The sequence below is a fragment of the Malania oleifera genome, chromosome 3 (assembly GCF_029873635.1).
Source record: "Malania oleifera isolate guangnan ecotype guangnan chromosome 3, ASM2987363v1, whole genome shotgun sequence".
Taxonomy (NCBI): Eukaryota; Viridiplantae; Streptophyta; class Magnoliopsida; order Santalales; family Ximeniaceae; genus Malania; species Malania oleifera.
The window spans coordinates 47,388,303-47,460,391 of record NC_080419.1 but is presented as its reverse complement, the minus strand read 5'-3'; the positions used below and the strand labels follow the sequence as shown (position 1 = coordinate 47,460,391).

The 72,089-nt window shown below is 36.4% G+C and overlaps 1 long non-coding RNA gene across 3 annotated transcripts; it reads right to left on the bottom strand.

Moving 5' to 3' along the window:
• Positions 1-22,141: 22,141 nt before the first annotated feature.
• Positions 22,142-53,128, bottom strand: LOC131152274 (uncharacterized). Of its 3 annotated transcripts, none has more exons than XR_009135912.1 (4): positions 52,886-53,122; positions 36,254-36,582; positions 33,933-34,081; positions 22,142-23,060 (listed from the first exon to the last, which is right to left on the bottom strand). It is a non-coding gene; the product is annotated as an uncharacterized LOC131152274 (long non-coding RNA). The 3 variants fall into 3 exon arrangements; XR_009135910.1 differs by having other exon boundaries at positions 22,142-23,042; XR_009135911.1 differs by lacking the exon at positions 22,142-23,060 and adding an exon at positions 31,252-31,438 and having other exon boundaries at positions 52,886-53,128.
• Positions 53,129-72,089: the final 18,961 nt, after the last annotated feature.

Here is a 72,089-nt window from a genome sequence, read left to right as displayed (position 1 = left end):
TTTTGGTAAAAGAACAAGATTCGTCGACGAAGCCAAATTTCGTCAACGAAGCCTTTCTTCTTCTCGTCGACGAAATTCAGAGACTCGTCGACGAGGAGAAGCCAAGGAGTCTTAGAAAAACTGGTGATCTCAAATTCGTCGACGAGGTCACCGATTCTTCGACAAAGGTAGTGGAAGATTCGTTGATGAAGGCACCATTTCGTCGACGAATTGGGCCGGGTCAAAGGGCTATAAATAGGAATTTCCTTTACTTCCTCATTAAGAAACTTCAAATATCTCTCTCTCTCTCTCTCTCTCTCTCTCTCTCTCTCTCTCTCTAGATTTCTTCATCGATCGTTGCTAGAATCAAGAATCAGAAGTTACCACGAGAATCATGGAAGGATTCTCTACAATTTCTACGGGTCGAAATCTCGTTTAAGAGATTTTTGGGTTTTAGCGTAAAATTGAGGTAAGGCTCGATTTTCATTTCTGATCCGGTAGTTTTGTAGGTAACAGTGTCGTGAGTATATTCTATACTGTAATTTGTAGGTTTTAGAACTCGATTCGCTGTTTAGGGGCCTTGGAGTTCGGGATTTATTTTTCGGGGAAAAGGTAAGGGGAACTATGTTTATATTGGTTTTTTTTTAAATCGGACTGGGTGAAACTGTGGTTCACGGTACTGTGTGTGTTTTGGCTACTCAATTGGGGGGATCTAACGGGAAAAACTATGGGTTTTTCATTATTACAGTTTTGGAAAAAGGGGGCGACGGGCTGCATCCCTAGTTTTGATGAAAACCTATGTATATGTTGATTTATACTGCGTGATTGGGATGGTCGTGCCTTGACTTTGTTTAAACTGTATTTTTTTGGAAAACCATGATTTAGATTACCAAATGGGTGTGGTTTGTTTGGTTATATGAGCATGCATGTGTGTGTGATATGTTAAAATGCTAATAGGAACTGGGTTCCGAAATTGTTCCAGGTACTAAGAGTGTCAGGCTCTATATCTGAGGGCATGTGTGCCACGTAGGCAAGAGTGTTCGACTCTACATCCGAGGGCGTGAGCCTATACTAGCAGATCAGACTGAAAGGTGTGGATCCACCAGTTAGCACCAGTACAATGCCATGGGAGTCGAGGACTAGCCATGTGTCGATGGCGCCATGCTTCAAGGGTTGGCCGGGCCAACACCGGATTGTCACAGACAGGCTTCGGGCCGAAGAGTATGACGATACCAGGATTGATGATCATGTGTTGTGTGTGCATGTATGCACTATGTAAATTAGTACTGGATTGCCTTCAACTGCGTGTATGTTGCATCATGATAACACTCAAATGCCACACACCAATATAACCTGTGTTTTTCCTTACTAAGAGGTGTTTCACCCCTGCTGTACATACATTTTTACAAGTCCTTCGAGTAACCGGAACTAACGTCCTGGTGTAGGGAGCGTAGTGACCGGTGTACTGCGTTTAGCGCTAGGTAAGTGCTAGAATTGTAATTTTGGTGGGTTGCCATTTTGGGATGTGTTGGGCACCCATTTGTACGTTTTGATAGAGCATTGTGTCTGTTCTTGTATAGACTATGGTATGGTACTGCATATGTATGTATGGTTTTTCCGCTGCATATATGATTGTATTTGGATGTGTTTAGGGTGCCTGGGAACCCCACGGGGTCGAACCCTCATCCTTTGTACTGTATCTAGATGATTTGTATGATACAGGGATAGGTTAGGTTACATTTTCACCCCTGGGTCCCATTTCAGGGTTCGGGGCGTGACAATGGTCCATCAGGGTTCTTAAACCATATAATGCAATTTCCAAAACAATATATATAACATGATATCATAAACACATCTCTGTTAAAACTGTCATACCATATATCAATATAAAATCACTATAACTCTGTATAAAAATATTATATTGTAGTTCCATAAGGAATGCGGTATCTCTGTATAAAATATTTTTGTCATAGTTCCACTTAGGGAACACTGTAGTCCTAGAAGGAACGTTGTAGTTCCACTTAGGGAACGTTGTATTTCTGTATAAATAGTTGTATTGTAGTTCGTTAAGGAACGCTATAGTTCTATATAGAACATTATATTGTTGTATAAAATACATGTATAAAACTTTGTACTGTAGTTCTATATAGAACACTATATTTTTGTATAAAATACATGTATAAAACTTTGTACTATAGTTCTATATAGAACATTATATCTTTGAATAAAATCTATATAAAACTTCGTATATAGAACACTATATCTTTGTATAAAATCTATATAAAACTCCATATAAACTCGGTTACACTGTAGTTTTATAAAAAGCACCGTCATACTCTAGTGTGTGTATATATATATATATTTCCATAAACTAATAAAGTTATTTATGCATAATATTCAACTCATGGCACACATTTTCTCTAATAATTTGTACTTTAATATATTGTCGAAAATATTGATATAATTATCTCAAGGGTTTTACTCAACCCAACCTAACTTACTCAAAGTGTATATAATTTCAAAACTCTCATCTCATATGTTTGTGTACCAACGAAAACTCAAATATCATTTTTGAAATCACATGCTATAATTTTAGCAATTAATTTTGTAAAAAAAAAAAACCATCTGACATAATTTATTCTCCTTACTTGCTTACTGAAAAATACATGCAGGAATCCTAAAGCAATGCCTACGACGTTCACACAAATCCCTGTATTCATATATTTTAGCTTAGTTAGCTAAATCCAGAATAATTACTATCGCTCATATGCTCCCGTTACCCGGTTAAATTCTAAAAATGCGGGTATAATCCACTTTCCATATTTAAATTTAATTTCTAACATATTTAAAAACACTAATATGATCAAATTCCCTCAGTTTAATCTAATTCCAAAATATCCCCAAAAACATAATTTAATCAAATCCCTGCAGTTTAACTTAATTCCAAATATTTCCAAAAATCTAATTTTAATCAAATCCCTACAGTTTAACTTAATTCCAAAATAATCCCAGAAATCTAATATAATCAAATACTACAATTTAATAAATAAACTGTAATTTTCATACCTATAAAATTACTCAGAAATCGATATGCAACATTCAAATAATTATATACCATGTTTTAATCGGGTGAATTTCTAAAATAACTAACATAATTTGTACTCCTTACCTTAGCCTTGGAGTGGTGTTTAGGATCCTCAAATCAAAAATTTGTTCCAATTAACTTGCTAAGAATCAAAGTTGGGACCTCGTGGTGGTGTTTGTTTTTCGATTCAGCTCACGGGTGGGGAGAGATCTTAGAGAGAGAGTGTGGGCGTGAGGAGAGAGAAAGAAAAAATAGATGGGAGAGAGAAAATGAGAGCACGACTAGAGAGAATTCCTTTTCCAATTTGGGTGGGGAGGGGCTTGATTTCCAAATTTATTTTGGTTCCTAAACATTCAGGAACCTTACATATATATATCTATCATATTATTCCTTCAATTATTTCAATTTAATAACTAATCAATTCATTCATTCATTTATAATAATTTTTTTTTCTTCCTTTTTCGATTCTTCACACTTAATGTTTTAAAATCAATTTGAAATTCAAATGAATATGCAATCAGATGTCTCACTTTCATTTAAATGGAAGGCTTAAACTTATACGTCCTACTATGATTGGTACACGGGAAACAATTTTACTAGTACTGCAAACTTAGGGAGTTACTTCAATGGGCAAACACCTTAATTTCTCTTTTTTCCTACTTTTTATGTATCTGCCTCCTAAACAAAATTCCCCATTGCATTACCACTAAGCGATTCTTTTTTACTTGTGTCGATCTTTCTACTTTGAATTATGACTAGTGCCTTATTAAGTAGTCTAATTAGTTTTCTAATTTCAGGGAGACCTTTAAGACGCAAGACGAAATGTAGGCTAGGGATTTGGGTTTCAACAAGCATAAGGAAACTAAGGCTCAAAATTCCTTTCCCTAGATAATGTCCTCTGCCCCAGTTTGGCGAGGCTTTTTGTAAAGTACTGACCAAACTTGTCTTTTAAATAAGCTGCCTACGTACCTTTTTAGGATCAGGTCATTACGTAGTTCAGACTCAATCATTGAGTCTAACAATTCATTTGAGACAATAATGCATGTACCAAACCAGGTCAAGTCTTTCATTTGGACCATAATGTAGGCTAGGGATATCGGTTAAAGAAGAAAATGGTCGACTCAAGCTCAAATCTTGTTGATCTTATAAAGCAGATCTTTAGTCAAAGATCACATATGAAGCATATTCCTTTCTTCTTCTTCTTCTTCTTTTTCTTTTTTCTTCTTTTTCTCTTTTCACATCTTCTTTTTACTGTACATTTTGTTTTTCTTTTCATGAAAGAAACTTAGCATCTTCAATTAGACCTCTATTTGAGACTGATATTTTTAAAATTGTCCTAGTGTGGGGTGTGATCATTTGACTAGTTAATCAAGAATTGAATTTTTTTCTGGCTCAATAGGGCTTGTAAGGGATTTCTTACTTATATTCTTTTGGGTAGCAGAAGAATGGCCTACCATCCCTTTGGTAGTGACCTTTGTCTCAAATGACTTGTCAAACCCTGGAAGACCCAAACCCAGGCTTAATTTATGGTCAATTGACTTTTTAAGAAGGAATTGGTTTAACAATATACATTCAGGTTCAAATAGGTTAACAAATGGTAAATAACTATTTGGTTCCTTGCAGAGGAAAACTAGTTGGCCAAGAATGATCACCCTTCATTTGATCAAAATATAACCATCATACTTTTAAGACACTAATCAGTTTCAACGAGCCAATGTGAAGCTTGATATTTTGTCATTTTCCTACTATTTTGAAATTAACAAGGCTCCTTGTCCATATCCTACAGTGGGGTCCAAACTTTAGTTTTGAGGCTTTTCCTTCATTTTTTTTTTTTTTTTTTAACCTCATTGAGTGGTCCAAAATCAATTACTAACTCCAAGTCCCTTGTTCTAGTAAAATAAATTTCGGCGTCAATGTGCAAAAAGCAAACAAAAGTGGACGGCATTTGGAACAAGACTAAAATGCATTTCATTCAATTCAAATTTCAAGATGATTAAAACAAGATGGAAACACCCTTTGAGTAGATTTTTCACGGCTGGTTTAGTAACTAGACAACATTTATTCCTTTGATCTGGTGGTGTTAACCACATTCCCCACCATAATTAAGCAGTGCTCTTTGTCATCAAATGTCAACCATCCAGCATCTCTCAATGATTGGACCTTGTGCTTAAATGTCTAGCAGCGGTACCACGATGAGCTTTCTTCTGAGCAACTAAGGGAACAACTCTGAATAGGTCATAGGTATTGGCTCCACTCTGTTAGAACCTTTTTGCTGTTTCTGAGTATTATGTTGATTTGGGATAGGTCCAGGAGCAACCCTCTGGGGTCTTATGCCCACATATGCTATCTAATTAATTGGTGTTTGAAAAATGGAGCTCCTCCTATGTCCCTGGTTCCGTCCTCTCTGATAATAATGCTCCTGAATCATCTGAGCTTCCTTGTTTTTCTTATTACTCGTCCATTTCTTACTTGATACCGAGTCTGAATCCACACTTTTGGCTTTACCTGTCTTGATGACTGCCTCAATCCTCTCTCCAGCAACCACAACATTCATAAAATCGTGGGGAGTTGCTCCTAGAAAGTAGGGATCTTTTAACGTGCTCACGAACAAGGAGATAGTTTCCCGATCATCTACCGGAGGGTTCACTTGGATGGGCACATCTCTCCATCTATAGGAGTATTCCCTAAATGTTTCTGTAGGTTTCTTCTCTATTGCTTGCAAAGTCATCCGATCCGATGCAATTTCCATTACATGGCAGTACTGGAACAGGAAAGCATTAGCCAAATCCTTTCAAGTGCAAATTTGTGCTCTATCCTAATGAATGTACCAACGGATGGCAGATCTAGTAAAATTGTTCTGAAAGCAGTGCATCATCAATTTTTCATCATCTGAGTATGTTGCCATCGTTTGACAGTACAATTGTAAATGGGTTCAAGGACACTAGATTCCATCAAACTTCTCAAAGTCTAGGATTTCAAATTTTGGCGGTAGAGTAATCTTCGACACTAGGCGGAGGTCTACGGGATCAACAGAACCGAATGCACTAGAGATCCTTCAATGGCTCTCAATCACTCCTTAAGCACGTCACAACGACGCTCAGTTGCAATTCTACTTGCCCTTATATTTGCAGCCACCATTAGAGATACTCCAATAGTTGGAAACCCTGGGAATGGTACAGTTTGAACGAATATGGCCATATTTGGTGGTGTACCTTCTGTGACAACTAAAGGTGGCTCGAACGTTTGCCCATAAACCAGGGTGAACCCTGGAGGATTGGTGGGATCTGAATTTTCATCTTCATCTGGTAATTGTACCGCTTTTCCTTTATTTAATAACAAATCCAGGATCTTGCTCATTTTTTCATTCAACTTCTCCTGTCTTTGTTCCAGGCTTATAATTCTGCTCTCCACTTGCTCAACCATTGTCCTTACCTTACTTTTGGTATTGTAAGGATAGGTAGAGGTGTGATCAATGTTGGAATTATGAATCTTGATTCTACCCTAGTTTTACAAGAATTTGGGGTGTGATTACTTGGTCCATCGAAGATGAAATCTCATGCATGGATTATGTGTGAATTTATGCATGGATGCATGTAATGCAACCTAAATAATCATTTGGCCAAAGTTCTTGAAAAAACCCTATTCGTTAATGATCTCAGGAATGATCCATTTTCCCCTTGGTAGGGTACTTTGGGAGATAAAATTTTGACTTTCTCAAAAATGGATTGGATTTTTTTGAAACATTAGCCAAGCGATACGGATGCCTAAATGGATGCTGAACATACAACACGACATAGAGCATTTTCCAGACATATGTACAACAAACATATTAATATGTGGAGAAGGATGTGGCTCCTGTCCCAATCCCTAGTGGATAGGTTTGTATATACAGGATTCTTTCGGGCTCTACCCTAGGCAAGGGATCTTGGTTAATCATGAGTGGTTAGGCTCTAATCCCTATTGGCAAAAGATTCCCAATATGAACTTCAATCCTCCCCCATAGGGGTCCGGACAAAGTTCAAACAAAGCAGAGTGGTTCATGGGTTCCTACAAGCCCTGCCACGTGGGGACTGACACTATTACACTTCTTTCTAATCCTAGCAAGTAAAGCCCGAGTATAGAGCATGCGAGAGTGTGTGAGTTCATGAGTTTAGCCTAATCCCTCTACCCCTCATTCATCCACAATATTCAAACAAAATATTCACAAATAATCACATATTTATTCAAACAACAATGGAAACAAAACATTTACAATTAATCACATGCTTATTCAAACAGTAATGGAAATAAAATATTCACAATTAACTATAATTAATCAAAGAGATGGATGCAGAATGTATGACATGGCACAAAGTATACACAAAGGACCAGATCAACTCATGTGGAGAATGATGAGGCTCTTGTCACAACCTCGAGTGGATTCATATGTGATGAGGCTCTTGTCACAACCTCGAGTGGATTCATATGTCGTATCGGGTTCTTCAAAGCTTTATCCTAGAGAGGGAATCCTATGGGTAATCATGTGCAACTAGGCTCTAATCCTTATTGATGACAGGTCCCCCAAATTAGACTTCAATCCTCCCCCATAAGGGTCCTAACAATGCCCGCATTGAATGGAGTAGTTTGCAAGTCCCATCGAGATATGCTATGAAGAGATAAACGCTATTACACTCCTATCTAATCCTAGTAGGTAAGGCCCGGGTATAGGGTGAGCAAGAGTGTGTGAGTTTATGTATTTAGCCTAATCCCTCTACCCCACATTCATTCATATATTGTACAAACAAAATATTCACAAAAATCACATGCTTTTTTAAACAACAAAGTATCATGCTTATTCAAACAACAAGGTATGTACAATTAATCACGTGCTTATTTACACAAAGTATTTACAATTAATCACGTGCTTATTCAAAAGTATGAAAACCAATATTCACAATTCACATGCTTATCCCAAAATATGGAAACAAAATATTCACAATTAAACATGCTTATTCAAAAAAATGGAAACAGAATATTCACAATTAACATGCTTATTTTAAAAATGTGGAAACAAATTATTCACAATTAACATGCTTATCCAAACATATATATGCGATTAAATATTCTCCACAATTAAATATTCACTACAATATTCACAAAGTATATACAACAGGTAAATGTTCAAACATGTACGAACAAATATTCACAAGTATACATATAATATCCAAAAATAAGGAGTAATTAAAAGGCTAATTAAATTTGAATTGGGGATAATTAACAATTAATTACTAGCTCGACTCACAAAAGTCCCCAGCGGAGTCGCCAAGCTGTCGCGACGTTTCCGAACGTGAACTGGGGACAAAAATGGTGTTGGTTTTAAAAATAATTTTTGTGGAAAACAATGTGTGATGGAGTTGCCACTAACATTTTGGAGTATGGTTAGAATACTTGATTACTATCCAATGAAGGGTAGAATCGGTCTGCGTTACCAGAGTCGGGTTCGGGAGTTCGGTTACGTGAGAGAAAGATATTAGCACCCCCTAGACGCCCGTTCTTACGAATGATACCAAATTAATTGAAAATTATCCTATAAATCAACTTTAATAAGCCTTTGAAATTTCTCCTTTTCAAAAATCATAAAGAAATGCATAATGTAAATACTATGTAAGTATTCCCTCGGAACTGAGACATACCATACTCAAAAGAGTTCAATGCCTCCTATTGCAATCATCGGGACGGGAAAATCGAGAAAATACGCTATTAAAATACACTCCTGGTATTTTGAAAGTTCGTAGGATTTTTCTAAGTATGAAAATAATATTTCAGGAGGTTTTGGGCCTCATTTGGGGTGAAAAGATTGCAAAATAATTTTCTAGATCTCAAAAATGTTTTCTAATTGTTTCTCTAATTTTTTAATTTTTTTTGTGATTTTTCACATTTTCCCCAAATGTTAGTTAAATAACGAAAAGGTAATTAAGGCAAAATCATGAAAATTGAGTATGAAAATATTTTTTTGAAATTTTCCCATGATTTTTCTATTTTTTTTTATTTTTCTGAATTTTTTATGAATTTTTGTGAAATTTAAATTTATTATTTAAGTATTTAAAATAAAAAGAGAGAAAACCAGTGAAAATTGGTTCAAGGGGTGAACTGGTCAAACGTTGACCGGTCTTGGAGGGAATCGGTTTAAGGTCTGGTCAGGACCGTGCACCACGTGTCATGCCTAAAGTGGAGCTTGGGACGGGTTCTGAGGGACTACGTGGCTTCATCTCGGCCGTTGAGTGAAGGCAGTGATCGAATGGCTGAGAGGGAGCCACGCGGCACTAGCGCGTGCAAAAATAGTGGCGCCTCGTGTCGCTAATCAGACGGTGGTGATGCTACCACCCGTAACGATTGGGCGAGGGCGCGTAGGTGATGTGCAAGTGGAGATTGTGGCCCGATCTCAATCGTCCATCGAGGGGTCAATTAAACAACTGTGGAGAGAGCACTCGTGCCTCTGCGTGCATCAATTGCGAGGGAGACAATGCTGCCATGTGTTGACGAGCAGACGGGGGATTTGACGTGTGGATGTCTAACAGCATGTGATCATAGCCGTTGAGAGTGAATTGTGAAAAACTAAAGTGTAGTCCCAAGATGGGGGTGAATTAGATTTTAAAATTTTTTTTAATTCTTTTTAATGAATTCATGACTTATTATTGATTTATTAAATACACAACAAATACTTTCAATCCATAACCACAACCACAAGTATTTAAACAAACAAGTTACCAATCAATCAATTAAACCAATCAATTTTCCAAACAACCACAATATTCAAACTAAGATAGAAGATTCAGCTTGTGTTTGTTTGCAACCCTGTAGTTAATGAATTTGCTTTCTTAAAATGAGGTGCAATCCAATACTCTTTACAAAATCTTAGACATTAAATAAACTTTCAGTTTAAAGAGTCTTTGAGTGTTTCACCAATTAACGTACTCCCTTACGGTTTCCGCAAGGAATGGATTAGCCAACGTACTCCCTTTTGATTTCCGCAATCTCGAAATCAAATTAAGCTTAAGTTTACTTAATATCAAATTCACGTAATGTTTATGATTAAGGAATTTAAAACATCCACGCAGTTTATATATATGTTAAAAATAAAGAGCAAAGGAAAAAAAGAGTGAGACCACAGTTTTAACGAGGTTCGGCTTATACCTAACCTACATCTTCGCCTTTGGCCAACCACCAAAGGATTCACTAAAACTAGTTCCTTAGTTGGACAAAACAACACTGTTTACACACTCCTTTGATTAGGCTAGAATCCGCCTCTCCAAATGATATACCCTCATTTGGTCACTCCTTCAATTAGGCTAGAGCAGCACCTCTCTAAGTGATATCCCCTCGCTTAGCCAATGATCCGAACACTTCGAATCATCCAAGAACTACACAAGATATGAAGAAAACACTGCGTACAAAAGTACTCTCAAAACAGAGTAGATTAGTATAGATTCAGCTCTAGGTACTTCAATAATTTAAATACCAATAAGAAATAGAATTGAAGCTCAAGTGTAAAATTCACCAAGGGTTCCTTTGTGATTTGAGAAAACTCGGTATAAGAACCTTAGGTTGGTGTTTCAGCAGCAATTCAGATTCTTTCCCTCTAGCAAGAGTATGAGCAATATGAAACTTTGAGAGAGATTGAAAGATTTGATGCAAGTATGTTGTGTGATTGCTTGTGTATGAATTTCTTGGGACTAAGGTAGTATTTATAAGCTTTTTAGGATTAGTTTCCTTTTCCCCAAGTTATTTGGAATGTCTACCAAGTTTTCATAACGTTCATATTTTAAAAACCAATTTTTAAAATTTCCTCATTAGAGTTTAAAAAATCTAATCCCGTAAAATCAGTCTACTGACCAGGCGACTAGATAGTATATTTCCACAGGGTCAGTCGGCTGGACAGACGGCTGACACCCTTCTATCTTTCAGAAATATAAATCAGGAAATTGTTAGTCGGCTAACGTGACACAATTCAAAATTGGTCAGTCGATTGGGCACCGTTAGTCGACTGGGTGTTTTCAGTTCATCGAGTCAGTCGGCTAGACAATTAATTTAGCTGTTGTTTTTCTGTTAGTCGGCTGAGTAAACCCAGAGTATTTTTGGTCAGTCGGATGACCAATCCTTTTTTTGGTTTTTTATTTCTGGTTTTCAAATTTATTTTTACTCTCTTGTTTTGACCTTTCATAAAACTTTTTTCGGGGTTTTAAAATAGGTCTCGAAATCCATGTATTTCCCCTAAAGAGTTTCAACAATATTTCAAAAGATATTTAAATATTAAAACACTTACATCAAGACTTCTAAGCCATTTTTCATTCTTAAACACTTAGTCTTCATGCTTTGATCTTCTTCTCGTTTTCAAACTTTAAGATACTTTGAGCTTTTTATCAAGTTTTCTTTAATATCCATGCTCTCATGATCTTCAAACTTTAGTCTTTGAATTCATGCCATTTAAGCTTCATATGATCATGTTCCTTTGGAATATAAGTTTCAATTGATCCTTGTGAATACTTGACCTTACTTTCACATATGTGAGATCTGAAATATGATTACTCAACTAAATATGTTAAGTTCCACTTGTTTGTTAGCATCAAAAATAGGATGTTAAGTCTTGTAAGTCCAACAATCTCCCTATTTTTTATAATGACAAATAATGAGCAAAAATATGAGTAAGCCTTAAAAAGACTCTCGCTTTCAATAAATATCATCTTCAACATATTTGTAAGATCAAGATTACTATCAACACCAATTTTAAGAACATTCAATATCATGCATATCAATACCAATTTCAAGGTCATTTAATCTCATGTACTTCTCCCCTTTGTCAAATACTTCTCTCCCTTTTGAAATATAATTTATGTTTCAAAATTTCAAAATATTTCAATACCAAACTCAATTTTCAATTTTTACTCAAAACTTCTCCCCCTTTTGACATCAATCAAAAAAAGTAGGATATAATCAAAATAAATCATATTTTTGAGCATATGAATATCAATCATGCATATCAAGTATATGATACCAATTTAGATTTTCATTAATTCTAATTCCAATTGAACTTTCGAATTTTTAATACCAAACTCAAATTGAAAATTTATGATACCAATTGAAAATTTATGATACCAATAAAAAAATAATTCATGATACCAAAAAAAATTAGGGAGAAACAAAATACAAGTTATGAACTTATGAGTCATAATACTCCCCCTGAATTTAATGCATTTAGATTTGATACCAATTATGTTTTCTAAATTTATCGTCCATGTTTCAAACATTTGATGTATATGCTCATGGTTATCAAATACCAATATCATATCAATTTCATAATTTACTCATGGATATAATTATACTTGTCATGCTCAAAGACCAATTTATATATTTATGGATACTAATACACTTTATAGATGTCAATGTTAATGTCACATTATGCACAGTTCATGAATACTTTATTATTTAGTTTCAAATTTATCATTTTATCCATGCGATCCATCATAAGCATACATGGCCAAGAATTTATCAATTCATATCAAAAATCATGTTTTTAAATCATGCTTCATAACTTTATGCTTAAATTTTCAAAATATAGTGAGTCATAAATTATCAATATTTTTATTGTCTTTAAAAATTTCAAGATACCAAATTTAAGATGTACACATGTATCATATTGCATTCATATGCTCTGTACTATACTTTTGCTTAGATTGTTCTTATGTTGCTCAAATATTTTATTTCAAACTTGTTTAACAATTTTTGCTTCAGTCAGTCGGCTAAGCTTTTGTCCAGTCGGCTAACCTATACTTTCTCTTTAAAGGTTTTGTTCAATCAGTCGGCTGACAATTCTTCTGCCAAGCTTTCTTCTTTGTTATAAAGCTTTATTTGCTTCAAATTTTATTTTCATTTGACTTCATTTAAATATCCAAACTTCATGTATCCTAATGCTTTCTATTTTATGTCTTGTATGATTCATTCATTGATTTGAGGCCAACAATTTTCATGAGTTTTAATAAGATAAGTTTGAATAATTTTATCCTTATTCTCTATTTCAATATATTCAATATATTTGTATGATGTTCCATAAATTTAATATCAATTGAAGTTGAAGAATTTAGTATTTTATTTTTGGTACCCATATTTTCTTAGTTTCGGATGGTTTAACAAGAGATGTTTCTTTAATTCTCCAAACTTATTTTGTTTTCACACCTTTCCTCTTAAATGGACATTCAAACTCTATATGTCTCTTTTTCTTACATTGATAGCATATGGTGTTAGTGTAGGCATTAGAAGATGTGCTAGCATAATCTTTGGATGCTTTTGAAAAATAATCCAGGTAAAGACTCTTTTTCCTTTTATTTTCAACCCCATTAAATCCAATGTCTTCTTTGTTTAAGGTCATCCTTTGTGAGCCTATCATTTTTTCAAGGTTTTCCTTTCTTTTTGTGAAATTATAAATGATCTTTTATTTATCTTCAATTTGATTTTTGAGATCATTTATCTCAATCTCTTTCTTGTCATCAACCTTCTTTTGTGATTTTTCTAATTCTTAAGATAATTTTCTAATTTTATCCTCTAATTCAGAAATATATATGTCTTTCTTATATTCCATAAAGGATAGGGATTGAAGATCTTCTATCATCTTCGATCTTCTATCATCTTTTCAATCTTATTTTCTAATTTCTTGATTTTAAAGTCTTTTTCTTTTTCAGCAAGGTTTTTAGTTTCTAATTCTTTTATTGCAGCTTTATACTTATTTTCGATTTTGTTGAGTTTTGAATCTTTATCACTTCTAGTAATCTTAATTGATTCTAACTCTTTCATCATTCCATCATTCAAATTTTTCAATGATGTGTTTTGTTTAGTTACTTTAATTAGCATCTTATGTACTTTGAATAAATCATTTTAAAGTTCTTTATAAAATGGCATGCTCTTATCATTTTATTCATCACTACTATAACCATTAACTGATTTGGATGAGAAGCTTCCCTCATCGTCCCATGCCATAAAGCAAGTGTAAGCAACCTTTCAGTCGGCTGGGCATCGTCAGTCGGCTGGGTGTTTTCAGTTCATCGAGTCAGTCGGCTGAACAGTTAATTTAGCTGTTATTTTTCTATCAGTGGTCAGAGTAAACCAGAGTGTTTTTGGTTAGTTGGCTGACCAGTCCTTTTTCTGATTTTTCATTTTTGGTTTTCAAATTTAATTTTTCTCTCTTGTTTTGATCTTTCATAAAATATTTTCCGGTGTTTTAAAATAAGTCTCTAAGTTCATGTATTTTCCCTAAAGAGTTTCAACAATATTTCAAAAGATATTTAAATATTAATGCACTTACATAATTACTTCTAAGTCATTTGTCATTCTTAAACACTTAAGTCTTCATACTTTAGTCTTTTTCTTGTCTTCAAGCTTTAAGATACTTTGAGTTTTTCATCGAGTTTTCTTTAATATCCATCCTCTTATGATCTTCAAGCTCTAGTCTTTGAATTTATGCCATTTAAGCTTCATATGATCATGTTTCTTTGGAATATAAGTTTCAATTGATCCTTGTGAGTACTTGACCTTGCTTTCACATATATGAGATCTGAAATATCATCACTCAATCAAATATGTTAAGTTCCACTTGTTTGTTAGTATTAAAAATAGGATGTTAAGCCTTGTAAAGCCAACAAATTGTGATCAAACGGCGAGGAGTGATGAGCACCTAGATCACTAACGTAGCGAAATCTGACCTGTCAACAAGGAACACATATCGAATGGCGATGGAGAGGCCCACATCTATCTTTTGATCAAATGGGTGAGGACGTGCCAAGTGTGCAAATCCTACGGCCCCTCGGTGAAACATATTTAAACTTGAAAATTTCTATTTGTCTTTTTTCGCTCTTCCTTCTCCCGAATGCTCCCTCTCTGTGCTCTCTTCCTCCTTTGTCCTCTGCGAGCAGGAACCCTAAGGTTCCTGTGCAATTCGTCCCACTTTTCTCTTTCAATCTCTTTTCTCTCTAACCCTAGAAACGTAAACCTTCTCAACCTTTCTTCTTTCTTCTCTAACTCCCTTCCTCGAGCACTTCGTCTCTGTAGCTTCATGAACAGGAACCCTAGGGTTCCTATTCTTCCCTCGTCCAATGCTCTCACCTCCCTCAATCTCTGCGAGCCAAGTTCAAAACACCTAGCCTCCTTGCAACTCTCTCAAATACCCTATGCAGGCTGCAACTGAACACTCTAAACCCTCGCTTCTAATAGTATCCCTTTTAGGCCTTAGTGGTCACATTTGACTAACTCAGAAGCTTTACAATGGGACCATGGTGAGCATCCATGGAGGCATTTCAAAGAAAACGACCAGTGCGGATTCTTGGAAAGTCCTTTCGGACATTCCGAGAAAAAAAAAAGACAAGTTTTTTTATTTATAGTTTTGGCTTTCTGTTTAAGATACTGATGTGAATGCTGCCTTTGATCTGATATGCAGATCTTGTGCTCGGGTGTGAGTGTCAATGTGTTAGGGCTACCTAGTTAGCATATTAGTTGTAGATCTGTTATGGTTAAGGTTAGGGTTTCAAGCTGGTTAGGGTAGGATGGAAGAGGAGTGGACTCATCCTCAAACTTGGCGAGTGAGCATCAGGGTTGACTCGCATGAGTCAACCTGGTGAGTGAGGGACACGGGTAAACCCGAGTTACTGAGGACACGTGTGGGCCTCCGACACATGCGGGCTTTAGGGTGAAAATTTTAAGAAATGGGCTTAAGTTCGCTTTTTCAAATAGGCTCAAGGTAAGATTTTTAAAACGGTTGTGGGCCTTAGGGTTTTTGAAAACAGGCCCTGGGTGAATTAAAAATGAGTTGGGCTCAGGGTGAGATTTTAAAAACGATTATGGGCCTTAGCGTTTTTGAAAATAGGCCCGGGGTGAATTAAAAATGAGATGGGTCCGGGGTGAGATTTTTAAAAAAAGGTCCTAGTTAAGTTTTTTTTTTTTTTTTTTTTTTAAAAAAGGTCGAGGTTAGATTTTAAAAATGGGTCGGGTTAAGTGCAAAAATGGGCTCACACTAAATTATTCAAACGGGTCGGGTTCACTATTAAAAAAAATGGGCTAGATTAAAAACGGACGTGTCTCGGGTTCAAGTGAGGTTCGAGTGATCTGAGTTCAAATTCAAGCAGAAATAGGAAACTTAAAATTCATAACTCCTGCATGCACATTCACACATCATCATCAAATGAATCAAGTGATTACCGGAAAGCTGGTTTCATATTTTACCTCTTTCTTTCTCTCCTCTGTTCTTCTCCTTCATCTCTACTTCTCTTCACTCCTTCATCGTCTATCTTGGGTTGGTCTGATCCGATACTCTGGTGTCTGGTCTAGAGTTCCTAAGCTCCTGCTTCAACTTCTAAATGGGAAGGCACCAAAGAGTTCCTAAGCTCCTGCTTGTTCCTCCCCCCCCCCCCCCCCTCTTTTAGCTCTCAACTTTGCAGAGCTTGCTCGAAACGCTCCCCATTCCCTCCCTCCGTCCCTCCCTCTCTCTCTCTCTCTCTCTCTCTCTCTCTCTCTCTCTCTCTCTCTCTCTCTCTCTCTCAAAGTTGTGGTGCTCTCTGTTTTTCTATCCTAATTCTTGAAGAACCTCTTTTCTTTAACTCTCTCCTTTCCCTCACAATTTCTGCAATATTTCTCTACTTTCGGATCATCTCCTAATTTTGGCAAGGATTTTCTAATGCTCTACGTGTGCTTCTACAGTGTTATTTATAAGGAGGCTCGGGGGTGATTTTGGGCCAATTTTCCTCTAGCGTGGCTCTCTTCTAACGAAATTCCCTGCACTGGCAGGGAATAATTTTGTTAACCAACTTATTATGTGCATATGATTTTTTATATTTTGCCTTCATTTTACTTCTTGAATTTCCATCTAACAAACTGCTTCCATCATTTTGTTGGGCGCAGGTGAGCTTGGGAAGATGCTCTAGGTGGTAGCTAGGGAGTGGGGGGGGGGGCATGGAATTTTTCAGTTCTTTTTTTGTATTTTTTTTATATTTTAATTTTTGCAAAATTATTTGGTGAATGTACCCTCGAGTTGCTCCCCCCGCAACTACTATTTGTACAAATTTCCTTTCTCCCTGTATTTTCATTTTCCTATATCAGCTGTAACTTTCCGGATTTTGGCTTCCTTGTACTGGATGTACCCCCATACTCTTTCCCCTGTGACAATACATTGTAACCCTTATGTATTTGTGCATTTCATTTCCTTGTGCCTTTTCTGTTGTGCATTGGACACGTGCACCCTCAAGTAGCTTTAATAAAAAAAATGTGACCTTGATGTATTTCTTATTCAGTTTTTGACTAGTTAATTTTCCAAAGAAAACCCAGTAATTAAAATATGACCTTAAGACCTAAACAGACACCTGGTTTTGAAACCGAAAAACTCAACCTTATAATTTTGAAAGACTTTTTCCAGACTTAAAACTAAAAATTCAAAAAATTGGACAGACGCAATTAATATTCTAGGACTCAAATTAAAATTTGAAAGGTTTCAACACAAATAGAAGAAACTAAAAGTTTGAAGAACTCCATTATGAAAACCCTAATGAAAGAAAACTAATTTTGGAATTAACTAAATCTAAAGAATCTTAGTTCAAAAGGACTCAATTTTTGGGCTTTTAAGACTCGAACCCTAATACCTAGCCTAAGGGAAATTGGTTTTGGAATTACGTGAACTTAACTAATAACATAGATTAATTTTGCAACTAAAATAATCTAATTATAATTAATTAAAATAAAAAAGGACTCGATCTAACAACTTGTTTTAAAACCTGAGAAATTTTATTTTGAAAACTCAAAACTCGGATTACAAATTTATAAGACTTGATTTCAACCCAATTTTGACATTTTTAAGGGACTTGACTTCCTCAAATCAAAAGGACTCAATTGGGGACTCGTGGTCTTAATTCTAGAAAAAGGATTTTGTTCATAATTCAAAACTAATTTTATTACATCGGGTTTCCTTGGGGCAACCTGGTTAAAATTGGGGTGTTAATAGGAAAGAAATCACTAAAATATGCAAGAGGTAAAAATATGGTATCTTCTAAAGCTTGAAGATGTAGGCATTTTATAATTTCATTATTCATCAAACATTTTAAAACTATTAGGGATTTATATTAAAAGACATGCTTCATGTAATTTGTTTTAGTATTTATTAATAACTTCAGTTATTCCATTTTAATGAGAATCTTTGTGAGCAATGTTTGTTTGACATTATTTATTTAATGATTATGCATGTGTGTCTTTTATTCTATATAGTAGGTGATCTAATGTGTAGAGTACGACTTATAAACAGAAGAGTAGATCATCAGTTTTTATAAAATATAAGTTTATTGTTCACAGTTTTAAATAAAATTGGACAAACCATTGGTATGACTATAGTACAAGGTTTTAATAGGTCTATTTTGACTATTGGGAATGATATAGTTCCAACTCTTTGTGATAGTACACTTTGTGCGTATTGAACAAGATTGTCTTGAGATAATTGTTTTTATACTGACTATATAAAATAATTAATACCTCATGGTTATTATGAGTCTTTATGCTGTTAATCCTGATATGATTATTGGACACGTGCATATAGTGTTTATTACTTTGATTCATAAAAGAGTGAGATTCTTTATTGGTCAAAAAACTCATTGAGTTTGGTAATGACATTATATGTATGGTGAACATTAATTATTGATGGAATCCACGTCCCGGTATCAGGATTGATGATACCCCCTTGAAGAAGCTTATAAGTTTTGATTGTGTCAAACCCTACATGTGAATTTTGAATCCGACACGTCAAATAAGTGGAAGGTCTCAAGGAATTAATATGTTAATTAATTAAATTGTCAGTCATTTAATTTAATAGACGAGAATCTGTAATCTTTATGTGAGAAAATAAATAAGCATTTAATAATAGGAGCTCGAAATTTAATTTCGAATATGACACGGAGTGCAATTATAATTCTTTAGTGGTATGAATTATAATTAACGTAATTAAGGATGAATTCAAGTCGAATTAGGAATTCTTAATTACGTGAGAAGCTCTAGTCCTATTTGCCCAGAAGTCCCTACTGTAGCCTATATACACACGCTACATTCAATAATTATGGTGAGACGAGCAAACTCTCATAGAGGCAGACATTTTTCGTGAGAGAAGAAAACCCTAGCAGCCGCTTACGAGCTCACTCTCTCAGGACTAAGGCGTGTTTAAGGAATATTGTAGAAGACTCCTAGTCGTCTTCAAGAGCTCATTTTTGTACTTGCAGATTCAAGATCAAACTAGACAGATCTCGCAGGTATAATCCTAATCACGTAATTAGAATTTGCATGATCAGATTATTATTTTTTATTATCCATGTGCACTATAGCAGGATCTCAGGGCTATTTCGCAAGTCCCTTCAAAAACAACAACATTTTTTAAATGGAGAATTAGATGAGAGGTGTGTGTAAGAGTATGTGTGTACAACAACCTAAATATCTTGTTATGCCCAAAGAACAAAATAAGTATTAACTAGGTTCTAATACAATTAGACATGAAAATTTGAACGAATTATATCTTGAGGTCATTGATTTGCCTGATTATTTAAATGTTTATATATATAGTCACTGATAAATAGAAGTGTAATGATTTGTTTGTATGTTGATATGTTGATACTTGATGCAAAATTAGAATCTATAAAAAATATTATCTTGTGTTTGGAGAGACCTTGGATTTGGATAAGAGATAATATAAAATTATATTGAAATTTGTCCAAATTCACCCAAATCCAAATTCAAGGTTTGAAATCCATGCTCCCAAATGCACTATTAAGAAATTCTTGTCATTTAATTTTGATAGAAAAAACATAGGTACAACATTATTTTGGTATTCAAATAATAAGAAATGGCAACGACTTAATTCTTTCATAAACTCATAGAAAAGATACTCAGAAAGATTAATCATTTTAATTATAATTTGGTGAATATTCCATCCTAGAGTATTAAGTTACATAAAAACACTAGCAAGCTTTAAATCAAATGGAGTGAACTAATTATTTATGGAAAACAATGCATTATAGTTCATGCTTTCATGGTGATCCTTTAATTTTAAAAAGGTTCATAAATGCTATTGTAATGACAAGTCAAGATGAATATACATTTATGAGTGAGCGTTTCTTTTTTCTTTTCTTCACCCTTGACACATGGGTCATATCTTAGGGCTTTCTAATACGAGCTTGTATAACAAACAAAAATATGGCTTTAGCATGGCGTACGAATTTATTAAGAACAATTATGGACAAAACAAGTAGCACTATTATCGACGCATTGTGATAGTGAATCTACTTTGTATGGAGGGAATAGTGAAGTCTACAAGAAAATATTCAAACATATTGTATTAAGACCACCAATAATTAGCGAAAAGGAATAATGAAAACTTAACCCTTACAATAATGAAAACATATTGCATTAAAACCACCAATATTTTGGTCTTCAACACTACAAAAAAGAGTGGGTCCTAAGGTCACTTCTACATACCACCAATGGTGAGAACTCAACGCTTACAATAATAACAAGTTCTTCAATTCAATGAGAAAAGTGCAGCACATGAAGACATTTAATGATAGTGCTTGGCATTGATACAGAGTACGGTTGAGTTTCATGCCTTTAATAGACTATAAAATTATTCCTATTACATGACCATTAAAATAAGTTTGACTTGTATGAATGCAGAAGTTGATGCACACAACTATAAAGCACTAGTGTACAGCAGGTCAATTAATGTGTTGACTTGTGAAAAAAAAAAAAAAAAAAGGATTGGAATTTAATGTGTTGAATTCTTCTACCTAATAATATAAATTATTGGTGTGTTAAATTTTTCCAAGTAATAATATAAATTATTGGTTCAAAGACAAATTTGTCAAGTGTACTTGATTAAGGCTGATTTATTTCATTGAGCAATGGTTCAAGGTGGAACATGGACACTGCCTAAAGCACATCATTTGGTAAATCTTTGCAAGATTTTTTTGGTACATTTTTTATAAAAAAAAAAAAAAATTGAAAATTTTCAGAATCATCAGGTCATTTCAATAGGATTTCAAAAGCACATAACACTAGAGATACTTATGAAACTGTTGTCCTCCATTAAATAATTAAGAATTGTGTTTATAAGCTTTATCTTATATTTCTTAGGACTTGTGGTTCTACCCATGGCTTGGACTTTATACGGTGGTGCTTGCAGTGCTACAGGCGCATCCGCGGCAGTGGGTGGTAAGGCGCCAGTGCCACTGCCACATTGTGTCACTTTGGTGGAGCTAGCACTTTTTCAGCATGAATGCAGTCAAGGGCTGGGCTGGACTAGGCTCTGGCGTATAATATTTTGGGCCACGATTGCATTTACCAGTACGAGTCATCTGCTTCATGATTATTGGCCATGAAAAGCTTATTGTTGAAGTAGAATATTCAGACTATTTTCATCCGAGCAAACTCCAAACAATCAATTGCATTAGTTGGGCTCATTGTGTCATAGAGATAATTGACAATAGAAGCGTAATGTGTTTCTAGGTATTTTAGGGCATTTAATTTTTCTGTTTGGCAATATCTTTTTAAAAATTAGACACCAAAATAAGAGAATTCCCTTCCTACATGTATGAAAACATACAACAAATGAACTGCCAAGAGAGAAAAACAAAACAAAAATAATGACATTCCATTTTCTTTTATTGGTTTCTTGGATTTTGTTGCACATTGAGAATAGCTAGTTGATTAATGATTCTGACGGGGATTTCCGAATCGTCAAAAGTTAGGTTCAAATGTCAACAGATTTGTGATGACTGGCAGACGCAACCCCATCCCTGCTGCAGTTGACTGCGGCAAAGCTGATACCACACTGATGAGCCCGAACAATGATGCGCAGTTATATTTCAAAACTCCAATGACTGCAAGCAGTGGATGTTGATGTTTCTAAACACAAACCAAATTGAGAATCCATGAAACCTGCGTCTGGATTTCCAAGGGATATCATCCAAACACAGCTTAAGCTGTCCAGGTGTAAAGAGAGTCTGCTAACTAGTCTAACAAGCAAGGCAGCTGAAATGCTTTAAAACTCGACAACAGCTTAATTCAGTCCATGTAATTAACAACTGTCCTCACTCATTAGCATTTAGAACCACCGTCAACTTTAACCTATGTTTGGTACACTAGAATGGAATGAAATGATAGTGAAATGAAATGAAAAATTGTGCGGTAAATTTGTAAAATGGAAAAGACTAATTCCATTCAACTTCATTCCATTCTTGTCTAAACTACTATGTACATGATCCAAATATTGATTAATATCCATCACTGCCGCCTCGCCCCCACCCACGTTAATAATGAAAAGAATGGAATAGCATGGATGAACGGTGGGACTTGTTTTGCCTGGAGCTGAGCTCATGAATGTATGCCACACCTAGACAGTCTTGACAGATGGAGGCCCCGTGATATCCATTTGCTTTCCCGTGAACTGCATCGCCACCGAGTGCCCCAGGGAATGAAATGATTGAAGTCCCTGGTTAGTGACTTCTCCAGGCAAAATGAGAAACTATTCAAAGGATAATGGATAATACATCTCAAGGGGAAAGCAGCTTCAATATTGTAAACTTATTCTTGAAATGGCTATTAAAATTCGTATCCTATAAGAAATATATCTAGCTTGAGAGTCTCCCCATCGCAGATGCAGACAACATTTTCTGCTCTGCAGCCAGTAGATGTCCCAAGTCTTTGCTGAAATCTCACTTGTCCAGTACCTCCCTACTCAATTAGAGAGCCATGATTGAAAAGATGAGAAATCCATTCGAATAAGGCTTCAAAAACTGAACAAAGAAAGAGTTTTGAGGAATTGGCCTTCAGAACATGGGAATACTGATGAATCTCACTGTTATGTTGCAGGAACAGAAAAAATCATGTCTCTTATGATGGAAATCAAGGAACTTCTCATTTGAGGTATGCCCAGATGTGCCTGTGAGAAGTAGCTTGGCTGAAATGAAAACTTCAAAAAGTGCCAGTGATATTTGAAAAGGAAAAGGAAGAAAAAAACATAACAAAGCAATCAATTATGTGAACAAAAGGAATATCGTTGATGACCCAAGAGTTCTGAAACAAAACCAATTAATTGATGATAACTATATTCAAGAAAGTACCAACTAACAAATGACAACTATATTGAAATTTTCCTATATGCAAGAAAGTACCAGCTTGTGGGGTGCAAGAAAACTGGTAAACAAGAAGTTCACATTAATTTACCATATTGCACTAGTTAAGATTACAAAGAAAGGGGCATAGAAAGCTAGTAAAGGCCATGTATACAGCCAAAGGAAATTAAAATGTGAGCCATCGCTTTCATGAGATGGACCAAACACACAATTTCTGAAAGATGCAAATTCTCTAACATCCATGTCAAGTGTTATATTCGAACATTATGAGCCATTTCGGCTAGGTCCATAGACAAAAGAAATAAATATGTAAAGCGCCATCCTCACAAAGTTTAAACCCAATGACAAAATTCTGAGGTATAAGTTTTATCTGCACTGCTGTTAAATTACAGGGTTATCAAAGGAAGCTTCTTGTGAAGTCTCAAGGTTAAGGTGAGCCAGGGTATGATTTAGTTGGATGGCAACTTAAGGAAAGTGAGGCCAATGTCTGTCTCTGAAGGTGGATTGGCCTAAGTCTTCAATGAGGTGGGTGCCCAATGCTACAAATCGGTCCACAAAAATGGAGGCGGCCCGGCAGGAAATGAAGCAGATTGGTAATTGGCTTGCGTCATTGTCAAAATCAGGCTGTAAAGGGATGTTCTCCAGTAAAGGGTGATCATGCAGACAAGCATGTGAGTGCAGATCTTGATACAGTTATGAAAGGTCAGGAAGGTAAGACCTTTGCTCCTGAACAAAGATCTCACAACAATATTTGACCCAGCTATAATACTAACAGTAAGTCAGGATTTTTGGTTGCCTGTTCTGAAAAGGAGGCGGCTAAATTGAGGGCAGTACAATCAGGGATAGAAATGCATTAAATATTTGAAGAGCAAAGGATGCATCTTGAGCTGCATGCAAGTAAATTTTTAAAAGAAATGAGGATGGGAGTTGTTCACATGTGAAAGTCCTTTGGATTGAGTGAAAGATTCTGAGGATACACGGGGTGGGAGGATAGACATTGGGAAAAAGTGGGGTGTGGGTGGGGTTGCAAATCTGGTAGAGAAATTAGATGGCAACGATTTATCATTGGATAAAAATCCATGCATAGCATGGATGTAGTTAAGTAGTTCATATTCGAGTAATACTTGTGCTTCAGAGACCTAAATGACACACTATGATGCAATTGCTTTTTAAATGAAATTGGTAATTTAAATGCTATTAGTGGTTAGGTGAGCTTGAAGCAGAGCAAAGATTTTAATGGAGATTGTCTTCTACCAACTCACACCAATCCAGAGGTCAAATCAATTGAGTGAGGACAGTTATTAATCTCAAGATCTTCCAGATAGGGATAGTTTGAGAATGGAAAATCCTAGAGATTAGGATATGAGATTGGACTATGGTAAGAGCAGGAAGAAGAAGGACTATGTTAAGAGCAGGAAGAAGAAGGGTTATGTTGGCTTTTTGAGTCCGATCTCTATTTTGATGTTGACAACTACAAGTGTTTCCTATGTGTGTGTTTTACTACGTGAACATGTATTATTCAGATTACTCATAAGATCAAGAGAACATGGAAGCCAAGGCAGGTCTTAAAGCACAAATCTGGTGTATTCCATGGAGTCAAAGAGTAAAGGAGGAAGAAGAAGACATAATGTTTCATTTGTATTGCATTTATTTTTATATTTTGGTCCATAATAAATTCATGCATCTGCATGATATGAATTGTATACTCAGATAGACCATAGATTGACCGTAGGGAATCAAAGACCATAGTTTGACCTTAGGGCAGACTTTGGTCGACCGAAGGTCTACCGACGTTAGATTTTTCGGGCCTAATTTAAAAGCCTAGGCCTTAGACTGACCTTAAGTTCCCAAATATTTCATGAAAAATCCCTTGAACTAAAATGTCATACCAATATGAACAAGGGAAACTTTTAATCAAAATATGGACCTAAAACTACTTTGAAAGAACTTCGGGCGACTGAACCTAGGAGGTTATAAATGCCTCTATCGACCAAACTAGTAAGAAGTCAACAAGTTGACTGAGGCTCGAGCGACCGAACCGAAATTGAACTAAACGTCCACGGTCGACCAAACCTTAAAGTTAACTTTTCCCATTGTCCACGGGCGCCCGAACTTTTAGTTCAAAAATACCCCGGGCGACCGAATTATGAAGTTCGGTAGACCGAACTGTGCACCGGTTGACCGAACCTCGAGCAGGTTGGAAAATCACCTTAGCCCAACCACCCGAACTTACCCTCGGGCACCCGAACTTGAAAAAGTAACTTTTCTATCTGTGTCTGTTCGGGCAACCGTCCCTAAGGACCAGGCAACTGAACCTCTCAAGTTGCCAATTTTTTACCGGAGTAATTAAGGTTAAAACTCAATTAAAATATTTTAAAAATTCCTAATTTGTCCCCAACGGTCATATTTTGTTGAAAAACTATAAATACCCCCTTATTTGCTTTGATTACTAACTTTAATTAACCCAAATTTTCTCTCTAATTCATTGTTAATTAAAGTTCCCCCAAAACATTTTCTATTGCTAAAATCATTCTTTTGAGACAAAATCTTTTACACAAATCTCTCCAACTCTCTTTCACGTTGTTATTTCAAAATCATTTTTAAGGAGAGTATTTTATTTAGGGCATTTTATTTGCATATACTTTCACTTGTTATTTATTTCCCGAAAATTATTTTTGAGAGTATTGCTTAGATTTTCTCCCGATTATTTCTTTGATAAATATTTTTGGGGAGAAAATTATTTACAGCACAAATATTTTCTTGAGCTTAAATTCCTAGATTCTCCAAATATTCTTTATTTGCAAAAATATTTATAGGAGAACAATAATACTCATTTTTCATATATATTTAATTAGTACAAAATTACTTGATTGCACCCTTACTTTACTGAGCATATTTCATATCATATTAGAGTGCATATATTTGAGCTTTAATGTGTACATCTCTGCTTGTATTTCAAAAGCATGTTTTATGTACAAAATATTTTAATGTACCGGTTGGGTTCATCCCATTAATTGAACTGGGGAGTCTCAGCCTCGTAAGTGAGACCGATTCGGTTCAGCCCGAAAATTGAACTGGAGAGTCTCAACCCCGTAACTGAGACAAGTTAGGCTCAGCCTTATAATTGAACTAGAGTTTTCCTCGCCCCGTAAGGAAAGGATGTAAACGGCTTCTGCTCCGCCCATTTAAGTAAGCAGGGATAGTGTAATCCTTGGGGGGTATGCCCAAGGCGGGAACGTTAGTTGATTTGGCCGAACCTTAATAACAAATCCGTGTGTCACTTTCTCTCTCTATCTCGTTTAAATGCGCGCACTTTAATTTCCGCATGTGTATGCTTTCATTTGTCATTATAATTATTTACATGCACACCTCTATTTTAAATGAGATATGTTTCACGTGTATGTTTTCTTTTATTGTTTTATTAATTTACTTACACACATGAAAATGGGATATGATCCGTGATGAATTGGCGTAAATGTTTAATTAGCTGAAAATTTTTTAAAACCCAATTCATCACCCCCCCCCCCTTTTTTCTTGGGATCATACCGATTCCAACAGGTTAGATAGAGGAAGAATATGTACTGCTCCATAACTAAAATAGGTAGTCACTGAAGAAGGGCCTCTAACAGTAGCCATAGCTTTCTACTTCAGCATTCAATCTCGCTATAGTAGTTTGTTTCTTGCTACACCAAGTAACAAGATTACCACCCACAAATGTACAATATCCAATTTATTACCACCCACAAATGCCTTCCCCACTCCCCTGAGCACCATACCTTGCACCCCATACACCTCTTCCTACAAATCCCCATATAAGAAAGCATTCTTCACATCCAATTGGTATAAGGTTTACTGATGGTTATCTTAGTCATTTAGCATTATTGGTGTGCTAATGCTATGTTAATAAGTGAGAATTAGCAAAGCTATTTAGTCACTGGTACATACTTTGAAATATATTATAAATAGAGGGAGAGACCTATCATTGTGATTAGGTCTTCCATTTTACTACATGGTATTAGAGCATGATTCTGAGACCTAAACCCTAATTGTCACAGTCACCATCAAAACTGAAGCCTAAAACCCTAAATCCGTTGCACGTCTACCATCGTAGAAGAATTTCCAACAACACTATAGCCCTAAAGAAAGAGCAAGTAGCCGCCAGAAGCTAGAGCAGTTGCAAGAAATTTCCTGGGCAACACTGGCAGTTCAGGAACACAAAATCCACTATAGATTTCACAAAAAAAACACCAGTCACACACAGAGAGTGTCGATCTGTGCCCCCCCCCCCCCCTCCACACCCATTAAAATCCCATCTTCAGACAGTCTCCCATGCGCCCTCACATACTGGTCGAAGGAAGCCAAGGCCAATCCCACGTGCCAGCACGAGAAGCCAATTTCAAGCATGTTTCTAGCCTGATTTCATCCAACAGTGCTCAAATCCCTCTATAAACACATGATTGAAGTTCTTTGTGATATTGTTTGTCAAAAGATCTCATCTTTTTTTGTTGCTCCTGTGCAGAACCTAGGAAATCGTGATTTGATGCTTCCTGAAGCTGTTTGTCAATGTTTATTAAGTTTATTAGGGCCTGAAACAGTGGTATTTGTTATGTTGTTGATTCATGTGTTGTATGCTCTCGTGATTTGTATCAGTTGTCAAAGGTTGTATGTGTTGGGATGGTGTTCACAAATTCAAAAAATATGTTGTCCTTCGTAGTAAAATCTCATATTCATTTATCTTCCCTAAGGTTCCCTTGTTCTTCCTTCTTCCTTGTATATTCAGTTGTGTCCTTCGCTTAATAGTTAAATCTAGGAAGTGATAAGTTGGATTCTCATGCTATCAAATGTATTTTTCTAGGTTATTCCTACACTCAAAAACGATATCAATGCTACAGCCCACTTTACATCAATTCTTTGTCTTTGTTAATGTCACATTTTATGAGTCTACACTATATTGTTCTAATTCTTGATTTCCCTTAACCTAGATGAGTCCTTTCCTCTACCTAGTCTTCCTGATCCTAACCTATTTAATCCACCCAATCTTCCTACATCTTCACCTGGTTTGAGTCCTCATTTCATGGATCAACCCAATTTGCAAGTGTAGACCCAAGGACAACCTCCTCTAGTTCCCTTGTCAGATGATCCTCTTCCCTAAGTGGTTGATCCTCCTACTGCTGTTTGGAAAGGTAAACACACTTGTAGTAAATATCCAATATTTAATTTTGTTTGTTATGATTTCTTGCCACCCTCATACTACTGTTTTGTTAGTACTATCTGTCCCAATCTAGATGGAGGAATGTAATGATGGAAAAGAAGCATGAGCTACAAGATAATGATACTTGGGAGTTAGCACCTCTTTTTCTTAATAAGTCTGTAGTTGGTTGTAATTGGGTGTACGCTGTGAAGGTCATTCTAGATTGTGTTGTGGCTCAGTTGAGGTCAACCTTGTTGCTAAGAGATATACTCAGTGTATGGCTTAGACTATTCAAACACATTCTCACCTACTGCTAAACTTGCCTCAATACATTCATTCATCTCCATGGCCACCACTTATCACTGGCCTCTACACTAGTTAAATGTGAAGAATGCTTTCCTACATGGTGATCTTGATTCTAATGCAAAATACTAGAAGTTTGTTCATTAGACGCATTTAACGCAATGTCTGATGACTGGAACTATTGTGTCTCACAACATACTCTTTTCGATCTATTATTTTATGATCTCCACTTTCATTGATTGAACCAAGATTCAACTCCTTAAAAAACTTTGATTTTATTTAGCTGATTTAACAAGATTTCGTGGTTTGCATGGAGATATTGGTGGATTGTTCTCTCCCACCTGAAATGGGAGAGTTTTGAATTGTTGCTTCTTTATTGTTATAAACATTTGGAAGGTTTTCAAATTAAAATGTCAAGATCTTTTGAGCCAACTTACATTCTAAATTGAACTTGCATGATTTGGAAATTATTCAAATTAAGTTGACTTTGAATATATTGAGTTTAATGCATATCTTTGCAAAATGGAATGTAATTTTTCACTTATTCTCTTATCTCTCTCTTGGTCGTAATATTTGACCATTTGGCCCCACATGATTTGAATTGAAATTAGCATTTTCTGCTGTATCTTGTTGAATGGAATTTGTGTATCTAGCATCTCTTGTTAATAGATGTCATGGTAAGTTTGTTTTTAAGTTGACTTGATTACACCATGGATGATATCTATCTAATATTATTGATTGACTTAATCACATATTTGAATCATGGTTTGATTGAATGCTTTTTAGGAATTAGTTGGAATATGGTTGACTAACGAAGATTGCAAAAAGGGTGATTATCTTCTTGAAAGTAATGATATTTTCAATCTCCTTATTTTTAGATTGTTTAGCCGCAATCTTCAAGCCTAAGCCTAACAGTTAATTGCTATCTCAACCTATTTCAATTATTCTTATTATTGATTGATTTTAAAATCCTAATTAAGTCTAAAATTGTTTTGACTTTGAAGGATGATTTAATTTCCTTAGAGCAGATGTGAAGCATCAAATATATAAATGATGGATGTCTGACACAAAAAGGAGAGCTAAGCTTGCTCTACGCATTTGAAAAGAAAAGCTTGCAGCTTGACTGAAAGAAAAGAAGCATTCTGAAAAAAGCCTACTTATGTTGAGTGATTTCGTGCTCCTAAGGGTTCATTGCAAGCTACTATTCATTCTTGATTGTTGCAGGCTGACTGTTTATTTTTCCTTAAGAAGATCCACTGCTTAATTGTTTATCTTTAGTTCTTCTAACATAGTCCGAAAACAATTTGCTTTTTCTTCGATCACTGAATAGTTTTAAATTCATTTTAGATGATTAAAAAGAAGGCCTGAGAGATTGTGTATATTGTGTAATGTTTCTATTTCTCTCTTCATCTCTCATTAGTTTTAACCACTTCATCCAAGGACTTTCTACTCCGAAGCATTTGTCGTTGTTAGTCTGATAGGGTTTCTATCCAAAGTGTTTGTGGTTTGTTACTAGATTGGTTTTCTACACAAAGTGTTTTTGGCTTGTTACCAAATTGGTTTTCTACACAAAGTGTTTGTGACTTGTTAACCCGAGTTGGGTTTCTAACTGGAGTGTGTGTTTACCCAGTTTGTAGTTGGACAAGTTTGTCCACATGCAAGTTTGTACAAGTAGTTCTGATACCTTTGATATACTAAAAGCTCAAGTTTCAACTTGGGTAATTGACATAAGCCACATTGACCAAGCAACTATGAAATTATGTGAGTTCTTGATTGCCTAGTCAATTGTGTGCTTGGCTGTTTTTCTAATTTAGCTTCCGTACATTATCTTTATTCATTTATTTGCTATTAATTGTTAATTGAAAAAAACTTTGGATGACTCAAATAATAATTATTTGCTATTAATTATTAATCAAACCAGCAAGTATGATAAGTAATCCCTTCAGCCAAACAAAAAGATTGAAACTCATTTCGAACAAATTCAAGTGCATTACAAGATTGAAAATTTTGAACATAATGAAAAACCTTTTTTCCTTTTTCCTTTTTTTTTTTTGTGATAGAATGGAGTTAATACATTAAGAAATTAAGACCTCTTTTAACAATTAGATCCAGGTCATACACAAAAGATCATCCATAATGGGCAAAAAGTCATACACAAAAAGATTATCCATAATGGACAAAAAGTATTGATGACCAATTAGATTCTTGACTAACACACAGAAAACAATAATTTACTATGAGACTTGACTGATAGAAAAGAAATCCTAATTGCTTCCCTATTTAAAACACAAGAACACTCAAAATAAGAAATAGACTTGAAAATGAGAAAATTTTGTTACATTTTTCATAGGTATGGATGAACCAAATGAATGTGGAAATGATCTAGAGAAACGCCAAGAGCATAAATTGAAGGTGTACAGTAGGAACTAGATCTATCACCACAAACAATGAAATAGTATAGGCTATCTTTCTTAAACCCTCCACCAATCCTCTTCTTTGTTTGATGATTTTAAATAACAGAATGAGAAAAGAAAAGGAATGTTATTGAGCAATTATGATTTAGTTATTAACAGATATGAAGTTCATTCACTATTTTTTATTAACTAACAAATACAAACTTCAATTTTAGACTTAAGGAGTTATTAACTAACAGATACAAAGTTCAATGGAAATTAAAGCAAATATATCACACATGAAAACCGCGAGGACCTGAAACAAAGTGTAATGAACCATCAGCAACAATAACATTATAGGTAAAGTGGTGCATTCAAGGACTCAAATAAATTAGGACTACAATCACAGGGGAGGAGGAACAATAATCAATAAGATAAGGAGATAACCTAAATTGGCCATGGTAGCCCTAGCTGTTGAAGATCCAGTTTGGAGTAATTGAACCATGCATACAAGATGGTTAGACTCCTCCCAAGAGGTGGTGGACGATATCCTCAACTTATTAAAAAATGCATGTGTGCTTGTCAAATCAGTAGTTTTGATGATCTCAAAAACACTAGAGATTTTAATTTAATCATTTGTGTTTAAGATTGCATGAAAAGTTCATGTCTTCAAACTTTCTACAGACTCAGTTAATGAATCTGTTGCACACTCCCTATAGACACTTCGTACTCTCTATAGACGCTATGTACTCTCAATAGATGCAGTAAGTGAACTTATCGCACGCTATCTATAGATGCTTCATACTCTCTATAAACACAAATACTCTCTATAACTACAATTATTGTATATGTTGCATACTTCTTATAAACAATCTGTTAATGCACCTATTATCTGGAAATTATTTTGGAATATCAGTGCTTAAATCAAAATTAACTTTGTTATACTCTAAATATCTCCAAATTAAGTTGACTTTGAGCTTCATTATATAGGGAACAAATAAAATTTTCTTGGAAAAAATTTTCTCTTTGTTGTCCATGCTTCCTGTTGAGCTCCCAATCTCCAGATTGTTTAAATTTGAATTATTTATGCTTTGTCTATGGCAGTTGACCCAATAAATCTTTGCTTGTGCTTTGACTTTTGGCTTGTGCATTAACCCATTGCTTGTACATTAACTATAGCTGTTGACTCTTGGAATTGTGCTCTCTTGCTGTCCATGAGTTGCATGCACTGCCTTTTAAGTTTCAATAGCTCGAAATTTCAATTTAGAATTGTCTAATGCTTTAATACTACAGTAGTTGGCAGCAGCAACAGCAATGTGCTGTGTTCTCTCTATAAATACAGGTTGCTTTCAAGAGCTGTGACAAGCATATAGAAACATATACATTCTGATATACAGAGAGCTGCTGTGAGAACTCAAAGAGGGTGGAAGAGCTAAATATTCTTTGAGAAAGAAGAAGAATAGACAATTGTGTGGATATTTAGAGACACACCCAAGAGCCTTCATTTAGAATGCACGATAGCTGTGCTAATTGTCTAAGAAAATCCGAGAGCTCATCCTTGTTCTTGTGCTCTAATTTTTATCGAGAAGATTATTGTTTTGTAATTGTTATATTAATTTCTATCTTCTCACACAGGTCGAAAGCTCTACGTTCTCTTATTTCACTAAGTCCTTAAGGATTCATTTTAGGGTGAAAAAGAAAAAGTCCTAAGAGTTGTACTATACTATTCATTATCATTTCAAACTTTCACTTTTAAGGATCTCTTGATCCAATTGGGTTTCTACCCATTGGACAGGTAGTCCAAGTGCTTTCTAGCACAGCTAGTGCCTTCCTTACCCGAGCAGGTCTTATACCCGAGATTTGGACAGATTGTCGAAAGTGCTTTCTAGCACGAGTGCCGTACTATTGTTTAATTGTGAAAAAATGTTGCTTGATGAGTGGACATAGATCATGGTTTATTGAACCAATATAAATCTCGTGTGCCTGTTTGTGTGATTTGGTTGGACATTTGCTTAAATAGCTTCCACATAGCATCATTACTACCATACTTTAAATAAATTAAAATTTGGTAAAATTTTTATTACCCAATTCAGCCCAACCACCCCCCCAGGATGCCAATTGATCGGACCAACCCAACTCCCCAGTAGGGTGGAGTGGTCAAGTGCATATGAAGAGTCAGATGTAGAACACGAGATTTATTGGCCCAAGTGAGTTTACCATGGCGATCCTAACAGCAATCAATAGGCTTCCCTGGCCATAGTGCATGCAAATGCAAAAATTGCCATGATGCATCTCAGGACACTACCTCACCATGACCTCCCTCCAAACCCTCGTCATCCAACATTTCCTTCACCAATTATAAGCAGTGCCAACCATGGCTAAACAATCATGAGAAGAAGCTCACGAAGAGGGCTATGATCAGTCTTTGGCATGCATCATTCATAGATAAGCATGGATAGGCAAGAATCTAATCACAGATAGGTTGAAGCACAGGACTCAACCCTGACAAAAACCTTGGCAACCAAGAACTCCTGCTTGTTGCCTGCTAATAAGCTCAACGCTGGACCTACCTCCATCAATTTTTAAAGGATTCTCATATAGGTCGAAAACAAGGGTTTGAGTTATATTGCATGAAACTTTAAAGATCATCCCATGCAGCATTGGTGGTTCTATTAAATATCATGTTTTCAGTAATTTGTGGCTCCATGTTATTCCACAACTACACAAGCAATTTCATTCTCTTTTGTACAATCTTCATTATCTTTGAGAGTCTGGAGATAATGGAGAATGCAGCAGATGCTTCAACTTACCTTTTGCATTAATATATGCTCGTACTCTTGAGATCACAAGAAGTAATTCAAGGATCCAGCCAGTTTGATGGCTGTGATATGCATGTTAATAGAATCACAGAAGCTTTGTTGGTAGAGGCCATTAGAACCCCCAATAACACACCAGAAACCTGCATACACCAACACCAGTCAATTAAAACAGCAGAAGCCACAACCATAGGATAATAGCTACAACACTCTAGACAGAGTAGCAGGCATAACAAAATAAGGGCATGAAGAAACAGCATACTCTGCCAAAACAGAGAGAGTAAATCATAAACAGCATCCACAATCAGAAAGCAGCAGCTCAAGCACTCCAGGACTAATTGCACACATGAATAAGAACACACAAGTTCATTAAAAAACAGTGAAGAAAAAAATGAAACAGCGGCCCATGGCAACTAAAAATCGCAGGCTCTAAGAGGGAAAAAGGGACGCTGCTTTCATATCATGAATAGCGCCCAACACAGGATGCACACAACTGAACAGCTGGGGGAAAAAGGCTTAAATGACTCAGACCAGAAACAAGAACTCCAATCCAAGAAGGAATAGAAGAGGACAACCAACAACTGCATCTCTTAAAGACAAATGTGCTTACTGCTATGATGGTATGCTAAAAATCATAATAAATTGAACATTATTGAAGAAAATACAGTCATTGGGTTAGAGAAGGAGAAGGTTAAAAGGAGGGAAGAAGAAAAACGAAGAGGAGAAAGGGAGAAACATCTATGAGCAGTCCTGAAGTTACATACAGCTCCAGATCAGCCATCTTTATATATTAATAATAAAAAGATGCAAATGACATAAATAACCCCTAATCCCCATAGATGCCACCTAATTCCTAAAATTAATATTCCCTTTTAACAACAGCAATAACAACAATAATAATAAGTTCAGGAAAGCCTTCTGAAAGGAAAGGTGGAATTAATAATTGCATGCCCTCCAATACAAGACAAATTAGGAAAGCCTTCTTTAGGGTTTAAGATGTGACAAGCTCCCTTTGTCAGGATGAAGGTGCCGACAACAGTTTATCAAACTAAAACTCCAGAAGAGAGCAATTAAACAAAGATGTTAAATATGGTGATGACTTTAATATGATAAAGTTGAAATTAAAATCAGATCACCACCTTTAGCTTCAATAAGAGTCGGACTAAGTACCAATTTCTACATGCACCACAGAAAATAGCAGTAACTTTCTTCATACAAGTAGTGCAAGAATTTGGAATCAGAATGAGAAACATGTACGAAAAAAAAATGCTTATTATATATTCCATCAATATCTTCTGGGTGCCAAGAAGTGAATGTGTGGATATTGCATCACCATCACGAAAGCTAGTGAGATCATCTGTGAAAGTCTTTTGGACTTGATCAACACAAGAAAGAGAGAGCTGTGAATAGAGGAAAAAATTAGGACAAGTGCTGACCTTATGATAGTAATTTTGTAACTAAAATTGGCAAACACATCAAGGACTTAACACATCCATGGATGGCATCACTAATCAATTTGCAGTGAACAATACAAAAGAACATTTAGAATATCAGCCAGCACAGAGACAACAATTGGTATTTGCCCCTAATAATAAAGTTCTATAAGCAAGGTATTCATTCTTTGCTCGCTGCCAAGGTCTTAAATTTTGATTTCGACTCAAATTTCGAAGCTCCAAAAGTACGGGAATTTCGATTTCGATTTTGATTTGAAAAAATAACAGAAATTAGTAGTAAAGCATGGAATTCTTTGTGAAACTTTAGGAATGGTTAATAAACATAATAATATAAGTTTTAGGACTAATATATTACAAATTAAATACATCTATGTTTTCTATGAGCTAGAAAAGTTGTAAAATAGTATGTGTATCAAACATATTTGTGAGATAACGTACATTAAACATATTCAGTTAATACAAATGAAATTCATAAATCATTTAAATACTATTTATTATACAAATAATGATAATTTAGACATGAATGGTTAAATAAAATGTTACTCTATGTTTATTTTTTCATATAATTTCAAAAGAACTTGTAATAATTTTTGTTTCGATAAAATAAATTAAGATAGAAATTTCACTTCACTCCTAAATTTCTCACTTGAATTCTAACGAAATTTCATCATATAGTTAAAATTGTGACAAGTTTCGCTAAAATTTTGAGATTTGGAAAAATGTTGGATGATTCGTTGAGATTTCAACGGAAATTATGCAAGATGGAAATCGATTGCCATTTCGATTTCGAGGGTGACGGAAATCGGAAATTTTGACAATTTCGTGGAAATTTAAGACCATGCTTGCTGCAGTGCACTATACCTTCTTGTCATGCCTTGCAATACTCAATAACTTCCATCGAGAGAAAAATGACAGCATACAACTTTGCTGTTGCTTGCACATATAGAGCTGTGTTTGTTTAAGGTAAAACATACAGCAGAAAGAAAAATGGAAACTTCTGAAATCAACTTGTGAAGTTGATTGCTGATAGAAAAATAACAACAAAAAAAAAAATGGATATCATAGGCTACACTTTGAGTTTCTGAATTGTATTCAGAAGGGTCCATTTTTAATGTGCCAAGCAAATCTCTCCCAAAGTCATCAAAAGGCATTTGAAAGTTAGGTAAGCAGCTTTTGACTCAGAATAGCACCTGAAAGATTTAGACACAGGCAAAGTATCACATGCATTGAAAACTCTTAAAAAATAATTAAAAAAATAAAAAATAAATAAAAAGCAAAATGAAACAAATGAAAATTTACACAAGCCCCCATGGTCCACCTCAAAAAAAAGGAAATTCAAGTGCTTTCCTTGGATGCACGACACCTGTTTAATGCTGCAAAACCCACCCACCTTGGGCCGACAACATAGGCTGGCAGTTTTATAAATATTGCCATTTAGAGTATAGAAACATTAAGTTGAATAATTGCATTAGTGGTTCTCCAAAATAACTGTCAAGAGCTCCAGATATCTTCGTAAAACTAGACAGTCTAACATTTGATCATCTCACCATTCTAGATCTGGATATATGATATGTATCTTAGGTGAGCTCAGATGCATTACTCTTAGGATCAAAAAGCTCCAAACTACTACAAAAAACTAAGTACTTAGCATAAAAATATTCCCTTCAGACTTCCAGGTTGTGTGAATGACCGAAAGCATATGTAGCAGCCAGTGTATAGATGATGTGAGGCCAACCTATTTTGACTCGAAACAAACCATCAAACTTCTTGACATACTACCAACACACTGAAAACTATTCACAGCCATAGCAACTCCATCACCAGGGATATAGGTCGATATTGGTGGTGAGTTGGACAAAAGCAATTATATTTCCTATGTTAGTATGTTTGCAGCTCCAGAGGACAATGGTGGTTTCCTTTCTCAGTTATCTATCACAGAATCAACAATGACCAGTCAACTTTCCCAGACATCAGTAAAAAAGAAAACCACCAGCAATTGATTATAATTGTTCAAATGCATTATGATGTAATTGCATCCCTGTGAGTAGGACTGAGAGCTGTGAAAGGTAACCAAAAAATAGATTCTATAAAAATTTTAAGCATTTACTACAAAAAGAACTAAAAGAATTTCACTGCTTTTGGAGCATGGAATAGATTGTTTGGCTGGCTTGGAGAAAATGGATTTGCCTGGACTGTTGGAAGACTCTCAGTCTACTTCATTTAGAGTAAAGAAGCGATTAGATTGAGATGTACAGTGTTTTCTGTTTCATGGAGGTCATTGCTGGGATAAAATGCTAGTAGTTTCACACTAAAAAGATGTCTTTGTATAGGATCAGATTTATGGCTTCTCCTTGGGCTTATGCAGGTGGATGTTTTAAAAGGAACATATTTTTCGGATTTCCTGCATGACTAGCAGGCTTTTATATTGTGATACTCTTCTCTTTCTTTTTCTTTTCATTTCTTATTAGGAGGACCTCTTATCCTCCACAATGCATACTCCCTTCTTATTTTATGAATTTCATCTAAACCAAGCCTAGCCTGTTGAACTTGCTACAGCTGCAACCGATCCTGTTGTTATTGAGAAGAAAACTTGCATCTGAGCCATCTTTATCTGCTTACAATCCATGAAGTCCCACACTCTCAAATATTAATCAACGCAAAAAACATTAAGAAAAATTATCAGTGCAGATTAACAAATCTGACGATAGTGGACGCACAACAATATTATTCTTTAAGTCTGGAACAGAATGAGGTTTAGGTTTTTACCAAGCATATGTGACAATCACCATTAAAGGAAAAACCTAACACCAAGCAAAATTAAATAAGCCCATGCAAAATGGAAACTCTTAACAGGCATATACAACAATTACCATGCAAAGAAAAACCCCGTACCGTATAAAATTAAATTTAAAGGGGATTTTTTATTCAAAGGGAAGTACACTACTCAAGAATTTCGCATTTCATTAAGTGGTAATCGAATAAAGGATTCAGAAAATCTAAAGAAGGTAAGAATTCTATGGAATAGAATTAACCATATCTATCCACGATCAAGTTGTCAATTAAGTACTGCCAAAACTGATTGCCAAAGATGGCTTAAAACCAAGTTCTTAAATTTTTATTTTTGACAAAACTTTTGAAGCTCCAAATGTACAAAAATTTTGACGATTTCAATTTCGATTTCAATTTGAAAAAAAAAATGATGAAAATTAATAGTAAGGCATGGAATTCTTTTATGAAACTTTAGGAATGGTTAAAAGCCACAATAATGTAAGTTTTAGTACTAATATATCACAAATTAAATACATCTATGTTGTGTATGAGAATTAACATATTTGTAATATAGTATGTGTACTAAACATATTGGGTTAATATAAATGAAATTCATAGATGGATTAAATATTATTTATTATATAAATAAAGAGAATTAGACATGAATGATTAATTTTTCAAATATATTAAAAATCCCCTGTAATAAACTATTATTTCAATAAAAAAATAAGATAAATTAAGAGAGAAATTTCACTTTACGATTAATCTAACATTTGAATTCCAAGGAAATAACATTTTTCAGTTGAAATTTTGACAAGCTTTGCTAAAACTTCCAGATTTCAATAAATTCCGAAAGATTCATTTAAATTTTAACAGAAATTATGTAAGACAAAAATCAACTGCCATTTCAATTTCAAGCGTGATGGAAAGTGGGAATTTCAATGGAAATTTCGACAATTTTTGTAAATTGAAGACCTTGCTTAGAACTAATAATTCATTATCTAATGCATCTTCCTGTTCTAATGCTCTATTTGGAAACCATTGGTATTTATCAAATATGTTCCTATCACAGAATGCTTTGATGCAAATAAAGCCATTGTGATACCCATCAAAGAAGTAGATCCCCATCCAAGAGCTACTTTATCATATTGTAAATTCAATGCTTTTAATAAATCCTCTCTACTAGTTTGTCTTGGACCAAATCTAGAACTACCCTCAATGGCTTATGTATCCCATAAAATGTACACTAGAATAATCATCCGGGTCTTCCAACATCAACGAGTTGATTGTTTTGGTCATGTATCTTCCAAGAGGAACTAGAAACGTAAGTGTCACTATAATTATCGTCACCACTTAAAATGGAACTATTAATATGGATCAAAGAATGAAGATAACTATCAAAGAAACTAATAATAATAACATAACATTTCCAAGATAAGCTTAGCAATTGGATCACACATGGACAGTAGTTGGGGTCAATTGCTCTCCTAGGGTTCCCTCACCAAGGAACCCTAAGAAGAGGATCAAGTTGGCCTATGTTAACAGCTTGACCCTTCAACCCTTTAAATACAACAACAACAACAAAACCAAGCCTTAAGTCCCACTAGGGGGGGTCAGCTATTTGAATCCTTTAAATGAAATGCAGAAAAAAGATAGCCATATAGCCAAGAGAAATCATGAACTAGAATTGAAGAGTTTGCCACACCAATGGGTCAATATTCATAGTAGCCTCATTAGACGTTAAAGCTTGATATACATTGTTGGCCACAACCTAACAGCTTAAGTTCTTAGGTAAAGTGGTAATCCAACATGGAACTAGAGCTAGTTACTAGGAGATCTTGGGTTCTAGCATTGTTGCCTGGGTTTATTGTGTGATGTTTAAAAAATTATTGTATTTCCCTGTAATCGGTGTGACCTATCATGTGTTTATATCTCCACGTGCTGTCAGGCTGCACTTGTTGGGGAGTGTTAAAGCTTCATATACATTGTTGACCCACAACCAAACAGCCTAATCTTTAGGCAAAGTGGTAATCTAACAAGACCATACATATTTCTTGGTATATCCAGATAATAGGTAGGAGCATAAACTATTATCTGGATATACCAAGAAAAATGTAGGAGCGTAAACAGTAAAAAGAAGGGGAAACACAAAAACCACAGAGCCTATACAAGCATATTTTCTATCACTACAGCCAACACTTGAGGCAATGCTGCTTTGCATCAGACGCTGCCCAAACAGTGCTCCAATGCCCCTTTTGGAATCTAATGGTTGAAAGAATAGAGAGTGTGGATTCTTGTCGAAATGGGGAATCTCAGTCTTTTTCCAAACGCCATAACCTTCTTGTCTCTTGTTTCTTTCCTCACCATTGTTTCTGGTATTAAATTTTCTTTTTGAGAGGTTTTGAATTGGCTTTACCGTCTGCCACACTTAAAATTTTGGGTCATCTTGATAATTTTGCATTTTGTATCTCAGAATTATCCGGGAGCTATTTGTTGTTCCTTTTGTTGAGGAACAATAAAATTTTTTTGGATTCTAAAGAAGTTGGGTCTATTACAATCTGACGGAGAAAACATGGTCTTAAATTTCCATGAAATTGTCAAAATTCCCATTACAATTTCCATTTTCCATCACCTTCGAAATCAAAATGGCAATTGATTTTCTTCTTACATAATTTCCATCAAAATATCAATGTATGATTGAAAAGTTATAAAGATCTCAAAATTTTAGTGAAACTTGTCCATAGATTCCTTGGAATTCAAATATGAGATTTAGATACAAGTGAAATTCTCTCATTTTTTATTAAAATAAAATATTATTACAAGCGCTTTGAAATTATAGAAAGAATATCCTACAAAATTGTCTTGAATATTTCTTAAATTCGGGGCAAAAGACACTACCTTAGCAAAGAATTGAAAAGGACACAGAACCTCCCTTGAGGTTTCAGAAACCACAGAGAACTTACAAGAACATTTTATGAACAGTTCAATTATGGAAAAACACATACATTCAATGGTTAATTTCCAAGCAACTGAGATAATTCTGCATCCAGATTCAAAGGCCAGTTCTAGTTATATGCAGAACTCAATTCACATATTCAGAATTGGGAGCTCAGAGGGTTAAGACAAGAAAAACATATATATTCAAAGGTTAGTTTCCAAGCGACTGAGATAATTTCACATCCAGATTCAAAGACCAATTCTAGTTATATGCAGAACTTGATTCACATATTCAGAATTGCATTCAGTATTAATTGCTTATGCTAAAATTTTGTCATATGCCCTCAAAATCCATTTGGACCAACCACCTGCATTGTTGCTCTGAAGGACGAGTCGGTGTGTCTTCTTGGGCATGGAAGTATCTAGATCTCATGCATGGACCATGTTGTCACAGAGGAAGTATACTCTAGGCCTTTAGGATGAAACGGGACTTTGGGCTTTGAACCTGTCCACTGGATTCTAACAGCAAAATACTGCCAAATGTAGTTGACTTATTGACTGATTCTCAACTATAACCAGGGCTAGTTTATTAAGTTAAACTACCCCAAAGTCAATCAACTAGACATATTTTTGCAACAAGTGCTGTGAGTTCCTTGATTCTCCCCCAAAAAAGTCATCAGGATGTTTGTACTTGCATCTTGTGGTACCCCAAAGGTGCAGCTAGAAGAGGTCTCTAGTAATTCAAGCATGGTTTTTTAAATAAAGGCCGCGACCATTATGTAACACTGTTACGTAACGGTTTTTTGGATTACCGATACCGTTACACACCGCAAAATCGGGGGGAAGAAAAATCATGGCCGTAGCTGCCGTTACGGACCGTGACCGTTATGTAAAGGCCGCTACGGTTGTTACGTAACCGCTACAGGACTGTTACACCAAAAAATTATTTTAATTTTTTACATTTTCTTCTCACGTTTTCCCTCTCTTTCATATATCATTCTCAATATACCTAGTGGCAAGGGGGGGAAAGGATGACAATGATACAAAATTTACTATTTCTTTAAATACTCACAATAGATGCATTAGTTAACAATTTGAAAATACTAACTTGTTAGGAAAAAATTTTATTTTGATAATATTAGTAATGTGATAAGTATGTTCTATATTTTCCAACTTCAACCTTCTTTCTTTTATAACTATTTTATATTTGTATTATTCGTATGTCTTATGTGTCTAATAGATTAATGGAGTGTATAATATATTTTGTTTTATTAATTAATTTAGCACACATAAGAATTTATCACAAATAAGAACAATGAGAAGTATAAATACGCACACGTAATTTTTCTATCAATGGTGGTTTAAAACAAATGTAAACTTGTTGCCCTTACCAAATAACTTGGTTACTCAAACTAAAGGATCCAAAATACACTAAAACTAAAACTCTTTCTAAGAAGGGTTAAAAGCTTAAAACATGCAAGTACGCTAATATGCACAAGGTTTTGCATGCTTCAAAAAAATTCACGACCATTACACCAGTTTCCCGTTATGTAACATCCATTACTCCCACTTCCTGTTACACCCGTTACCATTACATTATGCTACCCGCTACCGCGATTTAAAACCATGACTTCAAGTCTACAACCAATGTTATACTCATGTTCATGGATACACAGATGTAGATTAGGCTAAGTCACCCAATAGCAGAAGATCACCAAAAACATACAGTGTTTGTTGGTGGTAACATGTATCTCAAAAAATTAAGAAGTAGACTACAGTTAATTGGTCAAGTGCCAATTCTTGGTATAAGGCCATGGCCCAGGCTACCTGAAACTTGTTTAACTTAAGAATTTGTTGGACAAACTTGATTTCCACATTGACAACCTAAGAAGTTAAATTGTGACAATCAAGCTGCTTTTCATATTGCCTGCAATCCAGTTTTTCATAAGAGGTCAAAACACTTTGAAAGAGAAACTTATGAAGAAGCTTATTGCAACCACTAACTAAAGTCTGAACATCAACTAGCTGATTTGCTCACCAAATTTTTGGGGCTATCAAATTAAATTCATTGGTAACAAGCTCAGAGCATATTATATCTATGCTCCAGGTTTAGTGTGAGTGTTGTTTACCTTATATTATTATTGTATGTTAGTAAGAGTATGTTAGTAAGGGTAACTATAGCCATTAAGATGTACATATAAATAGAGAGGGAGACTATATTGAGTAAGATAATCCATTTACACCAATGCTTCAACCAGTAATATAGCTTAGATTTGGACCCAAAATGGGCACATATGGACTCGTCTAGTGTTTTTTATCAATAGGCACAATTGGACTCATTTTACTACATAATATAAATAAAGAATACACCAAAAATTAATATAACAAGAGTTTTCACAAATTATTCACAATTATAAAAGACATAAATGAGTGTTTTAATTATTGGAGAAGAAGAGGAGAGAACAAATATGTATGTGTGGATGATCATGCATGTATACCAACATGCTCCTTTCTTTTTCATCCATTACACTGGCATGTTTTCACCATGTCAGACCCATGTCTTAGAGCTTGTTTGTGCTAGCCCGCAAACCAAAAATTCACCCTCAGATATATTTTATTGACCTTAAAGCTCAAGGTTTGCCCTATCAAAAGAATTATCAGGGAAATTAAGTAGACAAATGGCGCACAAAGTTCCTAGTTGACCAGCTGACCCAACATTACAAGTAAAACTTTCAAGTTGGAAAGCTATCCAGAAAATGAACATTTGAGGGGAATAGAATTAACAAAATAGCTAATTTAGGCTACAATGGAAAGCCACTAAAATTTTTTTTGGAAAATAAAGGACATTCTCCACAAATCATCTAACTATAATAACACTACCTTCCAGTCCCTTTGAAGAAAGAAGGGTAACAACCCTCAACCCCCCACCCCCCTTGCGGCACGGGCGGCCCTCAAAAAAATAAAAAACAAAAGCAAAAGGATGTGCCTAGAAAGAAGCAAGAAAAGTAAATCTACCCCAAAGAAAAAGTGGATAAGCCGTCCTCGAAAAATTTTTGTGTTCCTCTCAAGCCACAGAGTCCACAAAATGACCTACACTCCTCAAGTCCATAAAGCCCTCCCTCTTCTACTTTTCCCAAGACCCAAAAATCTCACTAGCAAGAAGTTTAACAAATTTTGCGAAGTCAACCATGCTTCATCAGAATACGAGAAACAAGCATTCTAAATATGTCCTGCCACCAAGCAATGAAGGAAAAGATGCTCATTAGTGTCATTGTACTCATGGCACAACATACATATTTGGAGAGGAGGGCCTTATAAGGTCTTTTTACCAGTAATATGTCATTCGTGTTAGTCCTACTAAGAATTAAAAGGCCCAAATGAATGCTCGAACTATAAAAGGAACCTTTACCATCCAAACGACTTGATTTAAAGGGAAAGCACTAGGAATTGAAGGTTTTAAAAGATGAGTAAAGAAAGACTAAAAAGAAAAAAACCTAAAGAATCCACTAGCCAAACCCAAGCATCTCCCCTTGTATGAGGAACAAAGAGTCGAACGACTCGAACCCACTCAATAAAGAAGTAAGTTCATCAACCTCTCTTTTACTCCTAAAGAAATGAAGTCCCTAAAAGAGAGACCCTCGGCCCCCACCCACCCTTAAGAGAAAAAAGGTTCAAATTGGTGCATTATCAACAGTGGACAATCTAAAAAGACAAAGGCACCAATAGCCCCAACATATCCCCTCCCACCCAATCGTCCTCCCAAAATCAAACCATATTACCATTTACCTACTTTGAAATGAGAAAGAGGAATGAACAAACAAGCAACCTGGGAAACAATTTTTCAAGGAATTGCTTGAGAAACATTGCCACTTCCTTTCATAATGTTAACATACATTAACAGCCTGACCACTTGAGGTCAACTTCATGAATTCTTTTCCCACATAGATTCATGTAGGCTTTTTTTTCATATTAAGTAGACTGAAAAGAGAGAGAATTAAAAGAACGGAGGATAAAATTCTCAATTTCTGTTAATGAAGTTCTTTTTCTATATATATATATATATATATAAGACTAATTAATACAAAGTAAGAGGAAAGAACAAACAAGCAACGTGGAAAACAAGCATCCAAAGACTCGAGTGAGAAACATTGCCACTTCCTTTAGTAATGTAAACATACATTAACATTAACGATGATAATCAGAACTTTATCCCCGACTACTTGATGTCAACTAGATGATATCTTTCACCACGTAGGTTGATCTAGGGTTCTTTTATATTAACAGGACTTTGTGATATTTGTTATGGATTTGATCCGTGTATCTTCTATTAATTATTAAGAATCACCATTTGGTAATTACACTTACTAGCGAATATACATATTTTTTTACTTTTTCCAAGTCATTTTAACTTTGCTCGCACCATATCTTCAAGTGGCAGTACACCTGACCTAAGCTTTCACATGTCCAACACGTATGTCACGCACACAAAAGTTAACATAAAATAAAATAAAACAAACAACCAAAAAAAAAAAATCTAACACGCGATCTCCCCCTAAGTGGAGGAAAACCCTAGCATCCCTTGTAAGCCATGGGAAGGCAAGAGGTAAAACATTTGGCTGCAAGCCTATGTCCGCTATTTATTCTTATTTTGTTGACCATCCCTTTTTTACATTCTCATTTCAAGTAAATTCATTTATTTAACATGTTCTTTACTTATTTTCTTAAATTTTAATTTCTAGAACACAGTTGGTTTCTTCATCTTTATCTCTTTTGATTTCTACACTATACATGCCACAACAGTGACAACACTAACTCCCCCATCCGCAGTTGAACAACCTGCCTCATGAGCCATCAGATCAATGGCGCATGCTCTTGCACAATCAGTCTTAAAACCATCTCACAAAATTTCTCCTCCATTAAAATTATATAACCACATAATATTCCAAAAGAAAGAACTTTGTTAGAGAGGTATAGAGAATAGTGTTTACAGAATTACTGTGCACTGCAGGGTAATTTTTTTCATGAATTTTTTCAAAAAAATAGGATCTGGTTTCCCTCCCCTAGCAGCCAACTGCATTCACCCTCTCCTGTCTTGTACAACTTTTATCTGTGGTACCAATGCTGCTCCTATTTTCCTGGCTATTGAATAAGATTTTTCAGACCACAGCATGGTATCAGAGCCGACACTGAATTTCTATTAAACCTTGTTAATCTCACTTAGTAGTTGTTATTTCTCTTCTTCTCTTCCTTACTCTCCTCCATGGAGTGTAGACTTTCTTAATTTGACATCTCTTTTCCCATTTGAGAGTCACTTGGGGTTTCTTATCCTTTCTTCTATGGGCCTCATTCTTCCTTTTTAGAAAGTAAAAAATATTTTTCTTTTTATTTCCAAAAAATAAACATTTACAAAGTCAAACGTGGACCAATACTTAGTTAACCATGTGGCCTAGTATACAACAATCTTTAAATTTTGAAGCAAATTATTAAATTTGTTCACATAAATTTAACTCTTTTAATTCAAAAATACAAGAAATTATGTTTTAGCATTTTCAAGTATTCCCACTTAGAATTACTTTTCTAGAGTATTGTTAGAGGTTATATATGTCTTTTAGTATTATTATTATTGAGTGTGTTAGTATGTTAATTAGTGAGAGTTAGTCAGGGTATTATTGACATTAGAATGCATCTAAAATTGTATTAAAAATAGAAGGAGAGACCTATCTTCAAGTTAGGCCATTCATTTTTAATCAAATCTTAACATGGTATCAAAGCATGGTCCTATCTAAACCCTATTTCCCTCGGCCGTCGCCAGAAAACACCCTGTTCTTCCCTAATCCACCTCCATCCCACACTAAATCACAAAACCAACCATAGACCCATAACCAAACCCCACCCCCCGACAACCCACTCCACAAAACCCCATTGCCGGAGGGCCTTCCACGCACCCCCATGCTCTAGCCAAAAGCCGACAAGGCCGACCCCATGTGCCGGTATGTGAGAGCAATTCTAGACACTTTTTTATTTTTCTTTTTTCTTCTTCCATGCTCCAATTCCTTCTTTAGAGTATATTATCAAGCTGTTAGGCCAGTTGTTTGCTCAAAAATTCAACCTTTTTCAGCCATGCACTAGCGGTATTCTATTAATTTTTATTCAGGGTTTGTGAAGGCTTCCTTGTGAGTCTTATGGAGCCGTGGCAGCATTCGTATATTCAGTTGTGAGGCTATGGCAGTGCTATATCCATCGGTAAGTTGTTCACCTTGTCCGTGGTTGCATTGGTGCTTCAAATGGTTTGTGATTGTTCCAATTATTGATTGCTCTTCTTGTTTTTGATCTGGTTGCTGTTTGTGAGTGCTGTGGCAGCGCTATATCCATCGGTAAGCTGTTCGCCTTGTCCGTCGTTGTGTCGGTGCTTCACATAGTTTGTGATTGTCCCGATTAGTTTTGATTGTTCTTCTTGGTCTGCTTGCTGATTTGTGAGTGCTGGGATGGAATCTATGAACCCCAAAAACTTTTTTCCTAAATCGCTGCCGCAAATAATGACTCAAAAGTTGGATGGAAAGAACCATGTTCAATGGTCTAAATCTGTTCAGATTTATTTAACAGGATTAGGGAAATATGACCACTTGCTTCAATTTGAGTCTTCTGATGAGAAGAGAAAAGACGTGTGGGTTTTTCCCTTTTATGGATTTCGATGGAGCCATAGATAGCAAGGATGTTTATGCATCTAGATACGTGCAAGGAGATTTGGGATTATGTCAAACTTCTTTACTCCAGTGACATTACGCGTATGTATGATTTATCCAGAAGTACTTTCAGTTACAATAAGGAGAGCGGAGAATTGCAGATTATTTTGGAGAGATGAAATGTATCATGAGGAGCTTAACGCCGTGCAACCTATAACTGCCGACATTCGTGAGATGCAGAAGCAAAGGGAGCAAATGACAGTTCTTCGGGCTTTAGCAGGCTTGAGACTTGAGTTTGAGGCAATTCAGTCCTAGATACTCAGTAGTGCCAAGCTGCCATCATTTGCTAATGTTTATTCTCGTGTCCTTCGTGCTTCCTTTAGCATACATTCTTCTATTCTTGCATCTGGCTCTAAGAGGAAGCCTTTGCTACGCAAAGTGATTCGAGTTCTCTATCATACAAGCACAAAAGTCATTGCAGTGATTCGAGCAATCGTAGTGGTATAGAAGAACGAGGTAGAGGTACTCCTCGCCAGCACACTCATTGTGGATGGATTAATCATAGTATTAAGCAGTGTTGGGATCTTCACGGAAAACCTTCACGTGTTGCCAATGGTAATGGCTGGCTTCACACCTTTGGGGGCAATCAATGCAGCCACCACCAACTCCTCACCGTTGGGGTCAAGTGGGGGGCAACGCACTGTCTCTATGTCAAAGGAAGAGTATTCCAAGTTCCAACAGTATCAAGCATCACAACAAGATTCTCTTCCCATTACATCTCTTGCTTAATCAGGTAAGCACACAGTATGCCTGTCATCCAGTACTTCTCATCCTTGTTCTTGGGTCATAGACTCCACTGCTACTAATCATAACACAGGTATACCTAAATTTTTCTCTCCTCTTCAATGCCCTGCAAATTTACCTTGTGTTACTCTTGCTAATGGATCCATTACTGCAGTCAAGTGAATTGAGACTGTAAATCCCACTTCTTCTATTTCTCTTCCTTCGATTTTATATATTCCCAAATTTCCTTTCAATCTTATGTCTGTTAGCAAAATTACTAAATCCATGAATCGTTAAGTGACATTCTTCCCTAATTTTGTGGTTATTTAGGATTTGAAGATCAGGAGGACAATTAACGGATGGTGTGAAGCTGGTGGATCACTTTAAGCCACTATCTCCTTTTACCGCCTGCACTACTACTGCCACACCTTTCCAAATCCATTGTCACTTGGGTCACCCTTCATTGGAAAAGTTAAAATGTCTTGTTCGGATATTCCTAGTTTGAGTTTTTTGTCTAGTCTTGATTGTGAGTCTTGTCAGTTAGGAAAGCACCATCTTGTTTCTTTCACTTCCCGGGTCAATAAATGGGCTAAAAGACCTTTTATGTTAATTCATTCATATGTATGGGGTTTCCAGTACTTTGTAACCTTTGGTGATGATTATTCAAGAATGACTTGATTATATTTAATAAAAGATCATTTTGAGTTATTTCATATATTTTGTGCCTTTCGTTTTGAAAAAAAAAAAAAACCCTTAATTTGGTTTGCCAATTCGAATGCTTCAAAGTGGTAATTATCACTAAAGAGTTTTCCAGTGCACAATTCACTACTTATATGACTCAGTTTAGTATTATTCCTCAACCATCTTGTGCCCACACTCCTCAACAAAATGGGGTTGCAGAATAGAAAAATAGACATCGTCTTGAAATCACTCACTTTACTTTATCAAATGCATGTACCTAAAGTGTTTTGGAGTGATGTTGCACTTCTTGTTATTTGATCAACAAAATGTCATCCTCTATTCTTAGTGGTAAAATTCACTACTCCATTCTCTTTTATTTTCTCTTCCTCCACATATATTTGGGTGTGTGTCCTTTGTTCATCACCTAACTCTTGGGGTGGATAAGTTGAATCCTCGTGCTATATAATGTGTGTTTCTGGGCTACTTGTATACTTAAAAGGGATATCGTCGTTATAGTCCTATGTCGCATCGCTACTTTGTTTCTATCGATGTTACCTTCTTAGAGTCTACACCTTATTACACCTAGTCACTTAGCGCTTTTGAGCTCAATGAGTCTCTTCCTTTGCCCAATCTTCCAGATTCTACATTGTTGTCCATGCCCAACCGACCATCTGAGTCCCCATGCAATTCGAGTCCTTCTCATCGCCTTGATAATCCTAATTTGCAGGTGTATTCATGACGACGGTTCCAAGGAAGAGTCCCCTCTAGCTTCTACTACCACGTCTTTTGTTTCCTCATTTGACAATCATACTTCCCATGATTTTGATCCTTCTATTGTTGTTCTGAAAAGTAAACGCACATGTACTCAACACCCCATTTCCAACTATGTTTCTTATGACTCCTTATCACCCTCCTATTATTGTTTTGTCTCTACTCTATCACCTATTACCCTTCCTAAATATGTTTTGGAAACATTAGCCTATTCAGGGTGGAGGGATGCTATGGTTGAAGAGATGAATGCTTTACATGACAATGGTACTTGAGACTTGGTACCTCTTCCTTTTGACAAGTCTACGGCTGGTTGTCAGTGGGTTTACACTATAAAAGTCAATCCTGATGGTTCTATGGCTCATCTAAAGGTTTGTCTTGGTGCTAAAGGATACACTCAGGTTTATGGTCTGATTATTCCGATATTTTTTCTCCGGTTGCCAAATTTACATTAGTGTGTCTTTTGGCTACTTGTCACTGGCCTTTACATCAGTTAAATGTAAAAAATGTCATTTTGCATGGTGACCTTGAGGAGAAGGTTTATATGGAGCAACCACCTAGGTTTGTTGCTTAGGGAGAGTCAGACTTAGTGTGTCAACTCAAGAAGACTTTATATGGTTTAAAACAGTCTCCCAAAGTATGGTTTGGTTGTTTCAATGTTGTAGTACTTAAGTTTGGTCTTCGATGATGTGTTGTGGTTCATTTCGTGTTTTATCGTCATACTTCATCGGGTAGGATCCTTCTAGTTATTTATGTGGATGATATTGTTATTATAGGTGATGATGATAAAGGTATTCAAAGTCTCAAACTTTTTCTACAAACTAAGCTTCAGACCAAAGATTTGGGACTATTGAAATATTACTTGAGCATAGAATATCGAGATCTCATAGCGGAACTGTTGTGTCACAAAAGAAGTATGTTCTTGATCTGTTAGATGAAACTGGCTAGTTGGGATCTAAACCAATTGATACACCATGGATCCTAACAACAAGCTAATGTTGGATATGGGTTATTTACTACCTAATCCTGGACAATACCAAAGACTTGTTGGAAAGTTGAATTAGCTCATAGTTACTCAGTCGGATATATCTTTTGCAACAAGTGTTGTGAGTCAATTTCTAGACTCTCTGAGGAAAAGTTATTGGGATGTAATAATTCACATCTTGATATATATCAAAGGTGTACCTGGGTGAGGTTTTGGTCACACTTATATCCATGGATATACAGATGCAAATTGGGTTGGATCACCTTCTGATCAGAGATCCACCACCGGCTATTGTATCTTTGTTGGTGGTGATTTGGTTTCTTGGAAAAGTAAGAAACAAACTGTAGTGGCAAGGTCAAGTTTTGAATCAAAATATAGAGCTAGATAAGAGATTGACATCAAGAAAAGTGACATTGGCCACAAGCGTCCAAAATCAAAAACACAATCCGGCGCAAACAACATACAATCCACAAACACCTTGTTCAGCGGCATGTTGACAGCCACCATGTCACACAAAACCCAGTTCTAGGTGACAAAGCGGTGTGGGCAATCTTGTGTGACAGAGATCCCCATCTCCACAGTGGCGCTCAACCATTGGCCCGCAAATGCTTCCCCCAATCACCATCCTCAGCCTTGCCCGAAACCCATCCCTCACGGGCCCCCAATCTATGCACAAGTCTCACTTCATCTCAAGCAAGCTTTTGGTTTCCCTCTTTCCATCACAATGAGAAGAAACGACACTGTTTTGGCAATTGCTCGCTGTGTGAGGGCACTTGAAGTCCGATTGCATGTTGCAGACACTAACGCAAAGACCATGGTTGGTGTGGTAATGAATATTTCTAAAGTATAAACTCATCTACAAAATACATGCTAGTCATTTGTGGAGGCTGTGAAGTGAAGGTATGGTCCAACTCTAGATGTGTACACTTAGTATATGTATTTTGATCAAAAAGAGCTGGAGTGAAACTGAACTGGAAGGACATTCAGAAGATGAGAGTATGAGACAGTCCTTGAATGGCTCATGAAGTGATGAAACTGGTACCTCTACTATAAGGAGCTCTAGAGAAGCCATCAATGACTTCATTCATTACGCCAATTTTTTAGTTGTGCAGGGGAATTTTTTAAAGGTTTCTTTCCCTAACCAAGCAGTTACCATCACCATTGCAGTGATGCCCTGCGCCAGTCCAGCCAGAAGAGAGTCGCTGCCACAGTGCTTTGCTGCCACTCCAGCCTGCTCCCTCTCTGAACAAGAAGAAGAAAATGGAAAATCAAAAAGGCTTGCTGACTGGGATGCCACATAAGCATTCTGTCAACTTGGTTTAACTGCAGTTAGGAATTGGATGGCATTGAAGCAATTCAGAAACTTCAGCGCAAGAATTGCATCAAACTGAAGTCTCGTGACACTTTGATCGTGGGTCACAAGCTCAGTTACCAATTTCGTCATTACCCCTTAACAGCAACTAAAGAATTATTGGAAACTCAAAACAAAGTAGTGGCATAACAAGTAAAACACAACTGCTACGAACTGAAAATTGCAATTTGATCCTCCAATCAAATAAAATTTAACCCCAAAAAACGCAAATTAACAGTAATACCAGATCGAATTGCATAGAGCATGCATCCTAAAAATTCAGTACAGACTCTTAAATTATATACGCATTTACCAGAACTAAGGTCAAAGATCAGAAGCACGCAGATTAAAGGCTACATTATGAATCTGAGATTGGATACCACCTCGATCTCCATTCATCAATCATACCTACTTATTTCATACACGCACAATATGATAAACAAAAAAAAAAAAAGACGGAATAGGATTCAACCCAAAATATCATGCCTCTGAAGAAAACTGGGAATTCATAGAATTACCATGATGGGGAATCGTACCTCAAGATTGCCAAATGTTTGAATTTTTCAACTTGCTTGGCTTCGTAATTCAAATAGAAGGGTGGAAGTGTAGATTTTTAAAAGAAGGAATAAAAAGATCAATTCTACAAGAAGGTGGTATAGTGGTACGATATTTGGAAGAAGCTGGGGTTTAACGGGAGGAAGAAAATCTCGACATGCATGCCCGCGCCAGCTGAGGAAAATCCAGTTCTACGGCCTGTAGATGGAGTGTGTGGGTCTGTGAGGTGTTTTTTGTATTATTTTAAAATAATATATTAAATAACACCCTATTTCAAAAAATATTTCCCAATTTGTTATTATTTTAAACAAATAACCAAGCAACGAAATTATTTAATATATTATTTTAAAATAATAACAAACTAGGAAAAAACTTCTCACAAACCCACGCAATCCATCTACAAGCCGTAGAACTGGATTCTACTAAACTGGCGCGGGCATGCATGTCGAGATTTTCTTCCACCAGGGAGATTTGCACGTGTTGAGTCTTTTATTTTAGGCAAATCTCAGTTGACCAAATAGCGAGATTTTTTTGCTACATGTTAACACTGAATTGGGCTACAATTTAAATCTCGCTGTTTGGTCCAGTTAGATTTACTGTGCATTCAATTTTTTTTATTAATAATCTTAAGTATTGCATTTTCAAAAATATTTTTAACTGCAATTTGTAACATGAACTGGTTCAATTTTTTGTGTTCTCCTTTTTTATTTATTTATTATGATAATAATAAATTAAATTATTGGAGCGAAGAAACATTTATTAATTTAAACTTTCACATAGAATAAATTAATTTTTTTAATTTAATTAAAAATATTATTTTTATCATAAACTAATATAACTATTATACAAATATACACTAATAACAAGATTATTTTTAATTAAAAAGGGAAATCTTATATTGTTTTATTTAGTAGAAAATATTTAAATATTAATTAAAAATAATTATTATTGAAATTGTTAACTAAAAATCTTAATAATTCTAATTTAAATTATATTTAAAACTGATAATAACACTTATGTAAATATAATCAAATGTCACTTATAATTTTCAGGGCTTTCTCCAATCCAATACTTATTATCAACACTTACTAAATTCAACACTTCTACATAAAGAATTCCAAGTCACTTATTTATTTTTCTTGATTGTAGTAAATCATATAATTTGTGAATGCAAAATTCATGGTACTTATTTGAATTTCATGCAAGCATTATTTATTTGTCAAATAATGTCTTAATGAAAATTTTAAAATGTGAGCTTGTAACTGTAGGAGGCAACAGATGGATGGATTCTTTTACTTTAATATATTTTACTTTGGTTGATGCTTATTAAAGTGCAATGACCAGTCTTCGATAGGAATGAGTCACGTAGCAGTCATTATAAGCTTATTACAGGAAAAGGCTCCAGTTTCACTATCTTAGCCTGAGTGCCAAGAATTTAGAAAGACATGTAGTTGTACCATCCTTGCAGCCTCAATTTCTTCTTTCCTAACTATCGTTTTCCTTTTCCTCCTCCTCCTCCTCCTCCTCCTCCTCCTTCTTCTTCTTCTTCTTCTTCTTCTTCTTCTTTTGAAGATATAATTAATTAATTGCTAAAGTGTACTAGTGGAGATCATCAGCAGTGGCTTTGATCAGAGCATTTTCTTGGTGCTTGATCCGTCTTGTTCAGGTAATTACATTCAACTCTGATTTTGTTTTATTTGTTGTTTTTAGCACTTATATATATGTTTTTCTTCTCCTAATTGTTTAGAAAAGCTGAAAGCTCCAACCTACCTTCACACTATACATTCTAGAAGTCCTAAAATTGCATCTCTCATTTGATGTGGTCTTCTAGATTTGTACGTCATGTGTGTATAAGATTTTTTTTTTCTCTTTGGCTTGTACGGTTCACTAACTATCTTGCAGATATTAGAGAAGTTGCAGCATTGTATAAAGATAATCTTTTTGCCTTACTAACATGTTGAAACCCCCAAAAAAAATTCCTTTTGTTGCTTGAATCATTCGCCTAAATAGAAACAAAAGTATGCCTTTTAATACTTGATAACATCAATATCTATATCCTTTGGATCCAAAGTATTAATGTTATCAAGTATTAAAAGGATGATTTGCTTATTAATTATTTTCTTCATTTATCTTAGGTTAATCTTCACTCATTAGTTAATTAATTGTTTGATTTAGGGATGGGATTAGCGAATCCCAGTTCAAGCAGGTTTTGAACATTGAGTTAGATCAAATTATAAAGGTGTTTGTGCTTATCCAAGTCCTTTTTTACACTTGTTACCCCCACTATTTCCTTAGATTAATTTGAAATAGATTTGTGATCATAAATTTTTTAAAATTGTTTTAACAATATTTCATATGTGTAAACATGTAAGTTCCTTGATGAGGAGTACTGTCTCCAATTTATGGTAATTGTTGCTCAGAAAAATCATCACACCCACTTCTTCCAAGCTGGTGGATGTCCAAACAATATTCCTCCCGATAAGCTACTCAATAAGCTCAAGCTGGAAAATTGGTTACAGCATTGCACATACATGTCCCTCATTTTGTTTCTTTTTTGTTTTGGTTTTTCACTTTACATGAATTGTCATAGACAACAAAGTTTGTCATCCCTGAAACAATGATTTCTACATATGTGCACATACTGGAATGATTGAGAGTATAAACATGAAGTTGTGGTATTAATTAAGAACTTGGTTTTTGACAGTCGAATTTTCATGTTTTTTGTTTGTACTGAATTTAATATACATGATTGATCTTGAGCTGCAACTAAATTGTCGGTGTATTTTTTGTTGTCTATCTCGTTAGTTTTCATTTATCTTCCCCTCTCATATTGACCTGCTGGTTGGATTAGTTCTAATTAATACTAAAATCAATGCATCTTAAGCCCTTCCATGTTTTATCAGTGAGATCACCTAGGTCGTCTCCACATGAGATGTACTCGGGAGGACTCTACCATAGTCTAGAGGAATGTTGTAGCTGTAGATACCATGTTTTCAACTATATATGTCAATTGTAATTATTTTACTACTTGTTTTTAATTTGCAAGGGATCACAAGGCCCACATATTACCATGTGTTGTTAGATGAGACTGGTTTTTCTACAGATGACCTGCAGGATCTTGTTCATTCTTTGTCATATGTATAAGTAGATTTGGGCCGTTGTAGCTGCTGAAATAATGGTTATTGGATAGTTTTAATTAAAAATAATCTTATTATTAGTGTATATTTATAACGTATGACTGTTATATTGTTGACTAGTGACTCCCATTACCCATATTCAGCCATGCACTTTGAGTTGTTTATTTGTTGTTGACCCAATATTCTATAATATGAATAATATCAAGTAAGTATTGGAGTTCAAAATTTGATATACATTTTGTGTGGTGTGGGTGTCCAATTATATAAAGAATCATTACTGTAAAATTTTCAATAGAGTCTCCTTTTAAAAAATAACCATATCTCATCCATGCACCTGCTCAAAGAAAACATTTTTCCTAGACATTCGATACCATTAAGTTCACAAATTTCATTCACAACTTTCATACACATTCAAAGTATCAAATTAATGTAAAAAATTCGACAGAGTCTCCTTTTAAAGATGATCATATCCATCCATGCACCCGTTCAAAGAAAACATTTTTCCTAGATAATCGATACTAGTATGTTCACAAATTTCATTCACAACTTTCATGCACCTTCAAAGTATCAAATTAATGTAAAAGTTTTGGCAAAGTCTCCTTTTAAAAATGATCATATCCATCCATGCCCCTATTCGAAGAAAACATTTATCCTTGACAATTGATGTCAGTATGTTCACAAGAGCACCTATTCAAAAGTTTCATGTATAAGTCCGTGGGAAATAATACATAAGAGCACATGTTCAAATCCATGCAACTATTAAAAGAAAATAATTTTAATCGGGAAGGTGGGAATAGTCACAACATTTATTTACAACTTTTATTCACACCTGTCAATCACAACTTTCATTCACATATACATGTTGTGGAAAATGAATAAATATTCCTAATTATACATAAATAATGCAATGATGCTATAAAAATGAAAAAAAAAAATAGATGTTGTACAAATGAAATAAAATAATCGATCCTACTACTCCGTGCCACATGGAGGTCGTCTCCGATTTCGGGGTGGCTGTCATCTACGTCTGCCCTCCCCTGGCTAATCATTTGCTTCTGGTGTCCTATCCCATCGACGTGTTGTATGTCCAGCGTCTCTGCCAATAGGTACTGCATCATTTATATCCATGCGAAGCGGATGGGGAGCTAATGCATATGAAGGCTCTAGACGAGACCGAGGTAGCATAGCGGGTGCATCCACCTCCTCCGCATCGAGAAGGTCGTCTAATAGGTATGACATTGATGGGGTGACAGGAGAGTCAGATGGGGCGTCTGCTTGGTTTCGACACCCCAATTTTAATCAGACCATTTTGGGAAGACCCGGTGTAATAAAATTTGACTTCGATTTCCAGAAATTGGAGGATCCTTTTTTAAAAAAAAAAAAATTTGAGTCCCGTCCCGATTATTTTCAAAAAATGCATCCAGGTTATCTTCCAAATAATAATAATAATAATAATCATTTAAAAAAATGAGTCATAGTATTTTTAAGTCAAGTCCTGGTATTTTCAAAAATAAGTCTCTTTTGTTTTAAAATTGAATTTTTCAATTTGAGCATTTTTAATTTTTAAATTGAGTTTTCTAAATTTTCAAATTATTTGGAGTCAAGTCATTTAATTTTTAAAATTGAACCTTTTTGAACATTTTTATCGAGTCGTCTTTCCGAGCCCAAGTCCTTCCAATTTCTGAGAATCAAGTGTTATTAAATTCTCATTTGTGGAAAACAAAATGGGGCAACAAAAAATAATAAATATAAAAAATAAATAAAAAGGGAAGCACATGTGAGAGAGATATTTTCTCTCCCAAATAGAGTCGCGTGCTAATGGGGAAATGATTCTTCTGTTGGAACTAATTTTTGGCGCGAACTGCAGACTCCCTATAAAGAGAGTCCGGACGCAGATTTGAAAGGTAGGGTAGGGTTCCATTTTCCATTTTCACTATTCACTTACGAGGAATATTTCCTACTGTATATGGTCACTTTTCCGAGTTTTTTCCCGTTTTAACTTTTTTTAAAAAAAATATATAAAATAATACCTCATTCTGGGAAGTATTTCCCAGAATGACTCTGACGTAATCTCGCTAGTTCAAGTAGCGATTTTTAACCAAATCTCGCTACTCCAAGTAGCGAGATTTAATTGGGACAAGCAACACTCCGGCAGCCACGTTTGGACGCGTGTAACTGTCTGCGAACCAGAATTTGACGCGTGGCAAATCTCGCTACTTGGAGTAGCGAGATTTAATTGGGACAAGCAACACTCCGTCAGCCACGTTTGGATGCGTGTAACTGTCTGCGAACCAGAATTTGACGCGTGGCAAATCTCGCTACACGAACTAGCGAGATTTGGATCTGATAATTAATGCTCTGTCAACCCCTTTTGAATTACCTCCAGCCGGATTTCGACGCGTGGCAAATCTCGCTACTTGGAGTAGTGAGATTTGCTTCGGATTAACTTGGCCAGTTCTTTCTTCCTCCTTTCATGCGCGAACAGACCGTTGCAGAGCCGAGCAGTGACCGTTGGAGGAAGAAAGCCGAGCAGGTGACCGTTGGGACTTCATCACATTACAAGTTATTTAAGGAGATGGGGTAAGTTATGTTTTTCATCTTCAGTATTTGTTTTACGTTATTTTATTTCATCGAAAGTTTTGATAATCCGAGAGAGAATTTGTGATTTGTGTTAAAAGAATCGTGGACAAACACTGCTCTTAAGGTTTGTATTTCATTGTTTTGGTATTTAAATTTAATTTTTTGCTGATAATATTTTTTTGTTTGGGTATTTGAATTTAATTTGTTGTTGATAATATTTTATTTTTTCCATTCAAATTGTAGTTCAATATTTATATATTTATTTTGGATTGTTGTTTCATTGCAAAATGCATTATTTTTCATGCCTTAGAAATTTTTGAAGTTTCATCCACTCACAAAATTAGTTAAATTTCCTTCTACTCGTTTGAATAATTGTGCAATTATAATTAGATCATATGGTTTACTTTCAAAATGGGAAATTTTGTTATTCAATTCTTAAATTTTCTTGTACTGTTTTTAATATAATTTGGCACATGCACTAAAGTTGTGAACATAACATGTAAATTATATGATTTTAATTGATGCTTTCAATGAATGTGAGTGTACATTATAATTATAAATTGTATTGTCATATGTATAAGATCTTAGGATCTTATACCTTATTTTTCGGGTTATTAATAATTATGTTGAAAATTTTAAAAAAAAAATTCCGACTGTTATATTAATGCTGAAGAACAAAAAAAAAAAAGGTGATATTTTTATAATGTATAAAAAAAGAATCTAAAAATTGAGAATTATTTTCTAAACATTGAACACATCGTTAGGCTTTTCTCTTCCCTTTAATTTTTTTATTTTTTCCAGTTAATTTAAGGCTATTTGAAAAATTAAAATTTGACAATATGTTTGGTTAATATTTATGAAAATTAATATAACCTAAATTTTGTAATTACAAAATATTTATGTATTCTTTTAAATCAATTGATATTTTAAATATATAATTAAAAAATAAAATATTTGCGGAATATATATTAAAAATATTATAAAAAGAAAAATACAGTTTATTATAATTAGTTTAATTAATTGTTGTACTATCCAAATTTATTTGATAATAAAATCTTTTTTTTACATGACATTTGAAAAATTGTGAAAAATATTATATTATTGCTTTTATAATTTTTTAGATATATAACTTTGAATTGTAGTTTAATTTTTTCATAAATCTTAAAATTGAAATAAAAAAATGAAATACTACATAAAGAAACATATTTATCTACTATGTTTTTTCTTTTTCCCTTTTCTAACTTTAACTACATCTTTTCTTTAGTTCTAGATTATGAATTCGGTCATCAGAACTAATAAAAAAAACATTAGGGCTAGCACACACAATGATGCATATATATATATATATTATATATATATAATATATTGTTGGATTCTTACGTGTTTCTCAAATTTGAAAAGTTAATTTATAGGATTATCTTCCAAATACTTAATAATTGATTTTTAGTACCTTCCAATAATTTCCAATAATCTCTCTCTCTACTTAGACTCCAATTTTAACCCCTTGAGAGAATGTTAAAACGTGTTTTTGACCTAGTTTTGGGTGTGTTTGTGTGGCTATGAAATGAAAGAAAATTTATTACCTCTTTGTCTGCCTACCTCAAGAAATCCCACTATAAGTTGACTTGCTAGTATGGACATCAATAGTTATCCCTCTATTAGACATCAGATGATATTGGGGGGCGTATTGTTTTGACAAACTTTCTATTTGAGTGAATAGTTTTCTTAGTCTCCAAGCTCAGAGCCTAAATTCTTTTGTATTTTGTGTCACCAATACTCCACAAGCCCTACTAGACTTGGTTTCCAACAATCTACTCATCTAACTCACCCAAAATCACTACACAGAGGCAATGTTCCATATCACCCACACTCATCTATGAAAGGTATCTCCACTCATCCCTCTGTCATTAGTCCATCCTATGTATAGACAATGACTTCAACCAATATATAACTAGAGGCAACTGCTACACTGCACATAAAATGTCAAACATAGGTGCTTGGATGGCTTACCAGCATTACAATCCTAAAGTCGCATAGACAATTGGTTTTTGGAATTACCCGCGTTTATTTGGTGGGTGCACGCAGTAGTTCTAAAAAATGCGGTTCCTTAGGGATCATGACCAAAATAAAAATTTCACATGAAAAAAGCCCCATATGTTATAATATCCTAGGGTGGTGGGTGTCTGAGTAGGCCACCGTCGACAGAGCACCATTAAAGATCCAATGGTCATGAGGACGACACACACACAGCTCGGGGAGACAAAAAAATCAACCCACCTCGATACGCTGACTGGGGGGGGGGGAACCTGTCTATAGTGGTAGCGAAAGGTCACATTATTAATAGAGCGTAATGATTTTTTTTCCTCTGAGTCGAGCGTATTTTTCACCACTATATCGTATAAATGTAGTGTTCCACAATTTTAAAGCACTGCAGAATACGACAGTACCAGTTTGAAAAAAGTACTCTTAATAGCACCCCATTTAATAGTTCTTTGATCTAATTGAATCAACAAATTTCCGAAAATCCGAAGTATTGTCATTGGGGAATCAAACATATTCATGTTTATTTTTCAAGACATTGAATTCATCTATTATTTCTAGAGGGGGAAAGTAGGTCCAAACTCCTAGTTCATTCATTCATTAGAATTTGGTATACACTATTTGGTTTATTTTATTATTTCTTTCGTTTCATTTACAACACCAACTCACTTATACATCAATTTTGTGTGCGTCGGTTTGTTTTAATTTTCTCGATCGCCGATCTAATGGGCAGGAAGCTCAACAAGTAATCCGTGAACCGTTAGTTTTTATATAAGGGGGGAACATACATAACCGCATTAGATGGTGTGCGGTTCTAGTGTTTTCGCAGTTCACTTATTCGAATCGGGTCTCAAGGTGTCCTTCCGTCCCCTTATAATCCGAAGATATATAAATATTTGCATTCGATCCGATCATATGCATTGGCGGGGACCACCGCCAGATCCTGCGCGCGCGTTAAATAATACAAGCGTTCTACGATGGTGTTCGATAATCAGATGATTATGGGTTGCGTATTGTATTGGACGCACACTGTGTCGGTGAGACATATTTGACGATGCACTTGTATGTGGAGACTATTCCTCAAGTGGGTGTAATTGCAGTTGGGCAACCAGATGAGCCGGCGGAGCAATTGGGTGAAGTCGGTGAAGACACCGAACAAACACATCAGGTCGATGTTGGTGGGGAGGTTCATGCTACGTCCACGGTCGATTTTAATGAATATCCGGGATCGTCATTCCAGCTGTCGGATTACGAAGCACCTATTCCTCACACGTTTTTGCCGGCAGGTTGCGAACACGTGCCGAGTGCGGTACCAGCATCGTTGTTTGCCATTGCGAATGACGCATTGGACGAGGGCATGAACATTACAAATGATGTTCATATTGATGACGAACACATGCACGAGCAGGAAATGGGTGAAGGGTTAAATGATGTTCCCAATGATGTGAACTTACCTCATCATGACACGGGCGACGCAACGTTTGACGCGCAATTCATCGGCGAGCTTCCGATGTACGGTCAAATTGACCTAGGTGCTGCAGATTTAACTGCGGTCGATGAGCTTCCCATACACGTCACTCGGTGGGAAGAATCCTCTGAGTTGAGTAAGGGGATGCTCTTCGGGTCGAAGGATCAGCTGATCGTCGCAGTGCGAATATATCACGCTCGCACGCACCATGACTTCCATGTGGTGCGATCTACTCCTGAGTTGTGGGTTGCTAGGTGTAAGGACCACGCTTGCGCGTGGAGATTGCGTGCCATGTATCGGATGATACACCTTTTTTTGAAATCACCCAATATAGTGGTCCGCATACGTGTCTGAATGAGCTTATATCGCAGGACCATAACCAAATCACGTCGGCCCTCATTGCTGGGGAGATAGTGAGTATGATCAGGGGAGATGCGTCGACGTCGATCGCTACATTGAAGGAGTTCATTGATCGTCGATTCGGGTATTCAATATCTTATAAGAAGGTTTGGTTGGGCAAACAGAAGGCAATAGCCCAAGTCTTCGGTGATTGGGATAAATCGTATGAAACGTTACCGAAGTGGATGGAAGCGATGCGCGCGTACAATCCTGGGACTACAGTCAGGTGGAGGTCAACTCCGCTTCCAGGTAGCACTAACAGCGCTACCTTCATATCTGTTTTTTGGTCATTTGCAGCATCTATTCAGGGTTTTCGTCACTGCCCTCCCGTTATATGTGTCGACGGGACACACTTGTACGGTAAGTACAAGGGCAAACTCCTTATTGCAACGTGCCCCGATGCAAATAGGCAAATATTTCCCCTTGCATTCGCTATTGTGCAAGAGGAAAGCCTCGACACATGGAATTGGTTTCTGTGTTCTTTGCGTTTGATTACCGACAGGGACGACATTTGCCTCATATCAGATCGACATCCAGGGATTATCGCTGCGGTGCAGCACAATCCTGATTGGCAACCACCACGTGCGCACCACCGATTTTGCCTTCGACATGTCGTAAGCAACTTCAATACGAAAGTGCGGAGTGTCAATATGAAGCGAATGGCTGAGCGAGCCGGAAGGGAGCATCAAGTGAGAAAATTTGACACCTGGATGGAGAGGATATTCGACGAGGGTGGAGAGCCAGCCAAGTCGTTCTTCGATCAGATCCCTCCTCATATGTGGACTCAGTGCCACGACGGTGGAAAGAGGTATGGAAACATGACGACCAACCTGGTCGAATGTTTCAACGCCGTCCTAAAAGGCGCACGTAGCCTTCCCATTACGGCTCTCGTGCAACTAACATTTTATCGGGTTGCACATTACTTTAATAGCCGACGGGAGTCTGCTCGTAATGCAATATCTGAAGGAAATTCGTTAACTCCACATATATTGCTAGCGATGGAAAGAAGGAAGTTGAAGGCGACCGGACAACGAGTCACGACGTTCAACCGATCTAGGGGTACTTTTAGCATCACGACCGCGCAGCGGGGACCCCATAAAGGAAACAATGTCCAAACTTTGAGCATCCAGAGGCGCGAATGCTCCTGCGGGAAGTGGCAATCTTTACACTATCCCTGCTCGCACCTGCTTGCAGCTTGTGCCGAGACACGACTAAATGTGAGCCAGTATGTTGACCCATATTGGAGTACTGCCGAGCACTATGCAACATATGCTGCAGAATTTTATCCAATCATGCATGAGGCATATTGGCCAACTTGCACGTTGCCAAACTTGCAGGCAAATCCTGCATACGCTAGACATAAAGGTCGGCCTAGGAGCTTACGTATACATAACGAGATGGATGCTCAGGAAGGTCGGAAACATATCACATGTAGCATATGCCGTCAAGAAGGACATAACCGCACAAGATGTCCGAGAAGGACCCAACCTGGGGATGCAGCTGGACCTTCGCACTGACCTATAACTTATAGGTCATCCGGGATTTGCGTACTCTTACTCCTCGCGTCACGACAAGTTTTCACCTGCTAATTCGTTATGAAAAGTTTGTTTCCAAATGTGAAATCCTCATACCACTTTAATTTCTCGGTGAACACGCGAACGCTCCATACTTAATTTGTCTCTGAGCAATTAAGTCACTGTGACCATAAATCGAGAATAGTGTATGTTCAGATGAAAACTTGGTCATACATTTTAATTTGTACACACATAGGATAATCGTTGCGATTTTTGTTCGTTTCCACCATACAAAGCACCGGGGACAGATACTCAATTCTTATGCTTTCTATGTTCATGCTTTCAATCTTCTGGCTTGTTTACAGGATCGATCCAGGGCCGTCCGATACTACTGTACTGTCTATGGGCGATCGGCACCGGTCCAGTCGTGCGTGGACCGATTCGCATGCTGACGTCTTATATTGCCGAGGGGGAAGTCAGAGCGTACAGGATAGGATAGGTGCAGACCCTCGCATTATTGATTGGATACGTGAGGCGGGTTTCTATGGGATATATCAGATTGGCCATATCCAGTTGGATTGGCATCTTGTGACCGCGTTGGTCGAGCGATGGAGGCCAGAGACACACACTTTCCACTTGCCGCACGGGGAGGCGACTATCACATTACAGGATGTCGCAGTGTTGTTCGGGCTACCGATTGATGGGTTGCCTGTCACTGGTCGTACAGCTGGACCAGTACAGGATGGAGGCGTCGGCCATGGGGGAGGACTTCGCCGCATGTGCGAGAGATTGTTAGGAGTGGTGCCCCCAGACAGTGAGATTGTTGGTGCCCGCATTCGCATGCGGTTTCTAGAGGGGGAGATGTTTCGCCAGCTTCCGGCTGATGCTGATGATCAGACTATAGCGTGTCACGCACGTGCCCACATGCTGCGATTGATATGTGGGACGCTGTTCTGCGACCTATCGAGGAGTTACGCACACTTGATGTTCCTACCACTGCTCGCGGAGCGAGCAGAGATACGCCATTATAGTTGGGGTGCTGCGACGTTAGCTTGGCTGTACCGGGAGATGTGCCGCGCCGCTAACGTGTCGCACTCACAGATCGGAGGAGCACTCCGCTTATTGCAGGTTTGGGCGTGGGAGAGATTCACGCCGTTAGCTCCTACGCGCCGCGGTGTCCGACATCTTATTCAGAGGGATGAGGACGGACGACCGATTGACCCAGCTCCACTCGCGTGGAGGTTAGTAACTCAACTAAAAATAATTTGCTTCAGTTGTCGTACGTAGTAGTGGTTACACCTTGCTAACTTACATTCTATTGTGTACAGGTGGAGGGATCAGTTGTTGGCGCCTAATGTTGCGCAACACACGCTGCCTTGGTATAGATTCGAGCTGGACATGCACCGGGAGCACGAGGTAGTCTCCGTTCTGTCTATTTACGGCTATTTCAACCTTTGCATATATTCCCGTCCCAGCTCTGACATTTACTATATGTCAACGCGCAGTTCGTATGGGCGCCCTACACGGATGACATTGTCGCCGACCTACCACCTGGTTATGCAGTTGGATCAGACCTCTGGGTTGCCCGAGTGCCACTCATATGTTTTCATATTGTCGAGTGGCATCTCCCAGACCGAGTGATGCGCCAGTTTGGCTTTCGACAGGGCATTCCCGGTCGCTTCTGTACCTCAGGGGTGGATGTACGTGGGGAGGACTTGCACGAGATTGATGGTCGCGGTCGGGGGAACACAGATTGGGCAGCGGAGCACGCCATGTACGTGAGTATGTGGGTACATAGGCGCGACTACATTGTCGACGGAGTCCAGGCAGATGGCCCGATGCGTCCGGAGGATCCATATTATGCGTGGTACAGGTCGATCACACGTCGCTTCGTAGATAGGACTGCGGCGGTCTACATGAGCCTCGTACGCTTACTCAAACGTGTACCTAATTTGTTACCGTGTTGATTAGTAGTTCAATGTTTTAAACACTATTTTCGTATGATGCAGGCTGACGTATTACACCAGGTGGAGTCGCTATCATCAGACCCTGTTGTGAGCGATTTAGCGAGAGTTGGTTTGGAGATTGTCTACGAGGACGGGCGACGGATCCCTACCCCGCGCCGGACGCCGGCTCCACGAGGTGGTCGAGCAGCTCCAGTACGAGGGGGTAGAGCAGCTACCTCCAGCCGTCCATCGAGTCCGACCTTCTCACCACCCATTGTACATGAGGAGTATGTGTTTGGGCCATCCGCTGCTGATATTGCGGGACCCTCCAGTAGACCGGCCGATTATCGATCTGACTCTGCCGCGACGCCGTCGATGTCGTACTTACTGGACGACCCTCTCGATGAGGAGGAGGTGGACGCACCCGGCTTGCCAGGTCGGAGTCGGCCAGAGACTACATACGACATAGCTCCTCGTCAGCTTCACCTAGAGAGGGATTCTCCAGTACGTGTGGGCGGACACGACAGACATGTAGCCGCTCGACGTGACCGGACACCAGACGCGGAGGAGCAGCCAGGTGAGGGCAGACACAGACGGCAGCCACCCCGACACCGGAGACGACCTCCATGCGGTACCGAGTAGCCGATATATGTAGTTGTGAATTAGTTCATAATTTGATTTGTACATCAGATGTATGTTTACGGCTTCATTTGTATATAACGTATTTATTCATTATTCATTTACTAATGACTTCATTTGTACAGTATCTATTTGTACATAATGTAATTGTTTGGAGTATCATTTGTACATAATGTAATTTACTTAATTCTGAATCTATAGAGCAGCAATAGGTAAAGTGACAAGCACGTATAATTTAGTGTACTATTTTGGTATGTTTAATGTATACGAGTCTTGTGAATGTAATGTTGTGAACATACTGGTATGAACTGTATTGGAAGAATGTTATATTTGCATAGGTGCGTGGATGGATATGCTCAATTTTTAAACAGGACTCTGCCGAAATTAGTATACTATTTCGGTATGTTTAATGTGTACGAGTCTCGTGAATGTAATGTTGTGAACATACTGGTATGAACTGTATTGGAAGAATGTTATATTTGCACAGGTGCGTGGATGGATATGCTCAATTTTTAAACAGGACTCTGCCGAAATTAGTATACTATTTTGATATGTTTAATGTATACGAGTCTCGTGAATGTAATGTTGTGAACATACTGGTATCAACTGTATTGGAAGAATGTTTTAAAAAAATTAGGCTACTTGTTGAGTGTAACCTTTAGCTACTAATCGAGCTTTGTACCTTTCAATAGTTCCAAAAGCTCATTGCCTTAATTGGAAATACCCACTTACAACCAATAGTCTATTTATGTTGAGGAAGAGTTACAAGTTCCCAAGTTTTATTTAATTCCAAGCCATTTAATTCATTTTGCATTGCAGCTTGCCATTCAGGTATTTGAGTAGCTAATTTGTACGTTTTGGGTTCTTTAGAAGCCGAAATGGGTTCTTTAGAAAAGTTTTATGAGAAGGAGATAATTGTTTTTCATAAAGATAATCAGAGATGGGATATATAATACCTTTATTAGAAAAACAATTAGCAATATAAGATGAAGAAGTTGCAAGTGAAACCTTGGAAGCTGTACCACAGTAAAAATCATGCAAATAGCTTGGTCGTCGTGTAATTCTTTAAGATTTTCTGAGTTGTGGTGAAATAATATCTGGGATGGGAACATTGTTCAAAGATGTTAGGTGATTGTTGGTTGAATGTGATGAGGATGGAGGAGTTTTATTAGAAGAATAAAAAAAATCAGATGTAGAAGCTGATGGAGGGAATAACAAAGAATGTGATTCAGGATTAGGTGAAAAAACCTTCAAAAGAAAAATAGTTTCAGAAAAAACTACATTTCTTCAGATGAAAAATTTATTAGTATTAAGGTCCATTAATTTGTAACCTTTTATGTTAGAAGGATAATCCAAGAATAAACATTTGGTACATCTTTTATCAAATTTATGTCTATGGGTTGTAAGTGTTGATGCAAAACAAAGGCAACCAAATACGATTTATGTCTATGGGTTGTAAGTGTTGATCAAATTCGAGTTCGAATTCTGTTTATAATGTGAGCTGCAGTTAAGACACAGTCACTCGAGAAAGGTAAAGGCAGATTTGCTTGAAACAATAAGGCCCTGACAGTGTTGAACAAATGTTGGTGTTATCTTTTCATGACACCATTTTGTTGTGGAGTTTGTACACAACATCTTTGATGTATAATGCCATGGTCATTGGTCGAATTGAGTTAAAAGAAATTCAGGATCATTATCTGATCTCACTATTTTAACAGGAACATTGAATTGGGTTACTACCATTGTGCAAAAATTTTTAACGATAGAAGAAAGTTCAGATTTCATCTTGAGCATGTATACCCAAGTACAACGAGTATGATCATCAACTATAGTAAGAAAACACTTGAAACCAGAATAGGAAACAACATTGAATGGTCCCCATATATCACAATGGATCAAATCAAATCTGTTCTTTGAACTAGACTAAGATACAGGGAATGAGAGTTTTATTTGTTTTGCTAAATGACATACATCACAAACATGTGTGGTATTAAAAGATATAGATGACTCCAGCTGTTTAAGATAAGGTAACCTTGAGTTGGAAACATGACCAAGTCTGTAGTGTCAGGTATCTAATTGATTTTGGGTAATGGTTGAAGCCAAAGATGAAGAATGAAACTTCGCTTGATTGTGAGTAGCAGCCTTTGAAGGAACTTGAGACAAATGGTACAGTCCATGTTTCTCAATATGAGTTATAGAAGGCAATATAAGTTAATTGGTCCCAATCATCTTCTTTCTTAATTGGTACTGTAGAAGGCAATATGAGTTAAAGAAAGAAACACAAATGTTAGATTGTTTTGTTAGTTTAGAAACAGACAACAGATTGAATGAAAAACTGGGAACACACAACACATTATGTGAAGACAGTATATTTGAAATGCAAATACTGCCAATGTGAAGCTGGAAAAGAGTTTCCATTTGGCAAATTTATGGAAGTGTTGATTGGTGTAGGTGGAGAAGAATATAATGAAGGTGAACATATCATGTGATCTGTTGCACCTGTATCTAGAATCCATGAATGTACATTCTGCAGAGATGAAGAAACTAAATAACAAAAATTTGAACGGTTACAAGAAAATTGAGAAGTAACAATGTTAACAGCCGGAGAAGATGTTTGATGAGATATTGGAGATGAAGTAGAATTTGCAAGTGCTAGAAATTTATTGAATTCCTCATAAGTAAAAGAAACTTTGGATCCTCATTACTCTGTTGAAGAGAAAGCTCAGGAGTTGTCATGGCAGCATGTGCAGTAGGTGGCTTCCTTTTTCCTTTTGGTCCAGTCTAATTAGGAGGAAAACCATGAAGATGAAAACATTTTTCTATTGTATGCCCATTGTATCAACAAATGTGTACAGTATAGAGAAAATCTCTTCTATTTATCCTTTGAGAAGTTCAAAAAACCAGATGGATGAATCTTTTGTTTGGCAATCAAAGCATGAGTTTCACTGCTGACAACATTATTTAGTTGTCTTTGACTTTCCTCTTGAAGTAGTAAAGAAAATACTTTCGCCATACTTGGTAATGGCGAAATCATAAGCAATTTACTTCGAATTGGAGCATAGAATTCATTTAGACCAATCAAAAATTTCAACACATAATCAGATTGCTGTCTAACAAAAAAAAAATCAAACAGGTTGCAGGTACAAGTTGCCATTTTACCACAGCTACATGTAGGGAATGGTCGGTAGTTAATATATTCATCCCATAATGATTTGAATGAATTAAAATATTCAGTAATTGATAAACAACCCCGAGTAATACAACTAAGAGATTTTTCAAGATGAAAAACTCTGCGACCATCACTTCGTAAGTATCTTGTTTTCAGCTCATTCCAAATATCAACAGCAGATGTAACATAGAGAAGACTATTTCTTATTTTCTTGGAAATGAAAAACATATTCATGAAAGAACTAGATTGTTTGCACGCAGCCATGTAGTATGGTGAGAACACTGATTTATAGAAGGAGCAAGAATCGAGCCATCAATGAATGCTACCTTATTTTTAACTGTTAGAGCAATGGTGATTGACCGACTCCATGCAATGTAATTATCACCACTAAAAATTTGAGAAACCAGTAATGCACCAGGATTATCACTTGGATGTAAGTAATATGGACTGGATGAATCATCAGAAAGATTGATCATACGATGACAATTTTGAGAACTGGTAGAATTATCAGCAGAAGTCATATATGGAATTTATCGAAGAAATATAAAAAATTTGCAGATCAACGAATTTTTCTTTGTAAAGACCAAAGATAAAAGCAATTCACTTGAGGCTTTGCAATTTGATACTAGAATAATGCCGATACAGAATACTAATCTATCAGCTTCGCTTGATCAGCGTCCGAATTTTTCTGAATATTCGTACTGCTCAGAATTTTGAGGCGCAGTCTGGCTAAAAACAGAGCTTTCGTGGTTTCTTGAAAATTAAAAAAAATTGCGGAAGGGAAGCAAGTGCTCTGATACGATGTGAAGTTTTTACATAAGTTGAAAAATTTTTCTTTATAATCTGCTTCAAATACAGAGTATATGTTTGTATTTATATAATATAAGAATCAAGAATAAAGAAAACTAACTAATTAGCTAATCTTCTCTTCTTCTAATTTAACTTGCGTAGCTTTGGATTTCAGTTCCAACTGTTCAATTCTTGAAGTAATATTCCAACACTTATTTATCTTATTATTGATCTTATCATGAATGATTGAATCATTATATTCAATATAGTATGCACGGGCCAATCTGCATATTTTTTTTGTTTTACGTCTCGTAACTCTTCCTCAGCCAGGCTTGGGCTGAATAGCAGAGCAAGTACAAGTATTAGTATAAAAAATGCGTCATTTGTCATCAATATTTACTCACGGCCTCTCGGGAGAATCGATGACTGCATCTTTATTTATCATTTTTGGGGCTGTCCACCTGAGACAATCCATTCAACGAGTCAAAAACACTACAATACAAGGAAGCCATTTTTTTTTTTTTTTTTTTCATTTTTAAAAATATATATATTAAATAATATTTTTTTACAACACATAATTAGATTTGTCTTTTACAAATAATATTCTGCACTGACACGTGGTAATCTCGCTACTTGGAGTAGCGATTTTTAACCAAATCTCGCTACTCCAAGTAGCGAGATTTGTTCTGCACGAAAAATAAACCCCAGTGACACGTGTAAATCTCGCTACTTGGAGTAGCGAGATTTGGTTAAAAATCGCTACTCCAAGTAGCGAGATTTGTTCTGCACGAAAAATAAACCCCAGTGACACGTGTAAATCTCGCTACTTGGAGTAGCGAGATTTGGTTAAAAATCGCTACTCCAAGTAGCGAGATTACGTCAGAGTCATTCTGAGAAATACTTCCCAGAATGAGGTATTATTTTATATATTTTTTTAAAAAAAAGTTAAAACGGGAAAAAACTCCACTTTTCCTCTCTAGCACTCTCTAGCGTCCCCCCTCGCATATCATCTCCCTTTCTCATTCTCCCGCGCTCCCATCTCCATCGCTGACTCTCTATCCCTCACAGGTTCTCCACAGTGCCACCATCTCCCTGCTTCCCCTCACCATTCCTTTGCCAGAAGCCCCAGCAACACCCCACTGCCACCCTCACGGTCACCATTCCACACCAGACCCGGCGCCTCCATGGCATCTCCCATCTTCTTCATCAAGCCCGCCTAGAACCCCCCACCATCTTCAACGCCCGCACCCACTCCGCCAACCACCCAAAGCCTCACCATCTTCATTGTCTGTGTATGGATGAGATTTGTTGACGGGCAACCCTATTTTATGTTCGATGATTTGTGAATCTGTTTCCTCATGGTTTGATCTATATGGTGGGATTTGATTCTCGTGTTCAGATCTCGTTTGATTGCCCACTGCTTTCCCTTATTGCTTGTGGATTTCTCTGGTGATTTTCGGCGTAGGGAAGAATATGATCCATGGGGGGCAGTCTGGACTTCCAA